At 32.9% G+C, this 72089-nt stretch overlaps 1 pseudogene; it reads left to right on the top strand.

Moving 5' to 3' along the window:
• Positions 1-50095: 50095 nt before the first annotated feature.
• Positions 50096-51558, top strand: LOC149529362 (mitochondrial arginine transporter BAC1-like; annotated as a pseudogene).
• Positions 51559-72089: the final 20531 nt, after the last annotated feature.

The following is a 72089-nucleotide window of genomic DNA, read 5'->3' as shown; positions in this document are numbered from 1 at the left end:
ACCTAACCATTAATAAGTAGGATTAAGGTTTCATAGTTTAGAAGACCAAATTTTAGTGATTACTTTGTCCCTCTTTAAGTCATTATGAAAATAACACTTTGATTCCAAGAATATCAAATTTCCTATAATAATTTTGAAGTCATGACCTATCCTTCAGAGGAACTGACTTTATCCTTGGTTGAGTGGGCTATAATGAGCTTGAAGATATTAACAATCTTGACCCTTGTTGAAAAAGGACTAAAAGAAACTAGCTCCAAAATTGATTGAGCAAAGACCAATAAAATATATTTGAAAGGGACTAGTTATGAACTTAATTGAACTAGATCTAATTAATATAAAATCAATAACTTGATTGAAGGTACATTGTTACCACTAACTCATAACATGAATGAATGAAGATCAATTGAAGCACAAAAGAGATTATAGTCCTAAACTTGACAAAGCAAGGATTGGTAGTACTAACTTTGATTAATTTATACCTTATCAAATTAATGTGATACATGGAGAATTGATATGCAACCATATTAGGTTAAGCATTTTCCTGAAGAAATCTTGATATGAAGAGATGAAGTCACTGTTGTAGAGGGCCAAAGATCTCAACTTAATGTGAAGTGATGAAGCTAAGATGCCCCTAGTGGTAGAGTCTTGATTGATTTGTAAATAAAATATCCCTACCCCTTGGGATCAAAATTGTATCAATTCTAAGAGATGCAGGGTTTGTATGAATTTTGAATAGATAGGGTCCAAGATGTTTGAAGATCAATTTTGAGAGATGTGAGGAAAATTTGGACAAAGTTTTCCTATCATGGTGATAAGAATGTTACCCCTAGTTTGACTAGTTTGACTGGTACAACTAAGGTTGACCAATCTTGATTAGAAATATGCAAAACTAATGGATGGTTAAAATGGAATATTTATGAAGAAATTAGAGTAATTTTTCAACAATTATTGGGATTCAAAAGGGTGGTCAATTGCATATGACCAAAAGAATTTAAATTGCAATTTGGGTAGGAATTTGACTTTGATCCTAATAATGGATCTAGGACATCAAAATTAGGTAGGGGTGTAAATTTTGTCAAAATTGAAGATAGGTGAGATTTGGGTCAAAACCTAATATAAGGAGCCTAAAGTGTCATTTTCAATTCATTTACATAGTTGACTTTTTTGAGGTCAGATATAGTTGTCATTTTCATCATGTAGGTTCTTGTCAAATCACACATTTTTAAGCATCAATTGGTCTCTCTAAGTTTTACTTTCTATAAGTATCAAATACTCAGTCATAAATAAGGCATAGTTAGTCAGGCATCACTGCAATCGAGTTACTCTATATAGGTCAAGTCATGAAAAGACTTGTAAATAATAATGTAGAAGTTGAGCTCTATAGGAGTCAAGCAAGTCTTTGGTCACTGAGTACCTTCATATAAGCTGAGTATAGTTAATATCAAGTAGATAAAGCACATAGATGCCAAGTCATGTAGAAGAAGTTGAGTTAGTTAAGGCTGAGTATCAGTAGGAAGAATAATTATGATCGAGCATCAAAGATAGTATGTGTCAAGTAACACAAAGTGAACAAAAATGTTTGGAATGGTACAAAATTTGAGGAAAAATGTTTCAAGCTAACATGTAAATACATTTAATGATTGTAGAGTTTTTTACAAAGGTTGTTACACATTTTGACATGGACACTAATCCCTATGAAAAGAGGACAACCAGTTAGATGAAGAGGAAAAAAGGGAAATGTCTAGAAGACTTTACATATGTCTTTAAAATAATAGATCCCAACCCTATTTTAATATAGAGATGAAGAAGAAAAGTGTATGCAAAGAGTGAAGTGAAGTATTATGCAAAGGACTTAGGTTTTGGATGCTGGAAGAGAAAGTTGTGAAGCAAATAGAGTTAGAGACCTAGTGAAGCAATGAAGGACATAGTAAAGACATATAAGATACAAAATCATATCAAAGATTGGAAGGAGGAGATCCATAATCAAAAATTGTAAGTACAGATCAAAGGATCATATATTGAATTAGTTTTGATAAATTGAATCAGGGAAGACTTCTTAATAGAGTGGTTTTAACAAACCTTTGTAAATATCCTAATAGAGTCCTTACTTCATTGTAAGTGAAAAATCCTTTAATCAAGGTGAGACTGAACATTCTTGTAAAGCTTTTAACTGAGAAAACCCATCATAGGGTAGATCATCATAAGTGATCAAATTTGTAGTCCTAACAAGTTAACTTTGTTACTGAAGTAGTGAAGATTTGTGGGTTTCATCCTCACCCTAGTTTTACCTTTACCTTGGAGGGTTTTTAGGTAACCTAAATATTTTGTGCTATGTGTTTACATTTCATTGATGTGATAGTTAGATTTATTTCAGCATTTTATATTTCAATTTATGGTATGCACAAACTAGATATGAGATAATCAATGTGGTAAACATAGTCAAGTTGTTTTGAAGGATAAAAGTTTTATAGATCCTGATTCACCCCCCCTCCTCCACCATCACCTTCTCAGTATCTTGTTTCCCAATAAGACTTCCAAGAATTGGTATTAGAGATTTGTTTCTCTTGAAAGAAGTTTAACAACTTAAGAGTCCAAATCTTGGAGATGGAGGCTTATAAATTGAGAAATATCATTAACAATCAAATGATTGACATCCAAATCATATTGTAATTACTTGAAGCAACAAGAGAGGAACTAAGGAAATCCCTGAGAAAGAGAAAATATATGGCCATTCAAAAAAATGCCACACTGTATCAAGAAGTTGATACACAAGGATTTCTTGGTGATGGAAATTCTAATGAAAGTGATGTAACCATTGAAGATCTATTGGAGAATAAATTTACTTTGAATGAAATCAAATGATTGAAAAGAGAACATGAATTCCAATCAATAAGAATATGTCGAGTGACCAAACAAAAAAAGAAAGCTGAAGAAGACAAAGCTATGGTTGAGGAAGAAAAAAGACAAATGGTTTTTAGATTTGAAGAAAGGTCATTTGAGGTAAAAAAACATCTTACAAACACTCATTTACACATGATGAATCAACTAATTCTTGCAAATCAAGAATTGAATAGGAAAGTATAATGCCCTACGAGAACCCAAAAGAAATTAAGCTAATAGGTCACTAAGTTTGCTAACATATTTTTTGAAAGACTAAAACAACAAGAGATAACATAGCAGAAGCAACAACTCACATACATACAAACAATCCATAAAAAATTTACATCTCATAATGGTTCCATGATGTTGAATCACATATAAATTTTTATTAAGATAAAATCGGATACATACTAAAATCCACATCATAGGATAACCATAAGTATAAATTGAAGGAAATAATATACAAGTACATAAGATGCCACATGGCATAAGTAGAATGCATAATCATCCCCAATACAAGTCACAAGGTATGAAATGTTAAAATAATAAACATCAATAATAAATAAATCTCATAATATCTCCAATAATCAAGTATAGTACATTAGAATATGACCAAAGAACATAATCACAAGATCACAAGAATAGAACAACTATATAAGTACATCCAACTATCAAAATCTCAATGATATAAGAAACACTACCACCCAACTGTGTGGAACCTAAATGGTTCATTCTCACTGTACTGAGAAGATAATCTCAAGTCCCATACAAATAAAAATCCAACAATCATAACATCATCTAGTTCAAGGAAATCCTAATAGCACTCTATCTCAAAGATACCAAGACACAAGTAAAAACTAATCTGAGAGGCAAAAAATACATGCAAGAAACCTACTATGTAAGTTGGAAAATGTCATTGCATGAGCCAACTCTAAGGTCACCCTGGCAGCCTCTCTGGACTGTAACCCTCTAGTGACTCTATACCACATCAGTATCATTTCTTGCACATAAGGTATACTAGCAAGGCAATGTAGCAACCAAGCATTCTCTCTACTCCCATCCTAGCCTATACTAGCACTCAAGGCATGGGAAAGGTAATACATTGAGTCTTATTAGTTTATTTTAAACTCATTTAATGAAATTTTATCACTTATTCATAAAACCTATAGTGGTTTACCTAGACAACCTCTTTAGGGCTCTAACCTCCATTGCAAGCCACTTCCCAAAATACATAAAGATAACCTACCCTAAGCTCATAACAGAAAGTCTCATCAACTCACAAGGACCACATTAGTCATATACAAGAAACTAGAAATAATAATATAAACACTGATCAATACCTCGTAGATCAAATTCCATTAATCATGGCATTCACACAACATCATAAAACAAAACTCCCAAGCCTCTAGCACTACTACATTTGGGATCCAATTGTGATGGAGCACCATTACAATTATGAAAACCACCAATATCCTAAGTGATAGTAAGAGGAATTAGACCTACTGGACAGGCATCACAATTTGCAAAAAGGAAAGGTGAACAATTCCTCTTCACATCGTTGGATGTTGAATGATATACTATTGCAACTACAATGACCTATATTTTTAGTTTACTATCACAGGTCTAATGAAATTATTGCTGGTCTGATGGGCATCCAATTGAAGGGACATCACAATTATGATGACCTATGATGATAAAGCTATCAAAGCAACAATCATCTGTTAGTGGTTGTCGCAAGTCCAACAACATGTGACGATAATGTTATCAGAGCAATGGTTGCCTGTCAAACAAGCCACTACAATTGCGATAGATTGCTACATTATCAAAAAATATATAATTATTTACAAATATTTGCATGGATTACATAATCACCCTCTCATGAATGACTTCCATACTAGCTTCTATACAAATGTTATGAAGATCTGCTCTATTGAAGCCCTGATAAAAGTTGAAATAATTTTAGCTATACCAGTAATCAATCAAACAACAATTACCAACTTCATATACTATAACTAAATTTCATAAATCAATGAGTTTGACTATGGCACCCTTCTACATTGCCTAAAATGAAGAGATTCACACTGTTAGTTATCATGCAATCATAGGTTAGTATTGAACTTCACTTGGTTTTAAGAATAGTTTAATATTCTCTACTAATTAGGGCCAACCACATTAAGGTGGAAGCTAATTTTTCCCAACCCCCACCTCCCCCCCCCCCCCCCCCCCCCCCACCAACATCAAAATTCTCCATTAACATCTAAAATATTTAAGAAATGATCAATCATTAAAGTACAAAAAAGGTTCTAGACCTAGAAAAGTGACATCATTTTCCCACCTTCTGGTGCATGTCATTTTTTTGTTGCATCCAAAATAAAATACTACCACTCTGAATCAAGAATGCATATGTAGCTATATTCTATAAGTATGGACAATAGAAGAAGCTAAAAAAATCTAGCATGTTTACATTTATTTAATAGGTCTATATAAACTTGTTGTGTTAATTCAACTCCACCTGATGTCCTATGCATATGAATTGAGATTGCATATTGAACTATGGTGTCCTTCTGCATTACCTGAAACCAATAGATTCACACTATTAGTTGTCATACAATCATAGGTTAATGTTGAGCTTCACTTGGTTTTGGGAATAGTTTAATATTCTCTACTAAGTAGGGTCAACCATGTGAAGGTGGAAGCTCATTTGTCTCCACCCCAAACACCCCCCCCCAAACATCTAAATTCCCCACTAACATTTAAAATATTTAAGGAATGATCAGTCATTAAAATACAAATAAAAATTCTAGACCTACAAAAGTGACATCATTTTCCCATCTTTTGGTGCATGTCATTTTTGGTCACATCCAAAATAAGATTCTACCACTCTAAATCAAGAATGCACGTGCAACTGCATTATATATGCATGGACAATATGTGCAGCTAAAAAAATGCAACACAATTACATTTATTTAATAGGTCTATTAGATTTTTAAAATTATAGACCATCATGAATGTTGAGCTATCATCATGTATGATGATAAATGATAGGAATTCTTTGAAACTCCTCTCTTGAAAAGTCAATCTTGTGAATCAACTCTAAGGTTCCAAGTGATCTTGTGACCTACTAAAATTTTCTCAATTGAAGATAAATGTTTTTGTTCATGAGGAGGCCTTTTCTGGTTCATTTTTATTTCATATGAGACGTGTAATGTGTTTGTTGTTTCAAAATAAACACACAAAAGAACTATGTTTTTGTATTTTTTTGTTTTCAAATGAATGTAGTCTAACAATGCAACTATTATGAATTCCTATTCTAACAATGGGGTTAATAAAGAAAATAACATGAAAATAAAATCTTAACAAACATAAGCTATGGAAAACAACATGTTTGTGAGTTAAGCTTTCAAAGAAATCAGTGGATAACTAATGAAAGGAGGAGCAATGCTTCGTTGATTCTACTAATGCAATCGTCAATGGTAAACTTAATAATCATATAATATTTCACTCTTCATCAAATTGCAAGGCCATAGAAAGTGCACTCATGCAAGATGAAAAGTTATGCAGGTACAATTTGATGATATCTTCTCGAGCTAGATACATCAGTGAAATTCATAAAATCATAGCAAACACTAGAATTAATAGATTGCACAACAAAAATAAATGCAATAAACTTTTGGCTCAATCACAATTTCATGAACATAAATCCAAAAAACAATGACACATATAGGCAAGAATCACTACACTCCAAATGTGAGCACCAAAAGCATAATATTATTGCAAAATAATAGTGACCTTGATTACATATTACAATCCAATATTTATAAGAAATCATCTCCTCAATTTTTGTTGAGAGTGAGAGATATCTTCATACAATAATATGCTTTTAATTTAATAAAACAAACTAATTATATACAAACTAACTATCTAACTAGTGCTTAGTAGGATTCCATCCATTTTTATATATTTAATTGGATGCATGATCTTTTGCATGTCATCAAACAAATAAATTATAAGAAAATAAGAAGAAGAGAGCCTTTAGTTGATGCAGAAGTGTCTGGAAGTATCAAAAATAAAAGATCATCCTTTACTGGGCATTTGTTAGATTTAAACTACTGTCAAAATGCATTTTCAATGCATGGAAAGTTCTAATTTTAGAACTGGCATTTAATTGTTGGTGTACCTCAGGAGAAGTGCACATCGAAAGAAGCACACCTTAGAAGAAGTGCACCAACACATTTGTGCACTAGTGCACCTATGCACTTGTGCACCTATGCACTTGTGAACCTGCATGAATTCCTTCAAAATTATTCCAACACTTTGTTGCAAAAGCTCACCAATGAACCTACATGAATTCTTCAAAATTCTTCCAAGACTTTGTTGAAAAAAGTACACATGTGCACCAGCACACCTCAAAGGTCCAAAAATGCAAAATTTTACTTAGTGCCAAAAATGAAATTCTAGCTTCTAGGTTTTGTCCCCCTTCATATGAGAGCTATATCTGGATGTTTGCCCTTGAATTTCTCTATTATTTCAGTAACCTTTTTTTCATTTAGTAAATCTAAGGCATTATATTTATCTTTGACCTTTTTCCTATATTTATCTACCTCTATACGGGTTTTAGCAAAATCCCCAAGCTTGGTATCCAATTCTAGCAATGCTTCTTCTATCCTAAAATTCCAAGGCACCTGTGTTGAATCTTTTCATTAATAATTGGATAAGATGAGGAACCCATTCTAGTTTATGTGCCCAACCTCTATATCTTTAATCTTTTCTTCTCTCCAACTACCCTATCCTTCCTAGTGAGAGAATAGGTGATCCAAATTATCCAAACTGATCAAATATTTGAAACTATTTCACAAGATTTTCTAGGCATTTTTAAATGGCTTTTTCAAAGTTCTTCTGCTCAAAATTTCAAATTGAAACTTTCATCAGTCCATAAAATTGGGTAGTTAAAGGCTTACTATTTTAGGGGCTAAAATTAGAATTTCAAGTCTTCTTTCCAATAGTGTAAATGGTTCTAAATTCTAAGCTCTAGGTCAAAAGTTATGACCCCAACAAGTTAAGGATGCCTTTTTTACCTATTTTACCTACAAAAAGAAGAAAACATTAGTCTAGAGAGATGTAAATCCTTAATTAAGACAAACCCTAATGACAACAAAACTATCAAAAAAAACCTAGTTTTCTGAAAATATCGGAAAACCCTATTTTTACCCTTGGAGTACAAAAACATTATGCACCTAGTGCACATCTGAGGTACACTTAGTGTACATCTTCCCTTTCAAAAAGTGTGGTGTGAATCAATGCACCCCATGGGGTGCACTAATGCACATCCATTTTGACTTAGCACAAAGAGCTTTGTTTTCTAAGATGTACAATAGTGCACCTAATTAGGTGTGCTACTGCGCAACTTTAAATGGTTTTGTTTGCTTATTATTTTTTGGTTTTCTAAGTTTTTTGGGTGGAAAAAATAAGGTGACACCCTTTCACCTAGGTAGGTGTGCAAGTGCACACCTTACTTAGATTATAATGTTGCCTTGTTCACTTGTGCTTATGTAGGTAGGTAGAGCGGGGTTGCGCACATGCTAGGTGCAGAGCTGCGGTGAACGAAGTGGGGAAAATGAAAAAGAAAGCAAGTGAGATAGGAGTGGGGGGGTCCCATAATCTTTAGTGCAGCTATGGGGTTATGCATTTGTGCCACTGTGCACTTACCTTTTGTAAGTTCTTTCTTCATGTTTTGGCACACTAGCACACCTGAGGAGGTGCTCTGGTGCACCTTTTTATTTTGCAAAAAGACTTCTTCCCTCTAACATCTAAATTCCCTACTAACATCTAAAATATTCAAGAAATTATCAACCTTTAAAGTACTTAGAATTTCCTCATCACCTCCTGCTATTCTAAGGGGAAGTCCATCTTCATTGCTCACAAGCAATTCATCACAATTCTTTACCGATTCCCATACATCTAACACAAGTACATCTAGGAATGTCCTCATCACCTCCTACATAAAAATGAATCCAATATTACAAAATGCCCCCTAAGAAATAATATTTCAAGTGAAATAAACACATAAAAAATGAGAGAGAAAAAGAGTAACATACTTACCAATAGGTGTTTCCATCGCATCTATGGTTGTGCTACATGTTGAGTGAGTTTTATTTTTTTGTTGTTGTGCCAAGATCTCTTAGTTTATATACATACATACATACATAGACACACAAATGTGTGTGTGTATGTATATATACATATACATATGTATATACATACATACATCCAAATATATACAGAGATCACAAGGGCACATACATACATACACATATACATACATACATATATACATAGATACATATATACACACATATGTATATATACATACATACATATATACATGTATGTATGTATGTATGTATGTATGTATGTATGTAGAGAGAGAGAGAGAGGCGGATTTTTTTAAGGTGCTAAGTGACTTACCTCAAGATCCTCCACAAAAATAATGCAGACTAGGAAAAATGGGCAAAGTTTGGAAGAAATTTTACAAAAACATATCATAGAAGATGTTTTAGAAAGAAACAAGTCATAACTCAGTTAAATGGGTCTATTTGTTGATTAGCTGGGTTGATTAAAAATTCCTATAGAACTACCATCATATTAGGTACAATAATACAAAAGAGATGCAGAGAGTAGAAGGGCATGATAATGAGATGTAGAGATCACAAGGGCATGACAACAAACTGAAGTGATACATACATACATCTACATCCTTTGCATGGTTTAGAGGTGATGTCATTGTGGCAAAGGCTTCTACAAGGGAATGAGCCTCATGTTTATAGAATTTACATGATATAAATATGGAATGATTAGTGTCATGCTTTCTTTTCTTTTTTCCTTTTTTTACGCAATCCTCAATATGGCCTATAGTAATATATATATTGCATCTGCATTTACATTGCCATTGTAGAAGCAATAATAGATACTTGGGATCCTCATAGGGAGAGTGTGCCAATACATGCATGGTTACATCCTCGGCTTCCATTGTTGGGCCAATGTATGGAGCCTTTATATCAAACCATTCATTATAAATTGGGAAATGTGCTTCATGACTGGCATTCAAGTGATGCATCAGCATATGCAATTTTATCACCTTGGAAAACTATATTTGATCCTCCTAGCTAGGAACAACTAATTATTCATTTTATTGTACCTATTCTAATGACAATTTTAGAAGAATTTGTATTCAACCTAGTTAATCAACAAGTAGACCCATTTAACGGGTTATGGCTTGTATATATACATAAATAATAGTAACATATGTATTGCATCTACATTACTTTGCCATTTCTTATAAGAGTGTTTCAAGGTTGGGAACCAGTTCAACATCCTTTGCATGGTTTAGAGGTAATGTTATTGTGGCAGAGGCTTCTACAAGGTAATGAGCCTCATGATTATGGCATTTACACAAAAGCATAACTTGCTTCTTCAACTACTTAGACTCAACTCTTCACCGAAGTTATTCTTCTAGTAGTGAGATAAGCTACTACAAATTCCTAGGAGACAAGGGACCCTAAGCCTATGCTAGATTTTATGGAGACATGGGAGAAGTTACTATTAGCTTCAATACTTCATAACATTCTGGATCATATAATGATGCCCACTTTAACATCAGCAATAGATACTTATGGTTACATCCTTGGCTTCCATTATTGGGCCATCATAGGGAGCTTTTATATCCAACCATTCATTATAAGTTGGGGAATGTGCTTCGTGTGTGGAATTCAAGTGATGCATTTGCATATACAATTTTATCACCTTGGAAAATTGTATTTGATCCTACTAGTTGGGAACAACTAATTGTTTGTTTTATTGTACCTAATCTAATGACAGTTCTACAAGAATTTGTAATCAACCCAACTAATCAACAACTAGACCAATTTAATTGGGTTATGGCTTGGGCATCTATTATTCCCATTTATCATATGGTTTCAATGTTGGAGGTGGAATTTTTTCCAAAGTGGCAGTAGGTTTTGTATCATTGGCTTTGTTCAAATCCTCATTTTAATGAAGTAACACAATGGCTTTTAGGGTGGAAAGGACTATTTTTCCCCAGCCTTATTGCTAATGAAAGGATAAGAAGTCAACTAAATGTATCCCTTGAAATGATGAATCAAGCTATAGAGGGTATGATTGTGGAACAACTTGGGGATAGAGAGAATGCAAGCTATCTTAGGGTGACAAAGCAGCACCAATTTGATGCACTTCAATAGCAACAAGAAACAACAAAAAATGCTCAATAGAAAGCCTTATCTTTCATGGGTAGTGGGATTCACATAAATAATTGCATAAACACACCATAGATGAGTTTGAAGGAAGTGATTGAAACAGATGCACCAGAACATGACATCCCGTTTTTCCCTAAAGTGGAATGCACACATGATGGTCTTCAAGTTTATGGATTTGGAACTGTTAGTATCTATCTAGATTTTTTAAAACAACAAGTGCTTACACAATATGGAGATAGAAGGGTGATTACATCATTGGAGCAACTAGTTGAGATGCACCATAACCAAACTAGAGGAAATCAATGATAAACCAAACATATAATGAAGAGAAATCTTGGAAACATGAATGTTGAAATGTTGAAATGAAAGCTATCGAGGATCAAAAACCTATGCCAGAGTTACAAGACAATGTGAAGATGATTTTAGATATGGTAGAGGTAGGTATTCAAAAGTTTGATCATAATTTAAGGCATGAGAGAGAGTTTGTGCCAATATATCTAGGAAAGTATTGTGGTAGGTACTCTTAGATTGGAGTCACTTGCAAGTGTCTTTGAAAATTTATAGTCCAAATATCAAGAGGACTACAAGTTGTGAAATTTGTCATGTATTGCATCTACTTTTAGAGGACTAACTTTCTCATCTGTATCTCATTGTTGGACACAAAGTGTGCTTGAAATAATGATGCTTAATCATTTTCCATTAGTGGAAAAATATAATAGATATGCCAAAATTGATTTCTCACTTGTTACAAATGTTAAAAGGAAAAAACTATCCTATAGAGAAGATCAAATTTTCACATTCACAATGATCTAATGACTCAGGTATTCACCTAATCCAATGACAATTCTACAAGAATTTTTAGCCAACCCAGCTAATCAACAACTAGACCAATTTAAGTGGCTTATGGCTTGGGCATCTGTTATTCCCATTTATCATATGGCTACAATGTTGGAGGCAATTTTTTTTTCCAAAGCAGTTGTAGGTGATTGTTATCAGAACTAGGAATAGGTTATTCACATTTATCTCAATATAGCACTAGAGGCACACTCTCTAGTAAGATCCATAGTCCCAACCCTTAGTGCACAGACCATGTTCCTCTCCAATTTTGATCTTGGTTTGTTATACATCAACAATGTACAACACTTTTTTTTCTACACATACCTTCCTCTCACTGAATACTCTTCATTCATAGAGCACATGAAAAAAAGCCTCTCATTAATTTTAGTGCATTTCTATCCACTTGTTGGTCAGTTGAAGAAGGGATAATCTCATGGAAAAATATAAGTTGATTGCAATGATGGATGGGTTTGTATATGGAAATAATGCAATAATATCTCTGAGATTTCCATTGTATGAAGTTGATTTTGGATGGAGGAAGCCATCAAATCTGCAGATTGCAACAATGAATGAAATTGGATTAATATTTTTGTCATGTGGAAAGGATGGAGGAAAAACCATTTTTGTCTCCACTTTCCTTCCTCAACACCATATGCAAGTATTACATAATCTTCTCTCCATTTAACATACATATACATAAATAATAGTAATATATGTATTGTATCTACATTTTTTTTATTACTTATAAGAGTGTTTCAGGGTTGGGAACCACTTCAACATCCATTGCATGGTTTAGAGGTAATGTCATTGTAGCAAAGGCTTCTACGAGGGAATAAAATTTTGAGTTAACATATAATGTCTTAAAATAGTTAAGTGCTACCTAATTATGTCCAAGGTGTCTACACAATGGATGCATACTCCACCTACCAGGCCACCTACATACCCATATCCATGGGATCAAGACCCTTGAACTACTCACTCTAATGAATATGTAGTTCCAGTTTCTAATTATTTTGATGTAGTTGTATTCCTATAACCACTGGTGAGCTTCACTCACCTAATACAACTCTTTGCTATCATACACCAACTCAAGTGAATCAAGCAATTTTCTATAATCAAAATACTATAATACCCTGGTGTGACCTTTGTGTTGTAGTTTATAGCTAATGTAAGGTTAACCTATATACATCCTAACTCACTCCTTATATAATAATGTTTAAAATTTGGTTTTGAAACACATATTATTTTTATTAAATGCAAGGTTGATTACTTGAACATCCATACATGTATAAGCATGGTAAATTACCTAAAATGTCCACATCACCTTCTACTACTTTTAGGGGAAGTTTATCTTCATTGCTTACGAGCAATTCATCACATAGGTACATCTAGGAATTTCCTCATTGCCTCCTACATAAAATGAATCCACTATTACAAAATTATCCCTAAGAAATATTAATTCAATTGAAATAAACACATGAAAATTGAGAGAGAAGAAGAGGAATCTATTTACCAATAGGTGTTGCCATTGCATCTGCATCCATGCTACCTGTTGAGTGAGTTTTATTGTTTTTATGTTATGCCAGGAAGTCTCTATTTATATACATGTACACACACACACACACACACACACACACACACACACAAACACATGTTGATATGATATTGTTTGGAGAGAAGAACCTATAATGGAAAATCATTATTTTGTCAATGATGTCAAACTTGCTACCTACTGGTGAGATAATTTCTTTGTCTCTTAAAGCTACCATCTAGTTGATTGATGAAGAGGATTTGAAAAGAGGAGATAACAATAGCACCAAGTGAAAGGTTGAGTTATTTGGTATGTAAAATAAGCACTAATACCAAGTAAGATATTGATACTATACTGTATTGTTTATCTACTTAGAGTCTTAAATGAAAGATTACTCGAGTTAAGACTAGAAGAAAATCAAGTAAGAAAAATGTTTGCCAAGCCTTGCCAAGCAGTCAGTGCAAGCCAAGAAAAAATTAGTGGAAGTCAAGTGAAAATCAAGAGGTGTCAAACAAAGATGAAAATTATTGCAAGCCAAGTAGAAATTAGTGTAAGCTAAGTGAAAATCAAGAGGTGTTGAGCAAAGATTAAAAATAGTACAAGCCAATTAATTGTTAGTATATCCCATGTAAAGTTTAGTTAGTGTTGAGCATCAATAAACTTTAGCATTTACCAAGTGAACTAGTGTTGGCCGAGTAACGAAATAGTATATGTCTAGTGACAACATATTGATGTCAAGTGCCAATAAATAGTGTTAAATTGAAGATTTGAGGAATCTAAGCCAACTATTTTATTTTCTTCAATTGTGTAAAGCATGTGGAAGATAACTATGATGAGCTAGTTGCATAGAATTCAATGTAAACCATTTTGAGGTGAATTCAAGGAAGATTATAGAAGAAGTTTCTAGAAAAACCAAATAGAAAAAGTGGGTAGATTCATTGTATCCTACCTAATCCTACCTAACCTTAAAATGGACAATTGTGGTTAAGCGACAAAAGATCTAAATTCTCTATTTATAGAGATAGTCAATCAGAAGCAAAGGTTGTCATATTCAAGAACCTAAGGAAGAAAAGGAGTCTAGGATATTGCTTTATTTAGTGGTTGAATAGAAGTGAGTGCTATTGGCATGCAAAGCAAGAAGGCTTAAGAGTATGAATGCCTGAAGGGTGAACAAGCTATTAGAGTTGAATACTGTGAATGTCAAGCATAATGAAGGACTAAAATAGAGATTTGTAATCTATAAGTGAGTTTTAATTTATTATGAGATCAAGCTTTACTATTACTTTCTAATCATTGTATTAGTTTAGGGTAAATTCTTTAGATTAAGGTTGATACAACAATCATATAATCCTTTAACTGGGTGACATTCTAATGGAATTGTTTGAAGTCCTCTAACAAGGCTCACTCCTAATAGGGTGATTGAAATCCTTTAAACAAGTCATATTTAATAGTGTGTATTGTAACCTATAATAGGGTTGGCCTTTCACAAGGTATCACTTCAAAAGAGTGAGAATTAGTAGGATGTTACTTGTGTTTTTTCCCAAATTGGGTTTCCATGTAAAATCCTTGCGTCAAATAATGTAAATGTTCTTATGATATTTCATGTTTACATTTCTACAAAGTTGTTTTGACCTAGGATAGTAACCTACAAAGTTTAAGTAGTGTATGATCTAATGGATGCATGCATGATAAGGTTTTATAGATATGGGTCTACTAAGCATTGAAAACTTTTATTTGTACATTTGGACCTTGGATAACTGATTCACCCCCCTATCAGTTATTCTAAAGAATTTGAACAATACACATATTTATATATGTATATACATACATACATATATATATACAAAGATCATAAGGGCATGACAATGAGATGCAATGATCACAAGGACACAACAAAAAAATCTTATATCTCCATTGATCTCCATAATCCACAAGATCTCTCTATATATATACATACATGCATAGATACACACACATGTGTGTATGCATGTATATATATAAACATACATATATACACATCCATACATATATATACACATACATACATATGCATATGCAGTTTTATCACCTTGGAAAATTGTATTTGATCCTGCGATCTAGGAATAGTTGATTGTTCCTTTTATTGTACCCAATCTGATGATAGTTCTACAAGAATTTGTAATCAAACTAGCTAATCAAAAAATAGACCAATTTAACCAGGTTATGGCTTGTTTATTTCTAAAAAGATTTGCTATGATATGTTTTTCTAAAATTTCATGCAAACTCTACCCATTTTTCTTGGTCTAAATTATTTTTGTGCAGGATCTTAAGCTAAGTCACTTAGCACAGGTTGAGTGAGTTTTCTTGTTTAATTATTTGGATTCTTGAATATGTATGTAGTTGGATCAATTTTTCTATTGTGCTAATATGTAATAAGCACCTTTAAAAAGTCCTCTCTCTATATATAAAGACTAAAAGTTGTGCAATTTGTCATGTATTGCATCTGCATTTGATTTTTCATTGCTTATAAGAGTCTTTCAAGGTTAGGAATGTGATTCATGTGTGGCATTCAAGTGATGCATCTACATATGTACTTTTATCACCTTGGATAATTCTATTTGATCCTACTAGCTAGGAACAATTGATTGTTACCTTTATCAAATCTAATTTGATGATAGTTTTACATAAATTTGTAATCAACCCAACTAATTAGTAACTAGACCAATTTAACTGGGCTATGGCTTGGACATGTGCTATTCCCATTTATCATATTCTTGCAATGTTGGATTAAACATTTTTTTTCAAAGTGGTAGCAGATTTGTATCATTGGCTTTGTTCAAGTCCTGATTTTAATGAAGTAGCAGAGTGTTTTTTAGGGTGGAAAGGACTATATAATGAAAAGGAAATGAAAACTTGAATGTTGAAATGAAACCTATCAAGGATTAAACACCTCTGTAAGAGTTACAACATAATGTGAAGTTGATTTTAGATATTTAAAGAAAAAACACAACATCAATCATTCCCCATTTGTTTTGATTGTGGAGAGATGCACGCAAAAGAGGGTGGAGAGCTATGAACATTGGTGGAGATTTCATTGCCATGCCCTTGTAATTGTGGGATTTTTTTTTTCATGCCCTTATGGTCTTTTCATTTCATTTTTGTGCCCTTGGTGGAGATTAGTGGAGATCTACAATTTTGTTGTCATGCTTTTGTGATCACTGCATTTCATTGTCATGCCCTTTTGATCTCTACATTTCATTATCATGCCCTTGTGATATTTGTGCCCTTGCTCCATGATCATTGTCATGTTGCACCCTTGTGATCTTTGTGCCCTTTGTACTACAACACTTGGGGTCAAATTGTGATAGCAATTTGTGATAGTGGTGTAATTTGTGGTGTATTTGGGCTCAAATGTAGTAGTGCTCTGCAATTTTCTTCAAGGGGAGAAGAGGTGCCTATATAAACATTCTTTTCTTTTCCTTCTAAACATGCATCTCTTTATATTTTCCCCAACAAGTGATTAGAAAAGCTTCTCTTTATCTATACATATGTGTATATGTAGATACACACATGTGTTTATCTATGTATGTGTATATATAGAGAAGCTTCTCTTTATGTATATGTATGTATATATACATACATACACATGCATGTGTGTGTCTCTGTATGTATGAATGTATATCTGCAAATATCTCTCTATTTATATACATACAAACATAAACACATACATGTTTGAGTATGTATATATACTATATACATATATAGAGATCACAAGGGAATGACAATGAGATGCATACATACATATACACATACATATATATATATATATACATAGATAGATACATATATACATCTGCATATGCAATTTTTTTAATAGATAATATTTGTATTATATTGATAAAGAGAGATGCATTGTTATGGTATGGCTAAAAGCCTTTCAGCCTATACTACCATTTCCCTACCCATACATATGCCATTACACAACAAAATTTAAGAGTATGAACACTTTGACAAAGACAAAATCACCCAGCCCAAACACTAAACCAATCAAAACAAACAAAATTGAGCCACCACCATCTCCACTATCTACTACTCCTTGAACCACCATGCCACTTCCTCATGAGTGAAAGTTTGAGTTGAATGGTTATCCATCACTAAATTCCCCTATCTTCCCCGAAGACACTTTCCACTTCCCTCCCCCTCTTTGATTAGTAATGAGGCATTAACCCATATTCCCTATGATGTAGACATGCCCTCCTTGAGGTGGCATTTCTTCACTATCTGGTGGTGAATTTTTTGTCCAGGAGCAAGCATGCTCTTCCTTAGCGCGACCTTCATAAAACCTTGTTCATGCTCCTTCAGTGCCCAAATGCATTCAGTCAAGAACTCCACTATTATTTTCCACCCCTATTCTTCTTTGGTTATATGAACTCCTTGTGGATTTGAGGATAGGCACACTACCAATGGTTGAATAGAAGAGTCCCCTCCACTAATTAACCTCCATGGCTCAATGCCCATCTCAATTCCAACACTAGAAAAACTCTCTCAATTATTTCCTCCAACCCCAAAAGCCATTGCCTTTCCATACATGAAACCACAACCTAACAGACCTCTTCTTTTGATTCCCCCACCATCAATGTGAGCACAAAAAATAGTGACACCACATCCAAATTTTCACTCCTTTTCTAGGTTGTGTCTAGATATTTTGGCCCTAGCATCAATCGTATGCCCTCCAGAAAAGCCATGTCATCAAAAAAAATTATTTTTAAGACACCATGTGGAAATCTAGCCTTCATAGGTCTATATTTGAGAACCATTTTTGCCTCAATGATAAAAAAATGAACTTGACCTACCTTCAACCTGAATATATCTACCTCAGAACTCTCTGGAATGAAGTACCAAAGCAAACCAACACTCCATTTGACATGCATGAGGAATACATCGATAGATTGGAAATCTTTGCTTATCGTAGAATGACTTAATGTAATCCAAAGTCAGACTCATGATGCCTTTCCCTTAAAACCTCCAGTTTTAATTATCATGAGTGAATTATTATGTCTAATGATCAACAACAGTGCTCTCTTCATTCAAATACAAGGTGACAAAAATCCTCAAAGATTTCATACTGTGGACCCAATGCTGAATTGGCACCTAAATTGGCTAGCAAATTTACCACTCTATTCACTTCTTGAAATGAATGTAAAACCTTAAAATTGTCAAAATCTAGAAGCAATTCTTTGATTTGTTGTATACTTTGATCCAGCTATCATGCCTCCATCTTTCCTCTCTTGATGCCATTTATGGTAATCTCCAAGTCACCTTCCAAATGTATTCATTTACAACCAATTTTTTCTCCTAAGCCTAGAACCTCCTTGGCTACAAAACATTTTGTAGTATTATTTGTTCCATCTTGTAAACATTTGGCTACAAATGTGAGTATGTTTCCCTTATGGTGTCTTGCCATACACTCAAACCCTGAGATACCTAGGTTTCCCCTAGCTGCCCCATCAAAGTTTATTTTAATCCAACCATCCTTTGGAGGTGTCCTTAATGCCTTTTCCCTCTTTGAAGTTGTATTAACCCCAACAAGCCCATGAATGGGCATGTCTACATATGCAATTTTATCACCTTGGAAAACTATATTTGATCTTTACTCAATCAACAAGAGATAATATAATCTATAAGTACAATTTTTGGCATACATAGTTTGGTATGAATAGTTTTGATTGAATTCATCCAAGGAGACTAATTCTACTAATGATGATAATGGCTCCATGTATTGGGTCTTTAGAGGAGAGAGACTTACAAAAGATTAGATGTTGTTTATGGATATGGGATGATTCATTTTTTATGCCAATATATCCTCCTCCATATTGAAAATCTATATCATCAAAATTTCTAGATACAAATCATTGGACTTGGTCTTCTGAAATGGTATGGGATACTTGGAATTATCAAACTTGAACCATTGAACTATACATTCAAATTGATGAACCAATACGTTGAATCACTAGTTTCATGTTCAGAACCTTTGGCCTTTGAAATGTGAACTTTGATTTTGATTTATGGTCCATGGACTATTATGAACCAAAATACACCTAAATGTTCATGGAGACATTTGAAAGCATCTGCACAAATGTATATGAACCATTCAATCTAAATTACAATCTTTGAATCTCAATACTCTGATACAAGCCAAGAGCCTTTTGAACATTGAAACCTCTAAATTGCCTAGGACACTAAACTTATCGAACATATAAACCTCCTTGAACCAATGGAACCATTTTGAAACAAGTTCTAGTAAGGTTCAAAACCCAAAAGGGACTAAGACATAAACCTCAAACAAGGGATGCATGCTATGGTGGGGTAGGAGGAAGATGGTTGTGTGAATGGCTGATTAGGCAAGTTGTAGAAAATTAGGGTGTCAATTGCAACTAGTTTCATTAATTTGATAAGGGAATCAGCTTTGAAAGTGGGATAATCAAAATTGGCATGTCCATCCTTGTGATAGATGTTTCTATCTTAGAATAAAAAATTACCTCAAATGACAAGTGAAAAGTTATAAAATGTATGGAAAATCAGAAGAACATTCACCTATAATGTTTTTGAAGGACATAAATATAATAAAAATAAAATTTGGTGAAAAAGCCATGAGTTATGTGGCTCTATCTTGTGGCTATTCCATTGTCCAGTAGTGGAAACTCTTCATGTTAAAAATAAAGATCTTGAAATTAAAAAAGATAACTATAAGAGATCTATATTTGTGTTTAGTGATAACAAATATAAATCTAATTTTAAGAAAAATAATAGTCTTAAATGTATATGATAAAATAAAATAAACAAGATTGCTAGATGTAGTTGTATAACTCTAGTATCACTAAATATATTAAATAAAATGATCAATAAAACAAGTATGAAGTAACATAAATGGATCATCGTCTTCATCCTTTTATGACTTGATGTGAATGCATCCAATCATTACCTGGATGATATTATGCATGAGATCTTTACTCAATCACAAAGTGATAATATAATTTGTAAGTACAGATTTCTACATACTTAGTTTGGTATGAATAATTTTGATTGAATACAAGGTTAATTATGTGTGTGAATTCAAGACATGAAGGATTAATTTAATTTAACACAAGTACTATGTAAGTGTGTATGTATGCATGCAAAGTAGTTCACATAGTGAAATGATATACATACATACGTGTACATATGCATACAATCATTATAATCAATTATCCTTGAATTTGTCTATAGCTATTATATATGAACAAGAGATACATGTTTAGAAGGGGAAAAAAAAAAGAACATTTGCATAGGTACCTCTTCTCCCCTTGAAGAAAATTGCAAAGCAAGTGCATAGAGATCACAAGGGCACAACATGGTAATGAAATTCAGTGATCACAAGAGAATAACAAAAAAATCCTAGATCTCCACTGATCTTCACCAACATTCAAATCTCTCCACCCTCATTCGGAGCTCTCCACCCTATTTCACACATAGCTCTCTACAATCAATCAAAAAAAATGGGGAATGATTAATGTTGTGTTTTCTTTTCTTTTTTGTTTATAATCCATAATCCATAATCCACAAGATCTTTCTATATATATACATATATACATACATATATATACATAAAAACATATATAGATACATATATATATACATACATACATACATATATATATATATATACATACATATATATACATACATAAATATATATACATACATACATACATGAAAACAAAAATCCACTTTCTAAGAGTTTGCAATTGTTCAACAAAATTAATGTTTTACAAGATAATGCACCTGAAGAACTATTAGCTTAGAAGCAAGAAAACAATGTTGAAATAGTACAGAAAGTGCTTGACATGAGAGGCACGCAAGTGAGGGTGTTGACGAATCATGAAAACTTGAATGTCGAAATGAAAGCTATCAATGACCAAACACCTATGCTAGAGTTACAACACACTGTGAAGTTGATTTTAGATAAGGTAGATGCAAATATTTAGAAGTTTGATAATAAAAATTTAAGGCATGAGATTGAAGGAGAAGGAGTGGCTTTAGAAAGAAAAGGAGAAGGAGCATCTTTAGAAAGAGACTACACGACATAAACAACATCTAGACAACATAGAGAATATTATGGGAGCCACCAGATAGAATCCAAGAAAGTGTTGTGGTAGGTACTATGACATTGGAAACGCTGATTAAATTGGTCTAGTTGTTGATTAGCTGGGTTGATTACTTCATTACTATATGATCCAATGGTAATGTAAGTTATTATTTTGACATACATGAAAACATTATTATTATTCAATATTATACATACATACATACATGAAAATAACAATGCACTTTCTAAGAGCTAACAATTGTTCAACAAAATTAATGTTTTACAAGAAAATGCACCTAAATAACTATTAGCTCAAATTCAAGAACATGGTGTTGAAACAATATAGAAATTGGTTGACAAGAGAGGTCCATAAGTGAGGGTGTTGACCAATCTTGAAAACTTGAATGCTGAAATGAAATCTATCGATGATCAAACACCTATGCCAGAGTTACAACACAATGTGAAGCTGATTTTAGATAAGGTAGAGGCTAATATTTAGAATTTTGATAATCAAAATTTAAAGCACAAGAGTGAATGAGGAGCGGCTTTAGAAAGAGACTGCATGATAGAAACAACTAGACAACCTAAAAGATATGATGGGAGCCACTAGATAGAGTCCAAGAAAGTGTTGCAGTAGGTACTATGACATTGGAATCACTTGCAAGCATCTTTGAAAATTTACAATCCAAATATCAAATGCTTATAAGAGTGTTTCAAGTATTGGCATAGTCTCCCTATGATGACTCCAATTATCAAATGCTTATAAGAGTGTTTCAATGTTGGGAACCACTTCAACATCCTATGCATGGTTTAGAGGTAATGTTATTATGGAAAAGGCTTCTGCAAGGGAATAAGCCTCATAATTATGCCATTTACATAGAACCAAACCTTGCTTCTTCAACTCCTTACACTCAAATCTTCACTGAAGTTATTCTTCAATTCCTTGCATATGCAATTTTATCACCTTGGAAAACTGTATTTGATTCTACTAGCTAGGAATAGTTGATTATTCATTTTATTGTACCTAATCTGATGATAGTTATACATGAATTTGTAATCAAACTAGCTAATCAACAACTGGACCCATTTAACTAGGTTATGGCTAGTTTCTTTCTAAAAATATCTGCTATGATGTGTTTTTGTAAAATTTCTTACAAACTCTACCTATTTTTCTTAGTCTGCATTATTTTTGTGGAGGATCTTGAGGTAAGTCACTTAGCACGAGTTGAGTGAGTTTTATTGTTTTATTATTTAGATTCTATAATTATGTATACATCTAGATGAATTTTTTTTTTTTGCTATAATGTAATAAGCACCTTTAAAAGATATCTAAATATATATGTTTAGATGGAAATACAAAGAGATACCTATCTAGAAGGAAAAGAAATGAACATTTACATAGCTCTGTTGAAGAAAATCATAGAGCAAGGGAGCAAAGATCAGAAGGGCACAACATGACAACAAAATCGTAGAGCAAGGGCATGATAATGAAATGCAAAGATCACAAAGGAACATAAACCGAATCATAGAGAAAGGGCACAAAAACAAAATGCAGAGATACACAACAACAGAATCATAGAGCAAGGGCAAAATAATGAAATGCAGAGATCATAGCAACAAAATGCACCAATGACAAGGGCACAACAATGTTTAGAGCTCTCCATCATCTTTCATGTGTAGCTCTCCACCACAATCAAAACAAATGGGGAATGATTTATGTCATTAAAAAAAAAAATTATGTTTATACTCACGTGGATGTTGCAATTATGATGCTGATGTCAATATTGCAATGACGTCGAGGATAATTGCAAAAAGAATATATGAAAATCACCACAAATTACACCACTGTCACAATTTGACCCCAAATGTTGTAATGTGGTAAACATCCAAACTGGTCAACTTACTAAGTTAAATCCAAACCCAGCACAAAATAAACCACCCATCACATCAATTGTTTAAACAAGTGTAGTTCATAGTTCATTTATTTTGAAATCATAAAGTTCATTTTTCAAATGGGTTGAAGACTCTATTTTCAAAATGTCATATTTGATAAAGTTTTTCAAGTTCACAAGTATAATAATAAAAATTCCTTGGTATAAAACCACTTTCATATAAACTGAACCATTTCTAAAATAACATCTTGAATTTTAAATGAAAAAATTATCTTAAATATGATTGAAATACATCTATTTTTGTTTAAAATAATATATCACATAAAAAACATAAAATTAAATATTATTTTATTAATTATTTAATAATGGTTATTATTAATATTATAGTTAAATATTATTATTAAAATTTAATAATTATTATTATTAATTTATTAATAAAATTATATATAAAAAGTTGGTAAAATTATATATAAATTTATTAACAATAATAACTGTTAAATTAAATAATATAATAATTATTATTATTAATTATATTAATAAAATTTAAAACACATAGTAAAATAAAATGTGATTTATAAAATCACAACCCCAAAATATGGGGTGATTGCTTAGCAACTTGGCTGCTTTGGTAGCCGCTAACTTGGCAATTAGGGGGCAGGTCACAACCCCTCCTTTTTAAAAAAAATTTTTGAATAAAACAATACAAAATTCCTCTTAATAATTTTTGTTAGAAAGGTTAATCTTTCCTTGGATATATTTTAATTGGGATATTCCAAGGGTCCCTACATGTAGTTTGTCCACTTGTACACATGTGGAGGACATGTCATTGTTTGTCCTTTATTCCACATGTAAGGACAACTCTTGTTTATTTCTTTATTTAGTTTATCCTCCTTAAGAGGATTGTGACACTTTGCACACACCTATTATGAATGTGGCATTCATAGAAATGGGAGTTACAAATGCAACTCGTCTCTCATCTCTATATAAGAGATGCTCCTCCTTCCTTCTTCATAACTACAACACCACTCTAAGCACTTGATGTTATTGTATTGAGCTACTTTTGTTCCAACACTCTCTCTCTCTCTTCTCTAGGCATTTGCCTTCATTCATAATAACTCACAAGGGGTTTTCTTTGCTTTCCCCTTATAAATCCTTGTCTCCATTGTTGAACCATCTTGGTGTATGCTCTTGGAGTTGCTTATCTTATGGTAACATTGTTTCACACTTAACTTACTTGGATTGTTTCTCGTTCCTTGCTCAACATTATCATTTCTTACATGGTATTAGAGCTTGGTTATCTAATCCTTGTTTTAAGTTTTGTGGTGAAGGTTGCCATTCATTGGAGCACACCTTATTTGGAGACGTTATTGAGAGAAGAAGTTTGTGTTGTGATTTTAGCTCTTTTTAACTAATCTTGTGCATGCAAGTTTCATATTTTTTTTACTAACCCTCCTTGGAAGGCTTGCCGCCAAAGGGTTTTCTTGTAAAGCTTCATTTTTTACTAACCCTCTTTGGAAGGCTTGCCGCCAAAGGGTTTTCTTGTAAAGCTTCATTTTTTTTACTAACCCTCTTTGGAAGGCTTGCCGCCAAAGGGTTTTCTTAGTAAATTTTAATTTTTTTTGGTTTGTTTTGGACGGCATGCCGCCAAAACAAAACATATTACATTGGTAAAGCATTTTATAAAAACACAATAGTAAAGCTTTCTAACTCTCTACTTTTTCTTACTTCATTTATAAAAAAAAAATTTCTTTAAAAAAAAAAAATAATATATTTTACTATATTGTGTTTTTTATAAACATAGTGCAAAGCTTCTTTTTATATATATAAAAAATATATATATATATATAATTTTTTGAATTTGGTTGGGCGGCCGCGCCTCCCACGCGCCACCCCCGCGCTGTCGCGCGCAACCGCCACCGACGGCACTGACCCCGTGCCGCCGCGCGCAAATTTTCTCTCACAGACCCCATATCTCCGAGCGCAAACACCGCCGCGGTACAGACTCGTGCCGCCGCGCGCAAACACCGCCGCCGGTACAGACTCGCGCCGCCGCGCGCAAACACTGCCGCCAGTACAGACTCTGCGCCGCTGCGCGCAAACACCGCCGCCAGTACAACTCTGCACCTCTACGACTCTAAAGCAACTCTGCTTGCATTTTAAACCCTAACCACCGCTTCCGCCGCTCCCATAACTCCGCCCGCAAACCGACCTCGGCCCCTCCTTTGGCCATGCGGCAACCACCGACCTCGGCCCCTCCTTTGGCCACGCGGCAGCCACCGACGAGCTCCGCTCCCCTTTCAAAATTTTTTAAAAATTTTCCCCATCTTTGCTAATTTTCCACCTTTTATGTTTTTTAAAATTTTGTTTTAACTCAAACTAATAACACCTATTTTATATTAATGTTTTTATTTGTTTAACAAATCAATTTTTTAATTTTCTTTCACACAAATAGTTAAAATTAAATAAAAAATATTCTTAATCTTATAAATAAATAAAAAACCAATTTTTTTTTTCAATTAATAAAATTATTTTTTTTTTCTCATTTAACAACATTTTTTTTCAATTAATCTGATTTTCAAATTAAGGGAATTTTTTTTCAAAAAAGCGAAGAATTTTTTTTTCCCTAATCATGTCAACATTAATTCCAGAAATCAAACTTAATTATTCTAATTATCATTCTTGGAAAACTCATATCTCATTTATTTTTCGTTTTAAACATCTCTTCAAAATAGCCACTGACCCTTCTCTTGAGCCCGGTTCAGCGGCTACTCAAGACGAGAAAGATACTTGGAAAGCTAAAAATGAAGAAGCTTTAGGGTTAATTGGTATTTCTATTATTCCAGATTTATATGTCTTAATTGCTCACTGTTCTAAAGCTCATGATGCATGGTCCATCTTGAAAACCAAGTATGACAGTGGCGATGAATACCGCAAAATACAATTGCAAGATCAACTCGAAGATCTCAGGTATGCAGATTTTAAAGGTATGGATGAATTCCTCTTAAAATTTGATTCTCTTAAAAGTCAAATTATGGCTTTAGGTGTTCAATTAGAGGACATTCGTTTAATCCATCTTATTCTTAAAAAATGTCTTCCTAGACAATTTCAACAGTTTATAACTAATATTCATGCACAGCTTGCTATTCCTACTTTAACTTCTCAGTTTTTTCAAACTTTATTAAGACAGGAAGAAGCTAAGCTAATTCAGTTTGGTACTCTCAAATCAACTGAACATGCATTTGTGTCTAGAAATTCAACTAATAATTTTCGTTCCAATAATCATAATTACAAACAATCTAATTCTAATTCAAATAACACAAACAATAAATTTCATCCCAAATATAATAATAATACCAATCATCCTAATAATACTCGTAATACTAATAATCAAAGGAACCATTCCAATTCCAAACCTCATTGTTCTTATTGTGGCAAAGATGGTCACCTTGTCAATAACTGTTTTAAAAAACAAAATGATAAAAAATCTATGAATCATAGTACCAATCATCAAACCTCAAACCATAAAAAAGGTCATTCGACTAGTTCTAATCCTCGTCATGCTTTTACTTGTAGCTTTAATCTTTGCAGACCTTTAGAATGGATTGTTGATAGTGGTGCATCACAACATGTCACCTCTCATAAAGAAATTTTTGATTCTTTACAACCTGATATTGCTAACATTCCTATTCAGTTAGCTAATAATCAGACTTGTAAAGTTGAAGGACTAGGTGATGTTACTATTCCTAATGGTAAATTACATGATGTTTTATATGTACTTGACTTGAAACCTAATCTACTTTCTGTTTCACAGTTATGTCAGAACTATAAAGTAGAATTCTACAAAGATACATGTTATATCATAAATCCTCAAACTCTCAAAGTGATTGCTCATGCTAAAATGGATAATGACAATTTGTTTAAATTCCATGAATTTGCTAGTTCGTGCTATTCTTTACATACTTCTATTGATTTCAATATATGGCATGAAAGACTTGGTCATTTAAATTCTGATTATATTACTTTCATGCAAAAGCATAATATGGTTGATGGCTTGCCTAACATTATTCCTTCCAAGATTGCCTGTACAGGTTGTATGAGTGGTAAGATGCATAGGGAGCCCTTTCCAAGTGGAAAATCATGGTGAGCAACTCATAAGTTGCATCTTGTCCATAGTGATCTTTTGGGTCCCATGGAGAATACCTCCATCCAAGGTTCTCGGTATGCACTTACCTTTGTTGATGATTTTTCTAGACGAACTTGGATCTATTTTTTGCATAGCAAGGATCAAGTTCTTGATATATTTATTGAATTTCAGTTATATGTTGAAAGGCAATCTGGGTATAAACTTAAAATTCTTAGAACTAATAATGGGAAGGAATATGTGAATAATGCTTTTCATTCTTATTTGAAATCGTGTGGAATTAAGCACGAGCTTACTATTCCTTATACACCACAACAAAATGGTGTAGCAGAAAGAAAGCATCGGACCATTGTTGAAATGGCTAGAAGCATGTTGCATGCTAAGAATTTACATTATAAATTTTGGGCTGAAGCCATGTTTTGTGCAACTTATATTCTTAATCGGACTCCTACCAAAGCTCTCAAGGCTATCACTCCAGAAGAGGCTTGGTCTGGTAGGAAACCGAATTTACATCATTTACGGATATTTGGTTCTATTGCTTATGTTCATACGCCTAAACAGAAAAGGCATAAATTAGATGCTAAGTCATCTCCTTATATGTTTGTTGGCTATGATGAAAACACTAAGGGTTATCGTGTTTATGATTCCACTACTAACAAAGTTCAAGTTGCTAGGGATGTTTGTATTGCAGAAAATGGAGTTCATGATTGCTCTACTACAACGGATGAAGAATTCAGTGGCACTAAAATTGTGTTAGTGGAGGACCAACCTCCTTCTCTTAACCCTACTCTTTCTCTTAATCAAGTACCACCAGTTATTTCTGCTCCTACATCTCATGATACTCAAATAGATACTAATGATACTTTTCTTACTCATGATTCTTCCTCTAGTGATAATTCCATTACAACTAAACGTAAACCTAAATGGGCTCAAAACCTCATCAATGAAGCTGATGATTATATTTCCAAATCTGGTGGAATTAAACATAGAAGGATTAATTATTGTAATTATGCTTTGATGACTACTATTATGAATTCTAACGATCCTAAGTCTTTTGATCAAGATAACTCTCAACCTCATTGGCAGAAAGCCATGCAAGAGGAATATGATTCGTTACTTGCTAATCACACTTGGGACTTAGTCACATTACCTCCTGGCAAAAATCTAGTTTCATGTAAATGGTTATATAAAACAAAATTGAATACTAATAATGAAATTAGTAAATTTAAAGCTAGACTAAGAGGCTTTTCCCAAATTGAAGGCTTAGACTATAATGAAACCTTTGCACCTATTGCTAAAATACCTACTATCAAATTAGTTCTTGCTTTAGCATCTAAAATGAATTGGCCCATTCATCAAATGGATGTTAAAAGTGCCTTCTTAAATGGTGAGTTACATGAAGAAATCTATATGGCTCAACCTCTTGGATTTGTTAAGAAAGGTAGTGAAAATCTAGTTTGCAAATTGAACAAATCTATTTATGGTCTTAAACAATCACCTAGAGAATGGTATTCTAAAATTAATTCTTTCTTCATTTCTCAAGGTTTTACTAGAAGCAAAAATGATCCTAATTTGTATATTAAACATACTAACGATGATATTATCATTGTTATTGTTTATGTAGATGATTTAATTCTCACTTCTAGTTTCGACATTTTGATTTCTGATATTAAATTCCAACTTAAACAAAAATTTCAAATGACAGACTTAGGTATCTTACATTACTTCTTAGGTATGCAAATTTTTCAAACTCCTAAAGGTATCTTTGTTTCTCAAAGCAAGTATGCTTATGATCTTTTAGAAAAATTTAAGATGAATGACTCTAACCATGTTTCAATTCCATGTGAATTAGGAACTAAATTAATGAATGATATGAATACTCCTTTTGTTGATGAAACTCTATATAGACAGTTAGTAGGAAGTTTAAATTATTTAACTCTTACTCAACCTGATATTGCTTATAGTGTTGGTTTAGTTTCTCGCTTTATGTCTAAACCTCAACAAACTCATTTTAAAGTTGCTAAATGCATCTTAAGGTATATTAAAGGAACTATTAATATAGGCTTATTTTATGATCCAAACTCTGAATTTATTTTACATGGCTATACTGATTCCGATCTAGGTGGAGATCCCAATGATGGGAAATCCACTTGTGGTTATTTTTTCTTTGTTGGTTCAGTTCCAATTTCTTGGAAAAGCAAAAAGGAACACTCTATTTCCCTATGCTCAACTGAAGCTGAATACAAAGGTTGTACCAATGCAGCTAAGGAAGCTTTGTGGATTCGAAGACTTCTTGATGATTTGGGTCTACCTCAACAATTACCTACACCTATACATTGTGACAATCAAAGTGTTATTGCCTTGGCAAAGAATCCAGTGTATCATGCCCGCACCAAACATATTTCACTTCAACATCACTTCATTCGAGAACAAGTTGAAGACAATCAAATTATTCTTCTTTATTGTAAAGGAGAAGATCAAGTGGCTGATATTTTAACCAAACCACTTTCTAAAGAGAGATTTCAGTTCCATTGTAAAAATTTGGGTTTACAACCCGTTGAAGTAAACTCCCCAAGTAAAGATTAAGGGGGGGTGTTAGAAAGGTTAATCTTTCCTTGGATATATTTTAATTGGGATATTCCAAGGGTCCCTACATGTAGTTTGTCCACTTGTACACATGTGGAGGACATGTCATTGTTTGTCCTTTATTCCACATGTAAGGACAACTCTTGTTTATTTATTTATTTAGTTTATCCTCCTTAAGAGGATTGTGACACTTTGCACACACCTATTATGAATGTGGCATTCATAGAAATGGGAGTTACAAATGCAACTCCTCTCTCATCTCTAAGCACTTGATGTTATTGTATTGAGCTACTTTTGCTCCAACACTCTCTCTCTCTCTTCTCTAGGCATTTGCCTTCATTCATAATAACTCACAAGGGGTTTTCTTTGCTTTCCCCTTATAAATCCTTGTCTCCATTGTTAAACCATCTTGGTGTATGCTCTTGGAGTTGCTTATCTTATGGTAACATTGTTTCACACTTAACTTACTTGGATTGTTTCTCGTTCCTTGCTCAACATTATCATTTCTTACAATTATATATATATATATATATATATAAATATAAAATTACTGAGAGAGGCCTGATAAGAAACTTTTTCTAGCAAGCCCTTTAAAAAAAATTAAGGACAACAATGATTTCTCCAATCCAATTATCAATTTATTATATATCAAATTTTGAAAAAAAAATCCTAGCTATGTTGAAATCCAAGCATCAATTCACAACATAAGGGTTTTCAATTAGATTTTCATTGATAAATGTTTCAATAATATAATTCTCTAAACAAGGTTTCAACCAAAAACCATTTGTAAATCCAAATTGACAAACAAGCATGAAGAAGATAGAGGAAAGATTCAAAGCAATCTACTATGATAATCTCAAGCAAAATTCCCACCTCGATATGATGCTAACTAGACGAACGCTCAGAGATTGCAAGAATTCCCATCTCTCAAAACCCTTTCTAGAAATTTTCTCCTCCAAATCTATGTGTGGAGAAATGAGCTCTAATTTCTTAATAAAGAGCTTTCTCCTTTAGGGTTTCTAGTTTTTATGAACATGCAAAACCTTTTCTTTTATTTATTAAGTTATTTTAATTTCACGTGTAATTTTTTTTGCATTTTAAATAAAATAAACTTTATTTAATTTATTCTCTCATGATTTTATTAAATAATAAGACACATTTAAAAGTATATTTATCAATTTAAATAATAATAATATTTAGAATTTATTATTAAAATGAAACTCCTAATTAATTACTATTAAATTAAATAAATATAATTATGCCAAATTTGGAACTTTAATTAAATATTTTATATTTAATTTTTCTATTTAATTAATTCTTAATTAATTAAATATAATTAAAATTTTGATTTTTTCTTTATAATATTTTTGTTAAATTAAATCATTTAATCACTACTACATTTAACATCATTTTTCTACCAAAATTTTTTTACCATCAACTAAATAAATTTAGGGTGGTTGAAATGTAAAGGCAAAAATTTCTTTTTTTTACATATAAGACCCGTGTTGGTCAAAATTTCAACCAACATAGGGCTTATACATGCGCAAAGGGAAAAAACATTTGTCCTTTTATGTCTTTCATGTGCCCGGTTTCATTTCAGGTTTTTGGAGCATTTTCACATGGTTTTTGGAGAGCCTGGTTTCATTTAGGGTTGGTCTTCAAAGCAAATCAAACTAGACTTTGAGGGTTTCTAGAGAGGATATCGTAAGTTGTTTTGTGTTATATTGTTTGTTTGTTTTCAGTGACTAGAAGTGAACATGGAAAAGAACTTACTTTGAGCACATGGCTATATTCTGCTACAGTCAATAGAGTTTTTGGAATAAAACCTAGTATTGATCTTTTGGGATTTGGGAGTCAATTGTAGTACCTACCCCTAGTTCACATTTTGTTTTAATTGCCAAACTCTTTTAGGCCAGTTTTATACTTGATGTTTAGTAGCATTACTTTCAGATTATCAGATGTTGTTTTACACTCAATTTATTATATGATGAGATTATTTGGTACTCTATATTTCATGCATGTATGATGATTATTCAATGTTTTCAATTATCGATGATGATTAGTTAGATGGTTTATTATCACATGTGCTTCTTTATGGATACTTACCCCATACTGCATGTGTATGGTGTGCGTGTTTGTTTTCTTTATGTATGGTGTTTCTGATATGGTTAAGGAAGGGAGTCGTAGTCACCTGCTAGTCGGGATCTACACGATGCACCACTTCCTGCCATTGTCTGTTTAGCTTAGAATATTGTGTCTGTACATGCGTGGATTTTATGCAGGTTACAGGTACCGGGTATCGACTTCCCTGAATTGCCAGGATGAGCATACCCTATCGCATTATCTCAATGGTAAGAGAGGGGAGATAAACTCTTAAGTCCAATTCCTAAACCCTTTAGCCAATTGTCCTAATTGATAATTAGGGCAAGTATCTGAGTTAAGTACCCTCTAAATGCATCAAATGATGTTATTTCGTGATTATAACCCTTTTGTTTGATTTAGTATGTATTTTTCTATGATGGGTTTTCGTATGTTGCTTTATGAGTCCTTGATGTATTTTCTATTAATTAAGTTTAATTAAAAGGATTAATTAATGATTTAATTTAATAGAAGATTATTATGATATTTTAATATTTGATTATATTTAATTAATTGAGAAATTAACTAAATAAAAAGAATTAAATTTGGAACTAAAAATTTTAAGTATAATTTAGAACATTATAATATTTATTTAATTTAATAATAATATATTTAGAGTTCATTTTTAAATAAATGCTAAATATTATTGTTATTTAAGTTAATTAAATATTTTATCAATTAAGTTCTAAAATAAAGTAAAAAGTGAAAATATATTAATTATTAAAAGTTGTAAGATTGCATGATGCGAGCATGTGTTAAAAATAAAGAAATTAATTAAAAAGATAAAATAAGAGGAAATTATAATATTATTTTAATCTCATAAAGTGCGCATGGGATTAAAAGTAATAAAAATTAAAAATAGAAGTCAAGTGGAATATTAAATAAAGTTATTTAATGATTCATTTAATATGCATTAAAAAGATAAAGCAAAGATTAATAAAAGATAATTTTGGAGTTAACTCAGTTGAGCAAAGAGTCTTCTTGGGTGAACGCACAATTAGTGCCCCGATTTGAGGAGAAGACTCCTTATCACAACTTTGGGGGTCCATTTTTGGGGGACACGAATTTGGACCGTGAATTTTGGAGACAGGAATTTTGGAGAGAGTTTTTGGAAGCAAATTTCAGAAGGAGAATTCTAGGAAAGATTTTCAGAAGAAAGTTATTGAAGAGGAGCGAGTTCTCTTACAGATTTTGGGGATTGCGTATTAGCATCAGGTTCAGGTAGGGTCTGGTATTTTGACCCCTAAATGATTTAAGAAATTTAATATGTTCTGTCTACTTCGTGATTGTAAGAATCTTGTCTTCTTGAATGTATCATTTCTTCATTCTGGATCTTTTGCTATTCGATTTCATTTGTAAATCTAGATTGAAAAATTGTTCAGGAACATCCTTCAACAAAATTAAATCAGGATTTAGGATTGTATTAAAATAGAGAAAAGAGAGAATTGAATTGGGGAGAGTTTTGAGATTAAAAAGAAATTCGTAGGATTGGAATTATTTTCTCTATTAGATTGCAATTGTTAATGTTTAAAAAATAATAATAATAATTATTATTATTATTATTATTATTATAATTTTATATATATATATATATATATATATATATATATATATATATATATATAAAATTATATAATTTTATTTAATTTATTTAATATTAATCTTTAAGCAAAAATTTTTATATATAAAAACAAAATCGTTTAAGCAAATATATATATATTGTAAAGTCTAAATTTTAAAAAAATAAAATAAAAAAAAAAATTAAATTTTAAAAAAAAAAAATTTAATTAATTGTTTGGGGAGGCGGGGCCATCACCCCCCCACCGCCCCTTCCTTTGATGTCGCGTCGCAGCAAGTACTGCTGCGATAGCAGTACTGCTGTGGCAGCAGGTACTGCTGACACAGCAGTACCTTGCTGTGGCAGACTGAAGTCTGCCGGCCGACAGGCCTAAAACGTTGGCCGGCGGGCCTAAAACGTTTTTTTTTTATATATAATACGTTTTTTTTTTAAAAAGACTTTTAGGGGTTAGTTTTTTTTGTTGTAATATGATTTTTTAATTTTATTTATTTATTTATTAAAAATAGATTATAATTATTACAATTTATTAAAAATAGTATTATTAATAAATTGTATTTAATTTCTAGAAATAAATTAGTAAGGCTATTAAAGTTAGTTTATAATGAATTAAAATTATTAATTATTCATATTGTTAATAAATTTTATTAATATATATTAATAATTAATTAAATATTATTGATATCGTTTAAAATTTAATTATTAACTTAATTAGAATCAGTTGAATTAAAGTTATTATTAATAGATATTATTTGATTAAATTGTAGATTTAGATTATTGATTTAATGGAGGTTATTATAGAAATGGGTTAATTGTAAGGGGGTAGTTGCGAAAACTTAGTTACTTGAAATAGATGTTAAACTGGAACTTAAATCTTACCTTAACTCAACAGTATATTAGCGTTCAGATCCAACTATGTGATGACTTGTTTTCTATAAGATTATTTTGTTGTCTATGTTTTGAGGTTTTGGGATTTGTTCTAGTATTGACCAGTTTAGGTTGTTACTAGAGGCTCGGGGTTGTGAATGTGATGTTATGATGATTTGGTCTCGATCTTTCTTAACCCAACCATGGTAGTGTGATGGAGTGCTCTATGACATGATTGTATTTATTGTTTGTTATTGCTTCCAGTTTCCTGGTGTGAAGCTGAAGTGTATGTATATAAGATACCTGACTTAACCATTTTTGAGTCATCGATCAGTTATATTGGATAACTATTTTTGAGTCATCGATCAGTTATATTTGATAACCATTTTTGAGTCTCGATCAGTTATACTTGGATTGCTTTTCGATCGCTTGAGAGGATTGAAGTGTTTGTTATGTTCTTGATGATGTCATGTGTTGACTTGACCATTTTGGAATCTTTGATCAGTATTGTGATTTATCATTGATGCCTTCAGTTGCTGATAGAGAACTGTTGTGATCATATGATTATTATTTGATGCTTACCTGTTGCTCATGAGGAACTGATGTAATTTTTGTGGCTTATCTTTTATGATGTTTTTTAGTTGCTTGTATAGGACTGAGGTGATTTTATTATGATTCTTTGATTTGTGATTTCATCAGCCTAGGGTAGGTTATCTATGTGTAGTGTCGGGAAGTGGCTTGCAATGGGGATCGAGGCCCTAAGAGGCTGCCTGGAGTAACCCATTGTAAGTTGTTTTAACAAGTGAAAACATCTCACCTAAATACTGACTTAAATGAACCTAATAAGATAATTGTATGTTCTCTCCCATGCCATGAGTGCTAGTACAGGCTAGGATGGGGTAGAGAGAACACTTGGTTACGACCTTGCATTCCGCAGTATGCCTCGTCAGTACGAGAGGATACTAGTGGCCGCAGGAATCACTAGGGACCCGGGATTCCTAAGGGATTGCTCCGGTAACTTCTACGTGACTTTTGTGATGACACTTTCCCGCTTGCATAGCAGGTTTCCTACGTGTCTTTGTGGTGCCTCTGGGTCTAGATGTCTATCTATGTTGGAACCTTTGCGTTAGTGTACTTTTAGGATTTTCCAGTACTTAGAGAGTACTTTTGTTTTGTGTTTGATACCTTGTTTGGGACTTGAGACTATCTCCTCAGTACGGTGGGAGTGGACCATTTAGGTTCCACACGATCGGGTGGTAGTGCTTTTTACTCTTACCATTGAGATCCATACGTGGTCACCGTGGCTGGAGCTTTCTTGGTTGGCATTTACATTCACTATGTTCTTGGATTATTATGATGGATGGTTAGATTTTATGATAGATGTTTTATCATTATGGATGTATGGATGTATCAGGTATGTTATTAGTTTCATTTATTTTACTGTACTTTGTATCATGGATTTGAGGATGATGTATCTTTATCTTTACATATGTATATTCTTTTAAGCCTTTCATACCCTGTGACATGTACAGTGGATGATTGAGCATTCCGAATTAATTTGCCAAAAGGTATTCAGAGAAAATGTATATTATGGACATTGGACTTTCTGATTATTCTTTCATATGAATGTGGTAGTTGTTAGACTTAGAATTAATTAAATTTAAATGTGACTCAACATCTTGGGATCCTTAAGGAATGTAACTTGTGATGTATGTTTGTTGATGATTACATGTTATTGCTTCCGCTACTATGTGTTTGATGTGTAAGTTATACATTCTTACTTTAAAAAAAAAAAAATGTTTAGCAAACTTAGTGAAACTCTAGGTTAATTCTTTTGGATCCCTTGGCGGGGCGTTACATCAATATTGTGTATTTTTGTTGCACATTGTAGACACCTAAAGTACTTCCATAGTGCACCCAATACCTTTTACCAAGTCAAATCCATAACCTAGTCCTAATCAACCAAACTCATTTAGCGCAAATCCATTTCACCTAGGTTATTTTACACTCTATTTAGAAATCATTGAAACATCATTCATGTTGTCAAAAGCATATTGGTAGTGTTCTGAAGGAATAAACATTTATATTTTGAGCATATAAAATGGAGATAGAATTGACTATGTTCCAATTAAGATGAGTAAAGATGTTAGCTGTAAAAATATGGACACTATAGTATATTTGGTCAATTACCTACAAAATAGCAAAGAAAATGAGTATGCTATTATAACTATATGAAATGTATTTAACAAATCCAAGAGGACTAAAACATTGTTCTATAGAGTCACATTAGTCTCTAGCTTTTGTGCATAGTGTAACAGTTCATTTGTGTCAAAATCTGCAACTAATTCACCAAATTGGCTGGTTGTTTTTGCAGAAACCTATGGAGAAAGTAGTGACCAGCTATTGAGATAATACTGGTAATATAAATTAAAGTATATAATCCTATTATTTAAGTAATCCCTCTTTCCAATCTGTCACAATAAATAAATAAAAATTTATTTTTTCATCTTACACATGGCTAAAATAGTTAATAATATTAGTATTTAAATATATTCTCTCCACCAAGCCCAAGAATATAGGCAATCTAGATGCACACATCCCTTATTTCCCTCATGGTTTCAACCACTTACTATGATTAGTAAGCTCATCCAATCTATTCAAAATTTAAAACCTTCAATCTCCACGTTTCATCTTCTCCTTCATCCTACGGGGATCCTATCAAGCATCCTTCACAATGATCTCATCATTAGATCTTTACTATCCATTCTCCGTTCCAAAATTCTATAAATTGAGCCACTCCCTCATCCATTCCAAGAATCCATCAAGTTTGATCAAAGTATATGCTGTTAAATCAAGTCATCCTTAATAAAATGAGCATCTACATATCAATTAGTCAAGGAAAATATCATTAAACAATGGAGGCTTTTGTAACATTTGAGTCAGGTTTTTGATGGTAATGTTGTTTACACACTCTTTTGTTGAGCTCTATCTGGAGGTTTTGTTTTAGCTTGCACAAGAACTTGTTTTTTTTTAGTTTGATTCTATTGTATTCAAATCATTTGACATTACACAAGTAATTGATAGATGGATCACACAAGGTTTCAAACCCAAGTGAGTTCCACATGAAACATAATCATAGGTCTTGTTCATTATGCCAATGGGTAATGGAATAGTCTACCTTGAATCTAAGCTTTGATTCACAATTGATGTTCAAGCCACTTTTGAATCGGTCATCTTTATGTAACCAGATTGTAATGCATTGCTCTATATATATAATATTTCTAAACAACAAACTAAACACACTTTGTGTTCTTGACTCTTCCAACAATTTTGCAATGAGCACAAATCTGACAGCTTTAAGTGACGGCATTAGGAGCCAAGCCTCCATCTAACATCTTATTCATGAGTGAATCTGCTCCAAAAAGATCCCCCATCTTTCACAAACCATTGCCTGTATATATATATATATATATATATATATATACACACATGTTTCGTGTCCTTGACTATTCCATCAATTTCAAAATGAGCATCAATCACACAACTTTAAGTGACAGCAAAAGACCAAACTTATAATTTTTACAAGCAAGTTGTAGGGTTTTTTCGCTTTTCTAGAGTTGCAAAAGTCATCTATTATGCCAGTGATGTGTAGATTTCAAGAAAATGGCCATCTTCCAGCATTTTACCTACTAATACTTTAGCTTCATCTATCATTTATACCTCACAAAAATTATCAATATAGGTGTTTCTCATTGCCTTTGTCTCAATATTCCCAACTAAAACACTTCTACTCAACTTTTGAAGCACATGGAGTGCAATACCAGATCTGATTATTTTCAGTGGGAGTGTTGATTTACTCCTTTGGGGAATGTTCCATTAAACATAACCCTTATTGTAGAGGGATTAATTTCATTCTCTTTTAAGAGTTGAAATATACCTTGTTTCCCAATGCACATGGCTTGGGTAATGAGAGATCTATTTTATGATCATTTATTAATTCTCTTAGTTTTAATCATACTCGATGGTTTCAACTCCTTAACATCACAGTATTCAAGTGGTATTCACAATGGTTTTGACTTGAATGTGGTGTTAGATTGAACACATCAGGGAGATTAAACATAATAGTGAGGAAGGCAATGAGCGAAAACATCAATAATTAGCCTAGTGTCTCAACTAGTCCACATTCATAATTATTTTAGTTTCCAATAATAGACTTACATTTTCGGTTAATGATTTATATTATGCATCGTAATTGATTGGAGCATTAGATTAAACATAATAGTGAAGAGAAAATGTGTAGATACATTAATAATCAACCATAATATCTTAGCTATTCCACATTCATGTGTATTTTAGTTTCGAAGCTTAGATATGCATTTCTTATTAATGATCTATACTTGCATCTTAATTATAATTATCTTGAATCCATTTGTATCTTTCAAATTTTTATTAGAAAATGTGACTAATCATTGTGAAGGGCTTAAGCATTTTTTGTGCCCTGTAGATATGTGGATGCAGTTCTAACTATTCCAAACAGCTCATTATCCCCCATATATGTGGGATGAATTTGGCCTTTGACCATGAGTTGGTTGGCCCTGCAATGTATTTTATTCATATGGATGATAACCAGTGTATTGGTCGCTACAATGACATGTTGGTGATATAGTGTGTTAATGTTTTATACTAAAACTTATCTCTATAGTCGAATCACTTGCTTTCTTATGATTTTGGGTTCAAAATCTTGTTTCAACTTTTCCTTATCTAAATTTAAAGGTTTTTTTTTGGTTTTAGGTGATGTGTTATCATTTGGGGTTGGGAGTGAAGACAAGATTATCATATATTGGCATATCCCATTTGTGAATTTGAAGAAAGACTAGTATAAGGGAACATTTTGGTAGGAGAAGATAATTCCATTTTTCTAATCTGTTACCCTTCCCAAATATTTCACATAGGTTGATCTTTTGATGCAACAAAAACCCCACTTTCCACTTATAAAAAGTGGTATTAAAGTTTTGTCATGGGTTCGGATCCCCTTGGGTAATGTTGTGGGGGAGATTGTTGGCATAATGGTCAGCATTCCCCTAAAGATTTGTCACAAAGGACTAACCACCTCCTACAGATTTAGAAGTCTACTGGTTCTATCAACATTGATAGGTCAACCTTTTGGTACACAACAACCACACTTATAACAGATGCAACTTGAATAACATTATCAAATGAGGATCTTAGGTTCTTTTGATACTAGTGGGAGGAGTTGAAGTCCCTTTCCATGTTTTTGGCCATCTTGAATCCTTGACTACAAGTTAAAGCATGATTGTAGTAAATAAGATATGTTAAATCCATTTCCAAGATAGTTGGTATAATTGAATTGAGCCTTGTTATATCTCTTTAAGTTTATTTTCTCTAGTATTTGTGCTTACAATTGTAAAAGATGGATAACTTAGTTTTATAACTATAGCTTTTAGTCCAGAAATAGCACAAATAAATTTAACATGGACTGTGTAAACTTAATGTCTACTCATTTCTTTTGTTAGGATACTACAACCACTTCTATTAGCAGATTAGATTTTATTTTATAAATTTGGTTCAGGTATACTTTTCACTTGATGATATCAAGCATTTTAGTTTTCAAGTGATATCATAATTTTGGATAAGCTAAAAAACATGCACTGAATCGTTCATTCAGTTTTTTGTCTTCCTATATAGGAATGCTAATTGTTTTTTAAATTTCTAGTTCATTGTACATATTTACACCATGTACAATTGAACTTTTCTGGAAAATTATAGTTTTATTAACTACTTATGATCTTAAATGAGTACAATTAAGGATGTCCTTAATCAGACTAAATATTTCATATCATTGAATGTGTCATCTCCTATTTGTTTGTTATTGGTAAGTACACGTTATGTTGACTCTTGATCACATTCAAGGTTTTGAGGTTCTGAGTATCAAATGTTTCTTGTGTAGGGAGGGAAGATCACCTATAATATATTCCTCTCAGGAGTGTGAGAAGGCCCATATAATTTCCACTTTGACTGTAAATTATGAGAAACACCCATTAATTTTCCTATTTGCAGTCTTACTGACCAAGATGAAAATTGGTGCGCTGCAACTCAACATGTAACTTTGTATTATTAATATCTATCGTCTGAGAACTACCATCTTTATGGATATTCCTGTGATAAGTTATCTATATATTGCACAAAGCTAATGGTAAAAGATCTTTCCTTTATTTCAAACAAGATCAATATAGGATCTGAAGCATATTCTTTTGATTGTTTTCTATGTAGCATCTCTCATCCACTTTTTCACATATTGCTTCTATTTCTTCTTGAACTAATCAAATTGATAGTCTCAGATGCATTCACGTAGCTTTTTTTGCTCTCTTTACAAGCTGAAAATAGATATGACTTTCAATACATGGCACCAACATAGTCTTCATTATATTTTATAATACCTGAATAGTAATCTTTAAAATATGCACCATATGAAACCTTGTTTCTATTTATTCTCATGCCACATGATCCCTGTACAATATAACATTGTTTAGAAATGGCCTCAGCTTTTACACACATTTTTTCCTTTTCCACCGTGTGATTGCTACATCAATCTAAAATACCATTTTCATTATGATGGCTGAAGTTAGAAACCAAGTATCAATAACACCTCCATCATTATTGTCTCTGATCCAACCACACCCCCAATACCCAAACCAAAAATATTTCCATACCAATGTGTACCCAAATTCATATTGGCAACTGAGGTGTCTACCAAATGATTCAGTCCACAACATAGCTTTTTTGCTTTATAAGCTATTATCCAAACCAAAACTACTCTCATAAGGAAGATAGGGCTCAACCTTTTAGACCAATAATTACATGGAAATGTATGTGAAATGTCTAATCCTATAACCCACTTCAATTTCCTAATCATTTTTTTTTTGTTCTCTCTCATAAGATTTGGCAGACATTTGTTGGTTTTGTGTCTAGATGAACTAATTTTAGAAGTTTACATTACAATATTTTTGAAATTATCCTTCCAAAATTGAGAAGGAATTTCATTTATAGGAGAGATTCTTGGGTGAATCTATCCACTTCTTTACAATAGCTATCTTTATCTAAAGGAATCTGGCAACAAAGAAAACTTGAGGAAATATCACCCTTGTACAAATGGCTTTATGTCTTTAATATGTTGATTTGATTGTACAAAAAGCTAAGTTATCAGTTTGGCACTCATAGTCCTTGGATCTAGTTCTGATATAAAGGTTATTTGAGATCTAGTTTGGTGTAGTAATTCCTATGGGTTAAACCCAGAAAACTCAAAATTAACTGAGTTGGCCCCTCTCTAGAAGAATGCCTTTATATATCATCTTAAAATGAAAGGATGTTGTTTTGTTTGCCTAGAAAATCTTCTTTAACTCTCTGCTCATGCTTTTGTATAGACTATTTATAAGGCATTCTTCCTTGGCCAGGCAGGAGCTAATAAAGCCCTACTATATTCAGTTGTCTACTGTCAGAGAGTCTTCCCCAAATCAGGCCTTTTTCTGCTGTCCGTCATCCAATTATTTTCATTTTCATTGTTTTTTTTTTTTAAATTTCAATATTTGCAGATGGAATATATATAGACATGATGCAACATAAAGTACTGCAAGCAAGATCTTGGTGGGCATCAGTATAGTAGGGTGTCAAATAGTGCCTGATAGGTTGTGATGTGTGCTGGAGAGTTAGAAAGTGCTTAAAACACTTTATGCCCTCTTGAACTTCTCAATCGAACCAAGAGCAACTTTTTCAAAATTAGACCATTGAAAATAGGTAAATACAATGGAAGTTTGTATGAACCAATTTTAATTATATTTAGGATTATGAAACAGACAACAAATGGTTGTGGGCGTCATTTCTTAACCTTGTTATTAGAGTAGCAATAGTAGAGTTTTGTATCTTCCACTTAGTATTAGACTTTTAACTATCTAAGGGAAAATAGGCAAGAGAAGCCATTGATAAGGCATTGAAAGAGATCATTCAAAAGCCTTGTAGCATGGAAGGAGTAGATTGTGAAGACTTCTAGCAATTCTATTGGCTTACCAAATGACATGCATTATTACTATTAGACATATTTTTCTTCAGTGGATGAGAAGTAGAAATCCTTAGGATATATCCTAAAGTTGGATCTCATCTGCTAGATCCAATATGGATGAGAAAAAAGAGTCGGCTTCCCTTAGTAATGGCAATCCTCTCATCACTTTCCCATATGCCCCTTGAGCTTTGTTTTCAAAGTGTTGCTTCTTAATAATTAGTAGGTAATTTTTCATGTTTTGATGGGAATTGTGTCATTTAACTAATAGTTCCCACATGGAGTGCCTGCCAAACTGCATGCAGGCTTTTTATTTTCATCTTTTGAAGTTTTACCTATATGGGTGCATGTGTAGTTTTTAATGTGCATGAGAGTCCCTCATACAAGACCTCAAGGGGATCATTTTTAAGTTTTTTGAGTTAGTAACTCTAAACTTTTGATCCTCTTTCTTCTCCTTATTATGTGACCATCTTATTCCATCAACTTGTGTGTTGGTCTAGGTCACAAAAGCCTCGGCCTTATCATCAAAGTAGTATTCTAAATCTTAGATGAGGATTTTTTGTAATGATTGTTATTTTCCAATAAAGTCTTTAATTATAGAAAAAGATTGTGCCTCTTAAAGATTGTGTTATTGACATTGTATTCAAATAATAGGAAATGTTCTCATAATAGTCTTTGATGCCAATGTTGTAATGTCATAAACTTGGAACATAAATTGATAACCAATTTGATAAGCTATAATGCAAAGCCTACTTTCTCAGCTTCATCCAGCCCAATCCAAAGCTACATTCTTTGAATGATCCAATATGATAATTAATGTGTAAAGCTTACAATATGGAAACAATCACAACATTGGCTTTAAAGGGGCCTATAATGTTACATTTTGTGCTTCTGATTTGCAATAGATGAATGATGATGATGTGCTTGATGATATTTAATCTTAATTGATGATGGCTGATTATTAATGTTGACATTATTGTTTTTGAACCGAAACATTGATATGGTGGTGTATTTTTCTATGTTGCTTTAATATTAGCATAGTGTTATATATATATATATATATATATATATATATATATATATATATATATATATATTCTTGTACATATGAACCCAAAACAAATCCAAACCAAATCCCCAAAAAATTGAATGAATTTGGAACTTGAATCTCGAACCTGAACCAAAACAAGAATCTGAACCAGCAACTAGGATTAACTTTTGGAAGAGGTGGTATGATTAACTATGAAGGGAGGTGTGTCACTTCCAATGTGTCCTATCATCTTCAGCATAAGATATAGGATGCCAATCTCGTCTTTCATTTCATCATAACCAAGTACATATTACTTCTTTTTCTTATCCTCTTAGATATGCTCTTTTTAGAGCCAAAATCCTGATCGACTTACTGGTGCAATTGTGAATCGTATATATTAAAGATGATATCTAAGGGATGACATAGTCAGGTTGTACATAGAGAAAGCATCCCTTGAATTGCAAACATTCCTCAATACCAGACAACACTAATTGCTTCTAAGTTCTAATCAATTACTTTCCACTACATAATGTTATAGATATATTAGATATCGCAGAGTTCTATAAGCAATAAACATTGATTTTTTATTTCCATTATAAATTAGAGATAGCATAATTGATCTATCAATGTAGGTGATAGAACTGATCTTTCATTGTATACTTTGATTGCATATCAGATGTTACAATTTCCATATAAAACATATTGTATGCATCATAATTAGATATCAAACATTATTACTACCATATTTATATTCCTTCAATGATATCTAGCACATAAAGTACAAAATGTATTAGCTTTAATAGAATGAGTTTTTTGATAGTTCATGTTAAATTAGTTCCTCCACTTGTTATTGGCATGTGTTGTAGCACTCAGGCACATGATTTCTTCCCAAGCAACCTATTCATTGATTTTCTCTATAAATGTTCATACACATTAATTCTCCTCCTCAAATGGTGCCTATTATAATTTCTTAAAATCTCCATATAAATTATCTTCAATAGTAAATGACACAGCTCAAATAGACTTCTTTGAGAAGAACCTGATTCAGTAGGTGAAAGGAATACATAGTAGAAATTTACTTGTACGGTGACATTTCTAACAAAATGAACTCCCAATATGTTGTAAGTTCCATTTAGGCAAAGAATCATGTCCACTGATATAAAATATTAACATAAATGAGTACAATCTGAAATTTTCAATGTAGAAATATGTTGCAGGTCTGATAAATGTGAGTGCCTACAATGGTGTCACCTAAGAGACGACAATGCATTTCCATAGTAAAATAAAATTGCAAATGACTTCCATTTTTTTATTTGTAAAACATGGGTACATTTTAGTGTACCCATTGCACCTCACAGTGCAATCACTAGTATTATATTTGAAGTAAATTAGGAATTGGCATCTTCTAGACTCAACTTATGCTCAGTTGCCCATTCATGGACTTTTTGGGGCAATGATGCTTAGAAAATAGGAAAAAATAGGGAAGCCAATGTGTGGCCCTGGAAATGCACACTACTACTTTATGTCGTATCCTATCATGAATTTTGGAATGATGGTGGGGTCAAGTAAGGTACGTTAAGGGTTTCCTCATAATTTGGAAGCTTAATTTATCAATATCTTTGAAGGAATCTCCCATTCATCTTTATATTCTTCTCCTAACACCTTTGTCACTCAGGTTTACTATGTGAATTCTCTCTTTTCCTCTTCACTCTCTTCTCTTGTGCAATAATTTAATTTAACAACAATCTAGTGCTGGCTAAGGGGGTTGTTACATCAATCTAGCCTCTTAATGCCTGAGGCTAATGCTGCCAATATATTCTTCTCTAAAAATGAAGGCTTCTTCAAGGGCTCCTTTTCCTCCTCTATTATAGCTTTGGCACAAGGCCTTGCAATGGCTAGAGATGAAATTGGTGTAGTAGCAGAGGTCTATTCAATGGATGAAGTCATTGCACCAACAAAAAACTTTCAAGATTTCAAGCAAATGGCTGAAAAAAATGGACACTGTAACCTTTTTTAGTCCTATTCTCTTTGATCCAAAGATTCAAGGCCTAAAAAAATTGCCTAAATTAACTACATGGTAGAACAGGAGGGGATGTAGATGAATGACTGGATGGGGTAGTTTGCAAGAATATGAGAGAGATTTAAGATTTAAGATTTTGAATGGAATTTCATAGCTTAGCTAGTTCTCATGAAGATCTAAGATGGATAAATTTCCCATCCTGTCGATGTTGGATAGAAGCAATCCAAACAAATTGGTGATGTACTTAAATTGGACAGGGTCATCAAATTGCCAATAAAAGCAAGGATTTTACCCCACAAATCATTTTCATCCAACAAGAGGTCTAAATTTGATGTGTTTGAGTGTTTAGTGTACTTTTTCCCATTGACTAAAGCTAATGGTGTTGCTCTTTGTGACTTTACTGTTGTTCTATATGTGGAATATGTTATTCATCAATTGATCTATTGTTATGTTGCATCAAAATATTATTTCTTTAATACATCTGCAACCAATAAGTTGAAAAAGTTTCCTGGTGTCATTAGTAGATGTAGAGAGCAAAGACAAAAATTGAGCGCATATTTGCTGAGATGGTTATCCTGGAGGCTGAAAACCTAGTGTTTCCAAAACAAAAATCTTAAGATTTGAATTGAGGTAAGATTGTGTCACTTAGTGATTGTTTCACATCTCTATGATTGGTAGGTATTTTTCTTTGTGACCCCCATTTTCCTAGGTTTGTGATATGGGTGAAGATTTTAGAAGCATAAAATTGAAATTTGTGTCTAAAGAAATGTTCTTTCTAGGTTTGTTTTCTCTCAAGAACAATTTTTCTCTATGTCTGTGATACCCATTTTGTATTTTACGAGCTGCTATAATTTGTGGGAATGAAGCCCATTTCATTTTATTCTCCTTTTTTTGACAACGTTGCCTTACCCACAATTTTTGCTTTTCTATTTTTGGTTTCTAATGACCATGTTTAATCAATGGAATGTGATTTCAATGGAATTCAAGGGGCCTGTGCTCTGTGTTTTTTTTCTTATAAGGTTGTGAGTGGTTTCCAAATTATCACACTTCAATATGTTGGATATGAGAGTAACAGAAGAGTTCTAGGTTTTTGTAACCTGCTGCTTAGTTTTAAGAACAACAAGGTATAGGGTGATGGACACACCTAAAAATGGAGCCATCGGCAATTTTTTTGATCCTTGAATTGTTTGGAGGACTCAAAACTAATGTGCCCTAAAATTAGTCTTCTACACCTTTAATTTTTTCGCATGAAACAAAAATCAAAATTCCCCCTTCCAATTGTACTTGAAACCTATAACAAGTTTTTGGTTTATTCTTCAGAGCCATAGTAGGGCTCTTTCCTACTAAGTAACTTTCTCCACTTCTATAGTTTATTGTTCTTAGGGCATGATTGATGGTGTTTTCACTCTTTTTGTTTTTTTTTTTTGTTTTTTTTTTGGGGGGGGGGTGGGGGTTTATTCAAAGTTTTATTAAATAGCCCACATGAGTATATTTGTGATGAAGAGCAACTAACGTTGCCTAAAATCAGTCTTCCATAACTCCAATTTTTTTGCTTCAAACCCAAATCAAAATTCCCTCTTCCAAATGTACCTATACCTGTAACAAGTTTTTTGATTATTCTTCAGACCCATAATAGGAGTCCCACCTCCTAAGTAATTTTCTCCACTTCTATAGATCCTTTATACATTTTGGTGCTACTAAATGTGCCACTCTAATGCAACAAGGGTTACAATGTTCTTAGGGCATGATTAATGATGTTTTCCCTCAAATTTTATTTTGGGTTTCATTCAAACTTCTATTAAATAGAAGACTTAAATGAGTAAACAATTTTCATTAAAATGGTAAATAATTATTGGTGTTTCAAAAGGTATGCACACTATTTCTGCACAAATTCTTTTCAAGCTTCCATTTTTCAGATACTTAGGTCAGCATGTCTGCCAATTCACACCCAACTAAAATATAGGAGATCGAGCATTTTTTGGAGCCCAAATACAAGTTATGCTTACAGCTAAAAGGCATTCTTGGTCTTCAACATTTTACTATAGAGACAAACATAGTGTCTGCCATGAGATCAGTATGGGGACAAACTCATAAGGTATGTTTATATGCAATGAATCAGCAACCTCATGATTTGAATACATTTGGAGTAAAGAATTCATTCTTGAATAAAGTATATTGCCAACTTATTGTTATTGTCTTCTTGTAATTGTATCAATGTGCAGTGGAGGTGGGAGACCATAGTGCTTAGAATATGCTTTCTCTCTTTTCTACTCATCACTCGTCAAATTGTCAGTATTATAACATAACTTCATGATTCTCTTTCATTTTTCTATTCATATAATACCTAGCCTTCATAACGATAAGAAGAAACAACATGGAATGACTGATGTCTGATATGGTATTGATCTATTTTTTCATTCTTGTGGATTGATCTGACGGAGAAAGAAAAATCCTAAGCTCTTCTAGATATTAGCAGCAGCTCCTCTGACATCTGTAATTCTTAGTAGCATGCTAGCATTTGCTACACATGCTAATAAACATGAGGTTGAGATTGTATGAGTTTCTATCACCAACTATTCTATATTGTCTTCTATTTATTTATGCATAATGTGTTCAATTCACTCATGTCTAAGTATGGTAGAATGAATCACTTATCAAATCACTTATTATTATGATTTGTACATGTTCAATATCACTACCCAAAAGATACTAGTTATTTAGTGAGTTTGAAACATGATGGGTATGGAACAATCTGTTTGATATTATGTCTAATTATTGTTCTAAACATGATTTTTTGGTCCTAAAATGCATGTTTCTTTTGCTAATATTTTTGTGGGTGGCTTGAAACAGGTTGGTCACTTAAAAAGTGGTTTGAACCCATCGACCGCTGAATTCTTTGCTTTCGAGACCAAATATTTAAAGACCCTTGTGAAGGCAAGACTGATAATTAGCATCATCACACTCACTATAAGAGCTAATCCCTTGAATTATGTTCATTGGTTGGTAATTTATTACCTCTGGCTAATTTAAATGAGTCTCGTGCAAGAAGAAATAACAGTTAGCAAAACTTTTGCACTGTTCAAGAACTACAATATTGATGGCAATAAAGAGATGATTGCCATTGGTATGATGAACATTGTAGGTTCATGCACATCTTGCTACATCACAACTAGTAATTACTGCAATGCATTTAATCTGTTGAGTTACAAAACATTATATGACTACTCTGAGTCTTTATTGCATTCAAAGCATGAAATTTATTACTGGTCCTAAGTTTTCATAGCAATCAAACCATGGATTTTGTATTGATTCTAAGACTTTATATTATTCAAACCATGAATTCTAATGTTAATTCTAGGTCTTTATGGCATTCAAAACATGAACTGTAGAAGAATTTATATGGTCTAAAGGGATGCTGCCCCACCCTTCTTGTCACCACCCTTGTAGTCAAATGTTGTTCTTGGATTCCTGGGATATTATTATTGGGTAAAGCTTAAATATCTTGAATTTGTTTGTTTTCTTTTGCTGTTTGGGGTTCTGGGTTTCTAAAATATCTCAACAATGAAAAAGAATGTGCTGACCAACTCTCTAGTAGGCTCCTCTTAATTGGGTACTTCATGTAGGTTGCTAGACTGCAAGGTGCTTTCTTTATTTAGCAAGTGGCAAGTGCTTAACCTTGAGAACCTTGCAGTCTCATTGTTCTTATCTTCACGCTTCTCAATCTCATGATCAAGCACCAAAATCTCTAATGTAGGGCCAATGCTTAACCAATGGATGATGAAAAAAAGGTGATTGAGGATGTGGATAAAGATATACATTATGAAATTGATGTGTCAATTGTAAGAATTATGAAGAGTGCGTTGAGCAACTTGGATGGATGTTCAAGGTGAATTGCCTGATTGGATACTAGATACTTTTTTTTGCATCACTAGTACTTGAAATTTGCTTTCTACTTTCCCACAATGAATGGGTTTATACCTATGTGAATTTGTAAAAAGTGGTCTTTTCTTTTTTCAATAGATTGTTCTTTATCCGTAAGAAAATGATATACCTAGATAAGTAGGCATATTGATTTATCTTAATAGGCATATTGGCGACTATTTGATGTACTTTTTCCTCTTTGTAGTGTGTAGTTTATGTCTGTGGTCCTGATGCGATCATATTTGGCATGGTGGTTCTTTGGAAAGGGAGGAGATCATGGTAGTGGCAAGCCCAAACTTCAGATTGTTGTTCCTTCTACAGCTTTTGGGGGAGCATTAATAAGTTTTGTATTGTGCCCAACAAAGTTGATAAAGGTAACAAGAACTAGACTTTGTATCTATTGTATGTATATAAATTGAACTCTAGACTCCATACCATTGACTATTTGTTTTTTTGCAGTGTAGATTGCAAGTTCAAGAGAATGACAACAGGCAACTAAAAAAGCATCAGCAGATATATGCTGGGCCTCTGGACTGTGCACTGCAAACTCTTAGAAATGAAAGGGTAAGGTGTTAAATTATTGTTACTATTTGGTATGTAGTTGTAGACATACAATATGAATGCTTCATGTAGTATCCTTCATTATACAAGATACTATTTGATTGTTTCATTGGTGCATAATTTTCTAGGTACAAGGTTTGTTTCATGGTGGCCTAACTACATTTTTTAGGGAGTCTATTGGAAATGCAGTTTTCTTCAGTACTTAAGAATTGAATCATTATCATATGCTTTCACTTATTAATATGCATGATAAGGTGAATCCCCAAATGAATTCCCAGTCTTCTCAATTTGTCAACTATTCTTCTAAAGTTTGTATAGAAGTAGGAATTGGAATTGTCTCTGGTGAGCTTGCAGGAATTGAGGTATGTAACCTTAATGTTGGAATTTCAATTTAAGTAATTAAACTCAGTTTTTGCAGATCAAATGTGTGCAACAAAACTTGTAATTTTCTTTGCAGTTTTGGTCAGCTGTTTTGCCTCTTGATGTTGCAAAAACCCATATTCAAACAGCTCCAAATATTAATGCCAGCAGAAATCCTATACATACAATCAGGATGGTAGGACATAAAATTTCATTTTTACATGAACTCTACTCTAGAAAAAATGTTTTTAAATTAATTTTTAATAAAGATTTTGACTAGGCTTTTACAAAGCTATTGGATTCTTATGACAACAATTAGGATATTTGTTAGGGTTGATGGTTGGATTATTGAATTGGGTTAATTCATTTATTTGCATGTTTTCTTGTGTTCTGGATTAAAAAAAGTATCATTCACGATAATAACACCAATTGTTTGCATACTTATTTTATAGTGGTTATATAGAATGTTCTAATTAAAAGATTAAAATTTAAATATTCAAATACCACGAGACTTAGCTTCTATCTTTTTGTCTAGGATCTATTCTACTAAGTAGTCTTAGATAACCAATAGATGAATTTAAAAGCAATAAGTGCTCATATTAATGAACACGAAACCATTTCCCAATTCTATGTTTGGCAGATTTATAGAGAACTCAATTTTAGAGGATTATATACTAGCTTGGGGCCTACATTGGTGAGAGCTTTCCCTACTAATGCTACAACTATCGTCACTTGGGAACTTACAACAAATTTACTGGGGGTGAAACGGTAGTAAGAGCATTACCTTCAGAGATGAATGGGTTTATACCTCTGTGAATTTTTAAAAAGTGGTCTTTTCTTTTTTCAGTAGATTGTCCTTTATCTCTAAGAAAATGATATACCTGGATAAGTAGGCATATTGACATACCTAGGAACTGGCATTATGTCATGGGACTCAGCCAACAATATATTTGTACCAAGTATAGTGCACTGTAATGGTATTGTTCATACAATGTTGATATTTACTCAAGAGGAATATTTTTATTTAGTTTTATTCGCCAAGTTTCCTTTTCAGTTTGATTTTGTGCTGGTGACACTTCATACTCAAATGCCTACAAATGCTTCATGCAGTGTCTAGTCTCGAGCCCTAATCACTAGGCAAGCTCCTAGCTCTTATTACAGTTTGCTTACTACAATGTCACATCTAGTTTGCATGTGATTCTACTGACCTAAAGGATCCTTAACCACAAACAACAGTAGTCTCCTCTGCCCAAGATAATATAACTTTGTTTGGATTTAAACAAGAAAATTGCAGTAGCATTATTATTGAGGATTTATGTCTGCTCAAAAACTTCTTATCTAAGAAAGCCTTCCTAAGGGTTATGAGCTTGTCTATTTCTCCTTTATGTCAAAGGTTCAATGCAAGCATGTTGCTAAGAGCTTGCCCAAGGTTACAAATGCAAAGTGAACATGTTTTTGATTGCCTCTTTTATTAGAGTAGATTTACCTGTGGGGTCTAGAGCACATGGAGAGCTTGCCTACTTATTTAGAGTTTTGTTTCTCATCCTTTTCCTGAATATCATATCAAAGAAAATACAAAGAGCTTGCACAAGTTTGTATGATTCTCTTTCTAATTTTGGTAGATAGAAAACTATTATGGCTTAAGACTATGTTCAACATAATTTACAACCTCAACAAGAGTTGGAATCCCAATTTTATACATATGTGGCATCAGTTGTAGTAACAAGAATGTCACTACATCATCTGGATATATTCAACAAATCAATATGCATATCTTGCAATATTGGCTTGCCATTAGACAACATTTCATGGAGGCAATCAATAAAATAGTTTAAATGCCTTACCTATGATTCCACATTTTGCATGCATGTCTACTAGGGTAGTTGCAACTTAAACAAATATATTCTCTCAATATATCTATTTTGTGCATATCCAGCAACCATGGCTTTTGATGACCACATTACGTTCAGGCATCCTGTCAAATAGTTCACATGACTTATCTACACTTCCATTTTGCAAGCATGTCTCCCAAGGCAAATGCTACTACTTCATCTACACCGTCTGACAAAATCCTTTATGCTTTGATGGATGCCTATAGCTTATCCCAAAGCTCTCATATGAAATGAAATGGGCGTGTGAGTAGAAAGAAACTAGAAAGACATTGTGTACATTTGAAGGCATGAAATGGATGGTTTTGCAGCATTCAGCATAGACACTCATCATTCAGTACATATCATCATTCGAGATCAAATGGGTATGTGGGATTATATGCATAGTGAATAATAAAAGAGGGAATTGAACCCTCCCTGAGGCTCACACTTGTTGAGGTCCACTTTAGCAAGGGCCCTTCTTGTGAAATTGTTGTCCAAAACCTTTCTAATGAGATAATGTGTTATGAGCTCTTCATCAATGGGATGGAACGTGAATCCAGGAGGCAGTTGTGCATCACCCATATCATGACTGTAACTAAAGTTAAGAGCCTCTATTATTGAATTATCTTGGGTAATAGGGAAGATAATTCAATAATAGATGCTCTTAACTTTAGTTAAAGTCATGATATGGGTGATGCACAACTACCTCTTGGATTCATGTCCCATCCCACTGATGAAGAGTTCATAACACATTATCTCATTAGAAAGGTTTTCGACAACAATTTCACAAGAAGGGGCATTATTGAAGTGGACCTAAACAAGTTTAGGTCTAAAAAAAAATTTGATTTGACCAATGCTTGGAAATTTTCTACCAAGCATTGGTCAAAATTTTGACTAATGCTTGGCCATTTTTGACCAATACTTGATAGTAATTTCGACCAATGCTTGGCAGAACTTGTGCCAACATGTTTCAAAGGTTTCAACCAATGTATTGGTCAAAATTTTGACCAACTAGTAGGTTGGTCAAAATTTTGACCAAAAAATTATCGACCAATGGGTTGGTCAAACTTGGTTGAGATTTGGTAAAAAATTGGGTCAAAATTTTGACCAATAATGGTCAAAAAATGACCTTAAATGTACTAGTGAATAATACCTTTATTTGATTTAATTATAACCAAAAATCACAACAACCTACAAACCTAAAAAGAAAACCCATTTTAAAGACAAAGTACTAAGTCAAGCTCAAGGATTAAAATCTCAAATTAACGTCACTTAATGAATTTGGAAGGGTAAATAACTCAGATACTTGTCCTACATTCTAGGAAAATTGGCTAACGTTTAGGATTTTGACTCTAGAACTATCTACCCTCTTTACCATTGAGATAGTGTGATAGGGTATGCTCATCTTGGCAATTCAGGGAAGTCAATGCCCGATACCTACAATCTACACAAAAGTCAAATATGTACATATATATATATATATATATATATATATATATATATATATTAAATAGACAATGATAGGGAGTAGTGCATCATGTAGATCTTGAAGAGTAGGTTACTATGACTCCCTCCCTCAACCACATCAAAAATGTCAAGCATAAGGTAAAACATACATGCACACCATACACATGCAAGTATAGGGTAAGTAACCATAGAAAATCATATATAAATCATTCATCTAACTATCATCATAAAACAACTAAAATCACTATATGAACATATGAAGCATCATAATCAAAAGAATAAACATGAACACATGAGATAACCGAGTATCAAGTAGCTCATCAAATATATAAACTAAATATTAAATAACATCCAATCAAATTAGGTAACCGATTACCACTAGATCATAAATATAACCATAAAGTTAGCCTAAAAGAATTCAACAATATAAAATGAAAAATAAACTAGGGGGTATGCACTATAGAACGACATGGAGATAGAAAATCTAGAATCATAGAGTGACCAACTAAAGAATGAATTAAGATCTAAGAAAGAACTTGTGCAAAGAATGAACAAGCCCAATGAAGCAATAAGGTATTTTGAAGAACTAATGAGATCACCTAGGTCATCTAGTAACACCTCTGGATTAGGGCATACAAAGAAACATTTATCTACTAGAGAAAGGAGAATCATCCAAGAGTGGAGAGCTAAGAAATACTAAATCAAAAGGTAAATCTACATGATATCATTGTGGTAAACTTAGACATACTGCAAACATTTGCAGAAGTAAGAAAGGTATGCAAAACCCTAAACCTAAGTTTATTGGTAATTGTTTTTATTGCAAGAAGAAAAGTCATCAAGCACATGAATATAGATCAAAAATGAGCAATACATCTATTGCACCTAGAGTTTAGGGATATTGCTCTAATTGTCATATGAATGGAGATCATAGGAAAAATCTAACTGGACAACCATAAAGCAGAATAATGCACCTAAGAAAGTATGCTTTAGTTGTCACAAAGTTGGACATGTGAGTGAGAATTACAGGACCAAAGCATTAGTAGCAAACAATGAACATGTCAAAGGTAAAAGCAAAGTGGATGTTGAAAAAAAAAAAATGGAGATGAATCAGACCTAGAAGAAAAATGTGGAAGCTAAAAGTAGTGGAACAAATAAAGACAAGATCACCCAATCCAATGGAGAAGGTGATCACACCACCTCAAAATAATCAAGAAACATATGTAAGAAACTATCTATTTAATGATTTGTCTTACACCAGTTCCTAACATAAATTGTGCAAAAGTTAATATTTACATGAGAAAAGACGCATTAGAATATATTTATGGAAATAATATTTACATTTTGGGCGTGGAGCATTAGTAAAAATGTTAATATTGACTGAGTATTGTAATATGGATAGAGTACCCCCAATGTCAAACTAATGGGTAAAAGCACAAAAATGTGTCACCTTTTATAAATAAATGAGATATCATAATGTGATAGTTCAATATTAATGACAAAAAAATTGGTATTTGTGTTTAGAATTTGAAGATGATGTAAACTAATGAAATGTGTAGAATAGGATCAATTTTATGACTATAATTTTTATAATGTTTTTGAGTAAGAATTTATTCATTTTCTTTTATTTTGAAGTCCCTTTTTTAACTGTAAAAAATATAGGGTGTAGTTCCCATCAAACAAGTATATGTAAATCATATTTTTTTGTTCTGATTTGAAAATATCTTATAGATGACATGTATAGCTAGGGAACAAAAAAAGAAATAATTTTTTTTTATGTATATTTTCTTTGTCATGTACTCAAGCTCAACCTTATTAGAATCCAATAGTTTTTTCCTCCTATCAAAACTTCCCTATCAAATCTACACCTTCTTGAAAAAAATTACATATTCATGAGGAGGACTCTCTCCTCTAGAGATAAATATGAATTTTTTTATATGATTTATTATTATTTTTGACTTTTTTTGAGGGAGCATCTTCTGAAATGTTGAAATATCAACTTATAATATTTTGAAATTATAACATGTTATAACTAATCAAAACACTAAAAAATTTATATAATGATGATATTGAATCTGAGATCTATAAAAGGGTATTTTTAGTTTTTGCAAAAAAATGAGTTTTGATAGAGAAATGATATTTGACCAAAATAACTTTTGGTATCCTAAACGATGACACAAATTTATACTTTTACCCTGATGTATAGGTTGAGTTAGATGGAATTGACTGAGCTATATAGTGTAGACCAAGTTCAAAAGTCTAATGATGATCGAGACAACTAGATTCCACCTAACAAAGGACACAACATTTATGGAGACCCTATATTGAATGAATGGAGGTATATATCAAGAATTTGAAGGAATTTTACACACCTTGAATTCAAATTTCGAGAGCATAGAGTGACTTGTGCAACTTGTGAAGCAATTTTAAGGAAATTGAAAGTGGATTAAAAGTGGAAAAGTGATCAAGTTGTTCACAAGAATAAATTCAAAACCCTAACACACAAAAATGGAATCATCATCATTTGTAGCAAAGAATCAAGGAAAAGAGGTAAGCAATGTTCAATTGGTGAAGAGTGACACTTGTCCTCCACCTAAATATCATGTTATTCATGAAATTGATATGAAAGAAGACTCGATGGGTGCATTATCATTGATACCACCTAAGGTTATTATGATCCATGATGTATGGAGTTATTATATATGTAAAATTGGTGAAGTTGAAAACTATGAGATTCGTGTAGCATATCAAAAATTGTGTGATGAAGGAATACTAAAAGATGAGTTTAAAATTGTTGAGAGAAAAGGCTTAACACGTGCCCTAGATTTTCTAAGAAATTTCAAGATTGAATGGATCAAGGCAGTTCTGAGCAAAATTCATGATATGGAGTTTTGGTTGGAGAATGGACTGATTAAGATTATGAAGAAAAATGATTCATGATGTTACTGAGTGACCAACATTTGATAAGAAGAAGACAATTTGTTTCTAGAGTAGATAAGAAATTGAGGAAAACAAAAATGTCGAGTGGAATGGACATGGTATATCCATTTTAACCATTATAGATCCATTGATTGAGTTTACAGCAAGAGTAATCTCTCATAAATTTTTATTAGTCATGTCGGTTGAATAGTTTATCCTTTATGTTAGTTGATTAGGCATGGAAGATTGTGATGAAGGATCATGAATATGATCTTGCCAAGTTACTACAATTACAACTTGCAAAAAACCTGACATCAATAAAAAAATGCAAAGAATTCAATGTGTAAGTTCGGATAATTAATTATGTGTATTTTCATTTATACTTAGAATTATTTTCTAGCTATTAGAAATATTGTATAGGAATAAGGAAAATTTTCTAAAAGGCAGATCAGTGAGTATATAACAAATTTAGGAGAATCTTGAAAATGTTCTAGATGGGTATTTTGAAGAATTCAAATAGAATATTAGAAAGAGACTAAGAATACTAGCATCATTAATTGAGAAGTATCATAATGATGTGTGTTTTCTAGTTGGTATTGATAACACATTTGTATAGGTAGTTAAGCCAAGGAAAGATTGACTTAAACCTTTTGGCTATAAAATTGATAGAAATGATGTGAGTGCAACAATTACTTCACAACTCAATGAAGAAATTTGTTAGGATTTGACAGATTTGGAACAATATATGAATAAATAGTTAAATGCAGAAATAAAAGAAGAAAACCACAATTTAAAAATCTCCCACTTGGGGATTGATCAGACTCCACCCTAGACAACAATCTCCCACTTGGAGACTAATCTTGAAGCAATATTGCTACCACATGTGGCTCCCATTGGGTAAAAGCCTTTGTTTTGTATTAACTCCATGATCATCAATCTAGAATCCCAATAGAATCTGAGCAAGAAACCAACTTCTCCTTGGGGATTGTCTTCATGAACTTGTTTGTAGCATTATAAATTTTGTGAATCTTTTCAAGCCATAATTGGCCATCCTTCAAAATAGAACATATAAAATGGTAACTAAGTTGTATGTGCTTTGTCCTTGAATGAAAATTAGAATTCTTTGCAAGATGAATTGCACTTTGGCTATCAATGTATAATGGGTGATCTTCCTACTTTTGACCTAATTCCTCAAGAAAACATTGTAACCAAATCATCTCCTTGATAGCTTCCATAGCAACTACATACTCAGCTTCACTAGTTGAAAGTGCATTAACCTTCTGCAATCTAAAAATCCAACTGAAAATAGTACCCCTTAAAGTAAAAACATACCCTATAGTACTCCTCCTTGCATCAACATCTCCTGCCAGATCAAAGTCAACAAATCCACTCACAGTAGAACTAGATCCTATAAAACATAATACCTTTGTAGTGGTACCTCTCAAATATAAAACTATCCATTTGATAGCACTCCAATGTTCCATACCCAGATTACTCATATACCCACTAACAACTCCCACTACATGAGCAATATCTGGCCCTATGCACACCATTGCATACATCAGCCTACCAACTATTGATGAATACAAGATGTTAGAAATTTTATCTACCTCTTCCTATGCCTTTGGGCACATTTTCTAAGTCAATCTAAAATGACTAGCCAAAGGTGTACTAATTACTTTTGCATCTTGCATATTAAATCTTTTCAACACCTTCCTTATATACTCACTTTGGGATAGATTCAAGATTCTATTTTTCCTATCCCACATGAGCCTTATATCAAGGATTTTCTTATCAATACCAAATCCTTCATAGCAAATGACCTTGCTAATTTCTATTTAAGTTCATTTATCTATTGCATATTAGACCCAACAACAAGCATGTCATCAACATAGAGTAAAAAAATAATGTAACTCCCATTATCAAATCTGTTAAAATATACACAATGATCAGAATGACATCTATGGTAACCTTTTTCAGCCATGAAACTATCAAATTTGAAATACCATTGTGGGGGTGCCTGCTTTAGTCCATACAAACTCTTTCTTAACCTACTCACCAAACTCTCATTACCCTTTACCTCATATCCCTCTGATTGCTGCATGTAAATTTCCTCCTCCAAATCTCCATGGAGAAATTTTATTTTCACATTTAGCTATTCAAGATGCAAGTCATCTACAACAAGACTTAGTAGAGTTCTAATTGAAGTCATTTTTACAACAAGGGAGAAAATTTCATTAAAATTTATACCCTTTTTCTGTACAAAACTTTTTACCACAAGTTTGGCCTTATACCTTTTCTTTCCTCCATATTTCTCCTTTAGCCTATAAACCCATTTTTTAGGCAAGGTTCTTTTTCCTTGACGTAGAGGGACTAAGTCCCAAGTATTATCTTTCAACAAGGAGTCCATATCCTCTTTCATGCCCAACTTTTACTTTTATCTATCATCTACCTACATTACCCCTTTATACTCCTTTGATTCACTAGAATCGATCAATAAAAGAGAGTATAAAGAAGGAGAAAACCTTTCAAGAGGTCTACTCAATCAAGTAGAATTTATAACACTTACAGGAGTTTATGGGATAACATATTGTTGCTGAGCATCAGGTACCAGTGAAATTTCTTTTTCAGGAGTCTCATCCAAAACTACAGTCTTCTTTGACCTGTTCATGCTTCTTTTCTTGCAACTGTTCTTTGTATATGACCTTCTCATTGAATATAACATCTCTACTTCTAATTATTTTCATATTTTAAAAATCCCATAACTAATAACCATAGTCATCTATTCCATATCTAATGAAGGTACATTTTTGAGATTTAGCATCAAGCTTGGTTTTATTTTCTTTATCAACATGGACAAAAGCTTCACAACCAAAAGTTTTCAAAAATGAATAATTTACCTTTTTACCAATCCATTTTTTCTTTGGAATACCACCATCCAAAGGAGTTGAAGGTCCTCTATTTATCAAATAGATAGAAACATTTACAACATCTATCTAGAAATGAAATGGCAGCCCAGTATGCAATCTCATGCTCCTTGCACATTCCATGATTGTCCTATTCATCCTCTTAGACACACCATTTTCTTGTGGAGTTCCTGGAATAGTCTTCTACCCTTTGATTCCATTAATAAAAGGATAATCTTCAAAGGAATTGTTACAATACTCACTTCCATTATCTGATCTAAGACACTTTAGCTTCTTTCCTATCTCATTTTCAACCAAAGCTTTCCATTTCTTGAAAGTTTCAAAGCCATCATATTTTTTCTTCAAAAAATACACCCATGTCTTCCAAGTTGATTCATCAATGAAACTAACATATTAATGAGAGCCACTAAGAGATGATACCTAAGATGGTCCCCACACATCTGAGTGTACTAGCTCCAACTTGTCACTCTTCTTCTCTTTTCCAACTTTGAGAAATCTGACTCTTCTCTGTTTACCATAAACACAATTTTCACAAAACTCTAAATCAATATTTTTTAACCCTAGCAATAGAAATTTAGAGTGAATGATTTTCATCCCTTTCTCACTCATGTGCCCAAGCCTATGGTACCAAACAACTGAATCTGTTCTTGCAACATTTACAGTAGTTTTCCCTGCATTATCAATATTAATAGCAACTAAAGTAGAATAATTGTTCCTATTACACAAGTAAAATGTTCCAACCTTTTCACCTTTAGCTACTACTAATGAACCTTTAGTTACTTTCTAGACATTATCTATAAACATGACTACACAACCTTCACTACCCAGTTGTCTTACAAAAATTAAATTTCTTCTTAAATTAGGGACATGCCTTCCCTCCTGCAGCATCCAGTCATTTCCATTTGGAAACTTGATCTCTATTTTTCCTTTTTCAAACAATAGGATAAGTCTCATCATTACCCAAATATACCTATCCAAAATCACCTTGAACATAATCTTAAAAATATTTCCTATGCCTGAAAATATATTACCTAGGAATCATTAGCATTATCTAAACATAAGATTAAAGCATCTTGTAAATCATTACTTGCAACATTATCTTCATTACTATCATCTTCATTTTTGTCTCCTTATTTATTTTTTTAAGATCAATAGTCTTTCTTTAGGAGACCAAGTTTTCCACAACACCAACAATCTTTCTTTCCTTTAGACTAAGAACAACCTTTCTTTGACTTCCCTCATGACTTGTCATGTGAAGGGCCTTATCCGCTTTGACTTGTACTTCCTTTGTTCTCCACATTCAATGTGAAACCTAATGAGGTTGAAGTTTCACCTATACTTTTCCATCACATTTCCTCACTTAGGATAACACCAACAACTTCATCAAAATTCAATGTATTTGAACCAGAGATAGAGTTACTTACAGCCATAACCAAGCTATTCCAACTTTCTAGAAAAGAAAAGAAAATTAAGATAGCCGTAACCACTTCATTCAATGAAATTTGTATGGATGACAATTGACTGGTGATTATGTTAAACTCATTTAAATGATTCACTATAGATCCTCCCTCACCCATTTTCATATTAAATAAATGCTTTATAAGAAATACCTTATTCGAATATGAGGGTTTCTTGTATAACTTAGCCAGTGTCTCCATCAACTCTATAGCCCTTTTTTCCTTTGATATATTGAATGTTATAGATAGCGCAAGGCACAATCAAATAGATCCCAGTGCCTTCCAATCTAAGACCTCCCAATCTTCATCTATGATCATTCCTTGTCTCTTAGCTTTCCCTTATAATAGCTTCCACAAATACTTCTGATATAGATAATCTTCCATCTACATTTTCCATAACTAAAAATTCTAGCCATAGAATTTTCCAATCTTGAATGTGGAATCGTCCATTGCTCCCACTCAAATTTGAAAGTCCTATCAATCTACAATAACAAACCTTGCTCTAATACCTGTTATTAGGATTTGATAGATTTGGAATAATATATGAATACACAAATAAATGTAGGAAAAAAGAAGAAGAAAACAAAAAGAACACAAATAACACACATATTTAACATGGTTGGTTTTGGTCTATGTCCACCTACATAGCCATCCAACCTTTCTTATTATCCACCGATTACAAAACAAACCCTTACAGCTCAATCCCATTTTAAGAACAACCTATCTCATTATACATTGCATTGACGCCATCTCTAACCCTAACCTATCTTATATAATATATTCCCACTTTAAGGTTATAATGTGCCTATCTAAATAAGGTGTGGTAAAATAGGAACTATGTATAGTACTTCTCTAATTAGTCACCATAAACTAACAAAATTGATGCAAAGGTCGAGCCCTTTGACAACTATGAAGAAGAAAAATCAAGAATAATTGTGATATTGAGATTGCTTCTACTGAAAAGAAGAGAAAGAAGATGAGTGAAGACCTAGAAGAGAAGATAGGCACACAAGGAACCTTTGATGATTACTCAAGGACTTGGAGAAGACCAAGACAATGGAAGTTATGCACACAAAGAGGGAAAAAGTCTAGAGAAACATGAAAAATCCCTAACACTCACTAAGAAGGCCAATAAAGTTGAGCCTAAGATAAGGAAGGTTGAAAAGAAGATAAAATCTAAGCCCTCTTTCCCCTTGCACCAAAAAGACCAAGAACTAGGGCAGTAGAAACCAATAGTTTCAAGCCACCATTGACAAAAGGTGGTGTGAAGTTACTAAGCTAAGAAAAGTTTCAACTTGAACAAGTATAGTTAAGAGGAAAACATCACCCACTCAAGATAATACAAAGATAAGAATGATAATAAATCAAAAAGAAGCTAAAGAGGAAGATGTAGAGAGGACTAAGTCTAATGAACCTGGTCACCATTGAGTCATTCTACATACAAGGACAAAAACTATTGATGAGGTATGTGAAAACATCATAAACTCAATAGGATTATCAAACTTTAGATTCTTAAAGTATGATAAAATGAGTTCCATAGACAAATAAAAAATAGAAGAGACCATATTGGAGATGATGGCTAAGCATAAGCTGACACCTTCAAAGATAGGAAGCAAGATTCCTAGTGATTTCTATAGTAGAATTGATGGTAAGTGGCAATAGGCTACTACAATTGAACACAAATAAAAGAAGACACATTAGCCAAAATAATGCTTGAACTAACCAATAAGGAAAAGACAACCTTTTTGGAGAAATATAGGAATATATTTGTTCCTAAATTTAGAGCATTTATGATTTTGCAAAATAAATTTGAGGTTGTTGAGTTGTGGTGGAAGAGAATTTTTGGATTAACTACAAGAAAAGTTGGATATAAGAAGGAAGTGGACATTGTTATCATTGAGGATAATCATATTGATGAAGAATATTTAGGTGTGTCAAGCCCTCAAGGCACTATATCACCTATTCATGCATCTACACTTGATAATCTCATCATTCAACAAATAAAGGACTACCCTAAGATAGAAGAAACTCAAATCCAAATTGTTGATTTCAATGAACAAATAAAAAAGATGGATCAAAAACTCCAATAGGTGTCTCAAACCAAAACATTGGTAATTAACACTAAGGAATCAATAAAGGAGAAGCATGAACAAAAAGAACTAGAAAAGGAAAAAAATGTAGAGCTATCTACTATAGGACAAACAAGACCATGTGTCTAAGAACCTCTGGATGAGGGAAACAAGGATACTATATAATGAGAAGTAGAGAAAGAAAAAGAGAATGTAGTTTTCCAAGCAGTGTAGAGTGCTACTATTGTTGTTCCTAGAGTTGAAATACAAGTGAGACTGAGTGGTGAAACTCCCTCACCTACTCTAACTCAAGCCATGCCAAGAAACAACACCCCAAAGAAACGAAAAGGAAAGAAGAAAAAAAACAACTCTTCAGGTGATACTATTATTCTAGATGAAGTGTTAGAAATACCAAAATGGGATCTAAACAATCTCACATTTGAACAAAGTGTCATCTTGCAAGATATTCTCACAAGAAATAAACAACAAGAAGAGATGAAGTGAGAAGAAAAACCAAAAAAAAGTGTTGCATGATATCAAAGACATATTTTTTAATGCCTTTCATATTGAAAATATTAATGAACAAGCCCCCATTACATCTTAGTTAGTGAAAATAATCAAAAAATCCAACACTAGGGATATTGGGCAAATGAAAAAAAACTTATGGCATGGTCTGAGAATAAGTTTGAAAAGAAAGTATTAGAGAAAGTGTCTAATATCATTGCAGTAAGAAAAGTAGAGTTGCAGGCACTTGTATAGAACCTAGAAGAACTTGCAATAAAGATACAAGATTTGTATAATATTCTTTGTGATGTGCCAAGATTTACTAATGAATTTCAAGAAAACACTTAGAAGATTCAAGCTAGCATGAAGTTATCAGGATGTTCTATCTCTCAGTCGGTTGGATTAAGTTCAACACATTATGATAAGTTGTTTGCACAAGGAAGATTAGTCAAGATACATATAATGGATAACAAAATGAGGTAAAAATTTATCTCCATACAATCAATGTTGATACCTCACTTGGAGGTTATGCAACAAGAGGAAACTTCAACAAAGGATCTAATTCAAAGATATCACAATCTCTTTATTGTTGACAACTTAATTGATTTAATTGCAAATTTGGAGATAAAGATTTAGATTTTGGAATTAGTGAGAACTACATGGGATCATGCTCTTTCCATGATTATTCAAACCCATAAACCATTCATTGATCAATATGGTTTGGTTCCATCTACATAGCCCCAACAACAAACATAAGTGTCAAAAGTGGGAAAGATATGATTCATACGTTGATTGCTGAAAAATAAAAGGGGGAAATGATGGAATGAAATGAAATACAAGGGGAAGAATGAGCAATAAAGATACAAAAATATGAATGAGGAATAAAGATACAAAGATATGGAGCTCAAAAATGAAAAAGTTAAACCAAAAATGATAGGCTACATTAGACTATATTTGAGTCATGTAAACTATGAACTATATACTATTTTGTAAAGATAATTTTTGAAGTTATATAAGAACTAAGTCATGGGCTTAGGGGGAATACTACTATAGTAATGCAAAGATGTAATCATGAAAAAGTGTACTTCCACTAATGTCAAAGGGGGAGATTGTTGGTCTCTCTAAGTTTTGTTGTCTATTAGTGTCAAATGCTTGGTCATAAATAAGGCAAAGTCAATCAGTCATCAATGTGACTGAGTTACTTTGTATAGGTCGAGTCATAAAAATATTTATAAATAATCATTTATAAGTTGAGGTCTTTAAGAGCTGAGAAAGTATTTGGTCACCGAGTACTTTCATATAATCTAAGTACAATTAATGTTGAGTAGATAGAGCACATAGATGTCAAGTCATATAGAAGAATTTTTAAGGCCGAGCAACAACAAGAAGAACAATTGTGATTGAGCATCAAAGACCGTATGTGTCAAGTAACACATAGTGAACAAAAATGTCTAAAATGATTTAAAATTTGAGGAAAACCATTTCAAGATGGCATGTAAATGCATTTAATGATTGTAGAGTTTGTTACAAAGGTTGTTACACATCTTGACATGGACCATCAATCTCTATGAAGAGAGTCCACAAAAAATTAGATGAAGAGGCAAAAAGGGAAATGTCTAGACGACTCTACATATGCCTTTTAAAGGGTAGATCCAAACCATATTCTAATATAGAGATGAAGAGGATAAGTGTATGTGAAGAGTGAAACAAAGTATTATGTGAAGGAGTTAGGTTTTGGATCATGCAAGAGAAATTTGTGAAGCAAACATAGTAAAGAAATATCAAATAATAGATTGGATCATATATTGGAAGGAAGAGATCCATAAGAAATAATGGTATGTGTAGACTAAAGTATTAGCTACTAAATTAGTTCTAACAGATTGAATTAGGGAAAATCTCTTAACAGAGTGATTTCAATAGACCTTTGTAAATATCTAAAAAAAATCGTTACTTCATTGTAAACAAAAAATCCTACAATCAAGGTGAGACCTAAAAATCTTGTAAATCATTTAACTGAGTGGATCCCTTATAAGGTAGATCATCATAAGTGATCAAAATTGTAGTCCTAACAAGCCAACTTTGTTACTGTAATAGTAAATATTTGTGGGTGTCATCCCCACCTGAGTTTTACCTTCACCTTAGAGGGTTTATAAGTAACCAAAATCTTTTGTGTTATGTGTTTACATTTCATGGATGTGCTACTTAGTTAGATTTATATCAACATTTGATATTTCAAGTTATGTTATACATAAACTAGGTATGAGATGATTAATGTGATGAACATAGTCAAGTTGTTTTGAAGGATAAAAGTTTTATAGATCTTGATTCACCACACTCTTAGTATCTTTTTTCCCAATAAGACTTCCAACAAGGAATCTTAACCATCCATAAGACTACACGTAATGGGTAAGTCATTGATCTTGCTTCATAATTTTCTTTAATTTTGTGAATTTTCATATTTTTTACTGCATTTTTAATGTTCATCACATTATGAAACTCTCCTATCGCATGCATTGGAGGGTTTCATCACATGAAAAAACTAGAAACTATCATTCATCATCCCATTTATTTATTTTTATTGCATTGGGTGAACCCAATACTCATGCTATAAAAGAATATTTAGTCTTTCATTGTACCCAATATAAAGTTTCATCGAACAAGTTTAGTGTATCAACATTATTTGTTCATATGAGTTTAAAAGGTAGTTAAATGTAACATTGTTGAACTTTTCTTAATTGGGATCATTCCTTGTGCATTACTAATCATTATTAGCATGTTTTAGTAGACTCTTATTTCTTGTAGATTGTTTGGTTTCCCAAATTTGTTAGTGAGATATTGATGTGTTGCTATCCTTTTGTGATTACAAAATAGACTAACACCACCACAGGTTTGGTCTAATTTTTAGACCCATCATCTTGTACAAGAATAAGTGGACAAGGATCTAAGTCAAGGAGAAGTGTGGATTCACACCTTTTCTTACCATGTCAAATATTCATGTGAACCATAGACTTCTAGTTGTGCTCATGGAGAGGTTTCATATAAAGTACAATACTTTTCATCTTCCTACCTATGAGATCATTGTGACTTTGGAGGATGTATATTGTATCCTCATACTTCCAATCTATTGGAGGCCAAGTATACTATGATTTAGAGCCATGAGATAGCATGCCTATGTTATGGAAGATATTTGGTGACAAAACTCATGAAATATCATATTACCTCAAAGTTGATAATCTAGCAGTACATGCATGTGTACCTATTGGTTTGTACATTTCTATACATTATTGGTTGTATAACAGTGCCAAATGGAGGGCAACATGGGTTCTTGTGTGGATAAGGTTAGTTGATCTTCTTAAGAGACCATGTAGATTTACATGGGGTTAGCTCTCCTATGTCATTTGTTAAGAGAGCTCCATAACATTACGTAAAGACCAACTAAGACCTAAGAAATAGGTGTTATTTATTTGAAAATATGGGTATGGGATCATATTCCTATTACTTGTCCAAGGTCATATGGTTAAAGGGAGGAATGATAGCCATACATCTTTAGAAAATCTAGCTTCCTCCATCAACCCAATTTGGGAAAGTTAGCAAATTAGAGGAGGTAGCTAGATGACTTTATTTTAAGCATTGTAAGCATTAGCATAGGCATACCCATGAGTATTGGAAGATGTTCAATAGAAATCCACTAATTGGTCAAGTTAATTTTATTGCAGAGAATTTTTTGTATTACCTAAGCATGGAAGAAGTTTGGCAGATGCTAGGGGGTGAAACTGAAGTTCATCAAATATGATCATAATCCTCATGAGATGGATAAGGTTTGGGTACCAATGATTGATTACAAGTTGATAGGGTAGGATTTACATGAGATTATAGGATTATCTTGAGACTACCTACCAGATGTGAGAGATTTTGGCATGACTGTAACATATTGGTAGGAGATGATGGCACACTGGAATTCCCCTAAATTATAGATTTGTCAAAGTAGGTTTCTTGAACTAAGGATAATGATGATGGAGCTCCAAGAGGAGGTGGAGGATGGGTTGGAGGTGGCAAGGGAAGTAGAGGTAGCACCCCAATTTCAAGTAGAGTATCACTAGCACAAAAGGTTGGTTTTGTTGTTATTACACAAAATATGGGCAAGGAGGTTGATCTTGAGGAGGGAAATCATTTAGCACACCAAAGAGTGGATCTAGGGAAGATTTTTCAGAGAGATCACCAAGGATTCCTAATAAATGAGGCCCTGATGGAGGAGGATTCTCCTACCTAGGAGGAGGTACTAACCAAGGGAGAAGGTCCAAAGTAGCCACAACAAAGGGATTAGGTTATGATCCTTCAATGATGTCTGTGAGAGCTTAAGAAAGAGCTTGCATCAATGAGGACATAGCTAGAAGTGGTACATACACAAGTGGTAGAGTGTGATGCTAGGATTTAGACCCTAGAGAGACAACATGATGAGGGTCAACATGCATCTACTTATCATGGGCCTAAAGTTATGTACTATTATTGTCTATATATTGGATTAGTACCACAAGAGGTGAGAGCACTAGGCTATATTGAATCTACCACTTGGTTAAAGGGTGTTATTCCTCCTATGACAACCTAAAGAGATGTACTACCTCCTCCCTCACCTAGTGGTGAGAAGGGGGTAGTTGTTGACTTCCTAATTAGATCAATAACTTGGTTCTAAAAATATAACTTATGGATTGGACATCCAAACTATATTTCTAATAGAGAAGGTTCATTTAAATTATCAACTCAAGGACATATACTTGAAACAAGTCTACAAATTATATGTACTATCATATTCTCTAAGTAATTATATCATTGAAAAATATAAATTATGTAATGAAATAACTTGCACAATAGAAGAAATAATATGAAATATTATATAAATACTTGATAATAACTGAGAGTAATAGGCCACTTCAAGGGGGCAACCTCCAAATATCTCCAATGAGAACACACTTCACAATATGATCTTGAAATAAGACTCACAACCTCTTATATATACCTAATTATGCTTAGGTTGCATAAACACAAACCTACATATTACCTAGGCTGACCTACCTACCTAAATAATAATATAATAATGATAACATGACTTAATTAAGGATTAAGATAGCCACAATTTGACTATTCATAACCCTATATACACCAACATTAAGAGCATAGCATGCCCCCTCTCTTGAAAGAAGCATTGCACTTAATGTTGACCAAGTGTGAATTCTTTTGAATGAACTCCTCATCCTCCCATGTGCTTCTTCAACTACTAAGTTCTTCCATTGGATGAGATATTGAGTGAGGGTTCTATTCCTCAACTTCTTTGTGTGTGTTTGAATAATGAACTTTTGTTCCAAAATTATTCTTCCTTCTTCATTGAGCTCTAGTAGTGTTGTTTGAGTAGGAATATTTTTCCCAATTACCTTCTTCAAACAAGAAACATGAAAAATTTGATGTATCTTTGTTGGTGGCAACTCAAGATTGCAGGCAACACTACCAATATTTTGCATGACTTGGTATGGTCCATAATATCTTGGAGATTTTTTTATAAGGTTACAATCTCAAGAAGACCCAATCCTCAAATTCAAAATTTCTTTCACTACAATGTTGGTCCACTTGTTGTTTCATTCAATTTTGTTCCATAGCTAAATTCTCCTTGAGTACTGAAAGTACTTGTTTTTGATGAAGCAAGTGGTCCTCTAATTCTTGAACTCTTGGTGAAAACTTTAATGATGATGTGATGGAAGGAGGATGATATCCATAAAGTGCCAAAAATGGAGACATTTTTGATGAGCTATGAAAAGAAGTATTGTACGACCATTCTACAAGAGGTAGCTAATCTATCCATTATGATTTTTTTTCTAAAGTGAAAAAATGTAGATATCCTTCCAAACATTTATTGACAACCTTAATTTTCCCATCTGATTGAGGATGGTATGAAGAACTATGAGCCAATTTAGTACCCAAACATGATAATAAATCTTCCCAAAAGTGACTAGTAAAGATAGGATCATGATCACAAACAATAACCTTAGATGTACCATGTAGCTTTTGGATATTCTCCAAGGAAAATTTTGCCACTATACTTGCCATAAAAGGATGTGATAATGTGATGAAATGTGCACATTTAGTGAGGCAATCAACTACTACCATGATGACATTATGAACTTTAGATTTGGGAAGCCTTGTGATGAAGTCCATGGATACCCCTTCCCAATGTTGGCTAGGAATAGATAAGGCTACAAGAGATTTGGTGTCTTAATTGTTTCTCCCTTATTTCTTTGACAAACCAAACATTTAGCCACAAATTTTTGAACATCACCTTTTAGTCCTTCCCAAAATAAATCTTTCTTGACCTAATGGTATGTCTTCAAAAATCCTAAATGACCACCAATCGGGGACTCATGTAGTTCTTTGAGAATCTTGTGTTTAAGAGTGGAATTCTTGCAAAGATACAAACACTCCTTATACCAAAGAATATCCTCCTTTAAAAAAAACTTATCTAAAGTATTAGATTCACTTTTTATTTTCTAGATGAGATTAATTGTTGCAACATAATTTTACCACTCTTATTTGTCTTCTACCACCCAATTTTCTTGTAATGCTGAAAGGGCACACAATAAGGCTTCATCTTTTTCATCCTTCCTGGAAAGTGCATTGGCCACAGTATTTTCCTTCCCTTTCTTGTATACAATTTCAAAGTCACATCCCAACATCTTAGTGACCCATTTTTGTTGCTCTTTTGAAGATAGTCTTTGTTCCAAACAATATTTTAGGCTCTCATGATCTATCATAATCTTGAAGTGTCAACCCATTAAATAAGGCCTCCATTTTTTAACCACATGAAGGATTGCTAGAATTTCCTTCTCATAAATAAGTTTGAGTTGATTTTTACCTTTTAATTGATGACTCTCAAAAGAAATTGGTTGACCTTCTTGCATGAGAACTACTCCTATCCCATTTCCAAAAGCATCACATTCCACAATGAATTCCTTGGTAAATTCTAGAATGGAAAGCACTGGAGTTGTACATATAGCCTTCTTCAATTACTCAAATGCTACATTATCAGATTCATTCCAATGAAAAGAATCCTTCTTCAATAGAGTGCTAAGGGATGCTGCTATATGACCATAATTCTTCAAAAATATTCTATAGTACCTTGTCAATCCTAAGAAATCCCTCAACTTCTTAATGGTTTTTGGAATAGGCCATTCCATGATAACATTAATTTTGTTAGGGTCCACCTTTACTCCTTCATGTGAAACTATGTGTCCCAAATACTCCACCTCCTTAAGACCAAAAGCACACTTGGATGACTTAGCATAGAGTTGATGATCTTTGAGTAATTTTAATGCTTTATCTACATGTTGCAAATGTTCTTCCCAAGTCATGCTATAAATTACTATATCATAAAAAAACACTAACATAAACTTTCTCAAGAACTTCTTAAAAATGGAATTCATCAAACTTTGGAATGTAGATGGTGCATTGGTAAGACCAAATGGCATCACCAAAAATTCATAATGACCCTCATGAGTTTGAAATGTTGTCTTGCAAATATCTTCCTCCTTAATCTGAATTTGGTGATAACTTGATCTAAGATCTAACTTGGTAAAATACATCACTCCATTTAATTCATCTAGAAGATCATTGATGACTAGAATAGGAAACTTATCTTTAATGGTGTACTTGTGTAGAACTCTATAATTTGGACATATGTGCCAAGTCTTATCCTTCTTACGCACCATCATAATAGGTGAGGACTAAGCACTTTGGATATGCCTAATAATTCCTACTTCTAGCATTTCCTCAACAATTTTTTCTATCTCACTTTTTTTTTGTATGTGTGGGTACTTATAAGGCCTAATGTTTGGTGGCTAGCTCCCTAGAACTAGTTGTTTGGAAATGTCATAATCCCTCTTAGGAGCAATTCCTTTAGGCATATCTCCAAGAATCACTGAGTGGTGATCAATTATTCCTTGTAAATATTGATGAGTAAGAGCATTAGATTGAGAGACTTCTAATGAACATAGCTGAACTACAAATCCATCTACTCCTTTCTTAAGAAATTTTTGAATTTGATGAGAGC

Source organism: Cupressus sempervirens, chromosome 11 (genome assembly GCF_028749045.1).
Source record: "Cupressus sempervirens isolate cs-2001-9-10 chromosome 11, ASM2874904v1, whole genome shotgun sequence".
In the NCBI taxonomy this organism is placed as follows: domain Eukaryota; kingdom Viridiplantae; phylum Streptophyta; class Pinopsida; order Cupressales; family Cupressaceae; genus Cupressus; species Cupressus sempervirens.
Note: the sequence above shows the minus strand (reverse complement) of the source record. Positions and strands in the feature narration are given on the sequence as shown.